A 72,089-nucleotide genomic window follows, 5' to 3' on the forward strand; every position below is an offset into this window, starting at 1 on the left:
CCATCCCCCGAAAATAAGCTGTCCCCTGAAAATAAGCCCTCTTCTGAAAATAAATCCTCCCCTGAAAATGAGCCCTCCCCTGAAAATAAGCTGTCCCCCAATAATAAGCCCTCTTCTGAAAATAAATCCGCTCCTGAAAATAAGCCTGCCCCAAAAATATTTACCTGCATGTGCAGCTGGTTCCCGCCATTTCCTCTGGTTAAGATTAGGGAGACAGAGCTGGAAATCAGGTAAGATGGCAAGAGGAGCCCTGTTTTGCTCCACGCACCCCAAAATTATAAGATCTCCCCAAAAATAAGGCTGAGAGATTATTGCAGGGTTCAAACAAATATATGACAGGGTCTTATTTTGGGGGAAACACGGTAGCTTTCCAGTTTTAAAAAAAGGTCCTCAAACTTGTTTTTGTTGCATATTTTCCTTTTTTTAAAAAATGCCGAGTAAAATGATTGTAATACTGGTGAAAATGTATATGGCTGGTTTCTGCTTGCACAGATAGCTTGATAGCGCCGTAAATCTTAAGAGTTGCCAAAATGATCACAGGCTGAATGGTGGAATTGCCTGTGATCTCCTGTTAGTTTTCTTTGAATATTTTACACTCCAGACACAAAACCAATATTGATTGCTTGGAAGGATTATGTTTTCAGATTCTAAGGTGATTTACAGCTTGCAGCAGTTCAGAGGCTGGAGAAGCCAGCATTTTCAAGCAATACATTTAAGGAAAAGTTAAACCAGTCCATTTTCTTTCTTTCTTTTTTCTTTGATTTTCTTTTCCTTTTAAAAAGATCACTCTAATCGAAATGTGTAATGTGGCAAATTCAATGCATCATAGTTAAAACTGAAAGGGTTATTTAACATATTAATTACTATCCAAAATCCTTCAGTTTATTACAGTATTACAAGTGAGGGCTTTTCTTTATTATCCTATAAATGCAGTTAAAATGCCCATAATACTTATAGATAAGCATGCTTTAGAAAGATAGTGATTTCTTGGCTACTGTCAGATAATTTAAGGTGTCTTATATCAAAAGTACATCTGTTTCCCATATCATTTAAATAAATGCTATATTTCTCTTGGATGTATATCTTCTACGTAGTTAAATTCTGTCCAATCTCACCATCTTTGTGCCAGCTTTCATATTTTTATGTAGCTACCTCATTATCTTTCCATTTTCTCGCTATCAATATCTTTGCTGCTGCACCTGTTAGAGATACCAATTAACTTTTTATGACAAATCCATACATAACATTTCACTCAAAGGAATCACAGTCTTCAGTCTTAATCCAGTTCCTGATGGCAGGAATCTTATCCTTCCCCACAAAATAGGAATCCTTCATCAAATCCACTGAAGGTTATAAAAAAAATTTCTGTGTGAGGTTACACAACTCCAGTGAAGTACAACAGGGATCTGATGGCTTTTTCTCATGTTCAAAGTGTTAAGAAGGATGTATAGTGTTGAGTTTTTTTCTTTGGTAATTGTTGGAAGAAATACCCCTCTGGTTCAGTTCCAAGCCGGGAGAAAGACACTGGAGCCAAAATGGAGACTGGAGGCTGATTGGAAAGAGGGTTTAATGATGGAAGAAAACCACCAAGCACATGGTTCTCTGGTGCAGCTGAACACATGGAGTTGAGAGGGAGGGTTATTTATACCTTCTCTTGGGCTTTGAACTTGAGCTTCCTGTTCCTGTGCAAGAACATGTATGCTATTAGCTGCTTTCAGACTCCCATGGTGCCATATATGAATCCTAGGAGTTTGTCTGAGATAGGTTTGGTTGAAGCTTGGGCTGATGCAATGTCCATAGGAGATTTTGCAATGCAGTGAGCTCTGCTGCTAGATAAGCCTGTCTGGAGGGTCATCTCTGAATCCCATCAGCCTGGTGATGAAGGTCTTTTGTCTTGTAGATAGGATGGTCCAGTTTTTCATAATGGGCACCAAATATCCGCTGGGGGCAGGGAGTTGTTTTCTGTCTTTGGAAACATGTTTCTCCTTTAGGGAAATATAATATTCTGCCTTTTTAAATATTTCTCAAAATATTTCATTCTCCTAGGAGGGGTAACTTCCCTCATACTGAATATCAAATTATTGATGGAGATGATCATAAATGCACTCAAATGACATTTCAAATGACAAAGTTTTTCATATGCTTTATCTAGCAAGGTTAACCCATATACTTAAATATAGTCCCTTCAGTCTTCTAAGTGACTCTCCTACTTAACTCAAATAATTAATAACCCCAAGTAAGATAAGGACCACTTCTACTCTGGAAAAAAAAAAAAAACTCTCCTCTAGGATGTCCTGTTATTGCAAATGTAGATTTGAACATATAGTTAAGATCTGTCTCTCTGTGTGTCTCTCTCTGTCTCTTTATAGATATCAGTCTTTCTGAAGCTAGCACCAGGATCACCTCCAAATGTTTGGCTTTCAACTCCCAACCAGTAAGGCTATTGCTGAGCAATCTGGTGTTGAATAACAAGGTTAAAGCTGTGGTAGTTAAAATGTATACCACTTAGGGGTGGGATTCAGCTGGTTCGGACCGGTTCGGATGAACCGGATGCTAATTTTACATCTGGATCACTGAACCGGTAGTTGCAAGGGCTGGCTGGCCCCACCCACCCCACCCGCCCCTCCCAGGTGTTTCCACATGGCCTGTTTTGGGTGTTAGGTAAATGCAGGGGCCATGCAGAGCCTGGGGAGAGCGAAAAACAGGTCTACCAGAAGTACCAGAAGTCTGAAAATGGGCCTGTTTCCGGCCCCCAGAGAGCCTCCATAGCCTGGGGGAGACCGTTTTCACCCTCCCAGAGTCTCAAGGAAAGCCTCCATAGCCTGGGGAGAGCAAAAAATGGGCCTTCCAGAAGTAGTGGAAGTCCAAAAATGGGCCATTTTCCAGCCTCTGGAGCCTGGGGAAGGCCATTTTCACCCTCCCAGAAGGTTGAGGAAAACCACTGGGATTTAAGGTAGGAGAAAAATGGGCCTATTGGAAGTCCAGAAATGGGCCTGTTTTTATTTATTTATTATTTATTTATTTATTTTATTAGATTTTTATACCGCCCTTCTCCCGAAGGACTCAGGGCAGTGTACAGCCAAAAATTTAAAAACCCACAATATTCACATTTAAAACAGAAACTTAAAACTGAGCATATTACAAAATGGCTGAAATTTAAAAATTTAAAACCCTAAAATAATAACCCCAATTAAAATTTAATAAAACCTTTAACCCAGTCCCGCTTGAATAAATAGGTGTGTTTTCAGCTCACGGCGAAAAGTCCGAAGATCAGGCACTTGGCGTAAACCAGGGGGAAGTTCGTTCCAGAGCGTAGGAGCTCCTACAGAGAAGGCCCTTCCCCTGGGGGCCGCCAGCCGACATTGTTTGGCGGACGGCACCCTGAGAAGACCCTCTCTGTGGGAGCGTATGGGTCGGTGGGAGGCATGAGGTAACAGCAGGCGGTCCCGTAAGTACCCGGGCCCTAAGCCATGGAGCGCTTTAAAGGTGGTAACCAAGATCTTAAAGCGCACCTGAAAGTTTTTGGTCTCCGGAGGGTCTTTGGAGCCCGGGTAGGCCATTTTCATCCTCCTGGAGGCTTGAGGAAAGCTTCTGAAGCCTGGGGAGGGTGAAAATGTCCCCTCCCTGCCATGGTGTAGGTGTCTGAGTAGACCATGCCACCATGGCCACACCCGCCCAGCAACTGGGCAGAGAACCAGTTGCTGAAATTTTTCAATCCCACCCCTGATACCACTGCTGTAACTTGGCTTATGTGACTGATACACAGAACCATAAAGTTGAAGGTGACCACTTAGATCAATGGGTCAGTTTAGGGAACAACCCAACCTTAAATGAATGATCTCCTACTTTTGTCCAATCAAGGGAAAACTCCAGATATGAGAAGGGTTCCATGGCAAGCAGCTTTTACTGTTAGAAAGAATTTTCCAACTTTATAGACAATTGATCTTTCTATATTTAACTCAATTAATTCATGCCTTGTTTTTGGAAACAGTAGTGCCTTGACCTTGCTGGTGGACCCTTTAAAGTATTTTCAAAGTGTTATTAAAATTTCTTTCACTCTTCACTTCCCAAGCTTCAGTCTGTCCCCAGTAGTTAATCTCCTAACATCTACGTTCCCCTTTTCTGAATCATTCATGGGCACAACATGCAGGATGGGGCTCTAATCAGCACAGGATAAATGGATAGACTTGTCAAGGATAGATGTGATTGTCAAGGACCTGGGAGTACTCATCTCTAATGATCTAAGTGCCAGAGCCCACTGTAACTACATTGCCAAAAAGGCATTAAGAGTTGTTAACCTAATCTTGCATAGCTTCTTCTTTGGTAATATTGTACTACTAACTAGAGCATACAAAACATTTGCTAGACCAATTCTCGAATATGGCTCATCTGTCTGGAACCCACACTGCATATCCAGTGGTGGAATTCAGCCAGTTCACACCACTTCGGGAGAACCGGTTTATTTATTTATTTATTTATTTATTTATTTATTTATTATTTATTTATTTATTTATTTATTTATTTATTTATTTATTTTGTCACAACAATATATGTAGGCATCATACAAAGATATTATATAGTATACAGACACATAAAAGAGTAAATATATATATATATATATATATATATATATATATATATAGGAAGAAGAAAAGAAAAACAATAGGAGGACTTCCAGTGGTTCTGCTCTCTCTGAAGGACGCCCTAAGGGCGCCAGCACTGGGATTCTGTAAAAAAGCTGGCGAAAACAGCGAATATTAGCTGTTCGCCAGCTGAAAGTACTTTCCCCGGTAAAGGGGAAGGGAAAGACCAGAAGAAGGATAGGTAGAACTCTCTAGAGGCCCCGCTTAGGGAACTTGAAGGGGAAAGTTCCCTGGAAATCCCTCTGCAGCAACTCCAGCCCCAGCGTGTCTCTGCTTTATCGCAGAAAGAGAAGAGAGTAACCACTTCTGCTTCAAGTGATTGTTATGGATATTTATAAGCAGACGGAATAAACACAGGAGATCAGTCATTTAAATTGCAAGTATTAAATCTGACTTCTATTTTTTTAAAAAAACTTTTTTCTTCTTCTTTCATCTACAATCAACATAATGAAATAAAGTGGCATTTACTTGCTGAGAAAGTGAAAGTAAATGGAGACTTTATCTTATTGTGCTGGACTGTGGACTGTTGGATTATTTTAGTTTGTTTAAGTATTTTATAAGGGGATTCTCAGCAAGAACTTTGCCATGAAGTTTCTTTCAGAAGAATGGATTCATGACTTTATACAGGATGATACAGAAAGAATGTATTTAATTATTCAAAAATACGAACTGATAAAAAATGGAGACATTTTGGATGAGAGTTTGGAGGAAATTAACCAGTGTAATCAGGACTTGGAAAATGGAATGGAGGAGATACAAACAAAAATGGATAAATATGAAGATATGATCGTGAATAAACAAGTTGATGTAAAGAAACTTTTTAAAAAAGTTTGGATGAAATGCCTGAATTTGAGCTACAGGAGGCTGTCTCCCGAAATGAAAAAATTCACAGGGTTAATGCTTTCCAAGAGTTCTCTTTTCGGACTGATGGAATATACGGCAGTAACTTGTGGATTCTTGGACATAAGGAACTACTAGGAAATATTGCGACTGACTTTTCAAAAGGAGTAATGAAGGAAAGACAGAGACTAATGCATCAAAAAAAATGGCAAGAGACAAAAGTATTATCCTTGAAAGAAGTTTTTTTTAAAATATTAACAGATAAAAATATTAACGTCCCTGAAAGACAAAACGTGAGGAAGATCTGGAAGAAATGGATTGATTATATGTTTCATATCTATCATAAAAGATGATATTTGGATTTATACTGGATTTTGATGAGGAAGGACTAAAGTTGAATAGATATTGTAATTTCCTGTATTGAAATTTTATAACGTGTTGTACTGAATTTTAAATAGAATATTCTCGAAAGATCTTATGTAAGAAAGACTTGGGGGGGAAATTATATGGTTATAGAAGCTATAAGGAAGATATTCTCTGAATTGGATTGGATTTTTATGCTTTAGCTGGTTTTAAATACTTTAGGATTAATTTGTTCTATTGACTTATATATTTTATTACTGTTTATTGTTAATTTTTTTGAAGGATTTTGGTTATGTAAGGAGGAAGTCAGAGCTAGAGAGGGAAAATTGGTATAATAGTTTTGGGGAAAAATTTTTTTAGCATATGTTTGTTTTATTTTTAACTATACCTTGTGTTTGTTCCGGGAAGTCAGGGGGGGAGGGGGTTTGTGAAGGGAGGGGGGTTGGGGGGAAAGGGGAAAAAATTTTTTGTAAAACTTTTTGAATAAAAAAAAAAGAAGAAAAACAATAGGACAGGAACGGTAGGCACGTTTGTGCGCTTCTGCACGCCCCTTATGGTCCTCTTAGGAATGGGGTGAGGTCAATAGTAGAAAGTTTTTGTTAACTTTCTGAGTACTTTAGCAAACTGGTTTTTGGAAGAAATCATTAGAGCAGAGAACCGGTTGTTAAATTACTTGAATCCCACCACTGTGCATATCTGACATTAATACAATTGAGAGAGTCCAGAGATATCTCACGAGAAGAGTCCTCCACTCTTCTGCTCGCAATGGAATACCTTATGTCACCAGATTTGAAAATTTTGGCTTAGAGAACTTAGAACTATGCCACCTTCAGTCTGGCCTAAATGTAGCACATAAAATTATCTGCTACAATGTCCTACCTGTCAATGACTACTTCAGCTTCAACCACAACACACGAGCACACAATAGATGCAAACTCCAAACTCGATTGCAGAACATACAACTTCAGTAACAGAGTGGTCAATGCCTGGACTGCACTACCTGACTCTGTGGTCTCTTCCCCAAACCCCCAAACCTTTAACCTTAGACTGTCTACTATTGACCTCACTCCATTCCTAAGAGGTCTGTAAGGAGTGCCCATAAACACACCAATGTGCCTATCATCCCTGTCCTAATGTCCCCTTTTATTTGTAACCGTCTCATGTATCATGTTTATACCTTTCATGTATTCACAATTATGTTTATACTTTTATATGTAATCTTATATATGCTTCACAAAATAAATAAAAGTAAATAAAAGATTATAAAACTCTGTTGTTGATACAGCCTAATATTAGTTTTCTCCCCAGCATATCAGAATGATAACACACATTCATTGGTGTTCATTTATCATTCGGGACAGTGAGTAAAATAGTGAGTTTGCTGAGTTGTGATGTTCTCCTAAAATCTATAACAATCACCCCCCACAAAATCTGTAGAACAAATGTCTCCTATTTTCCACCATGAGTGATGGATGAACTAATAGCCTCAGTTCACTTTTTTTTCTTCTCATGCTTTTCAAACATGTGAAAGAAGAAGTCTATTGTCAAGCCTGAAGCTGACTTGGCTGCGGCCATTTTCTTTTCTGTGGGGTTTATTTTTTCCTATCGGGGTTTCATTTCACATGGCTTCAGGTTGACACAGCCTGGAGCTGAAGGGGGGAAGTAGAGGTAGATAGGATTTTGCAGCCAAAACAAAATAGCTCTCTGATGAGTCAAAGATATTCCAATGGCTGGCTGGGCAGAGGAGGAGGAGAGACATAACCAGGTAACCAGCCAGTATCCAGATTGGACAATGTGATTGATTGTTTTGAGAAAGCAGGAAATGTTTTATGTTTTAATGTGGTGGAAAGCACAGGAACGTTCAGAGTTGGCTTTCCACCAGTTCGTGCCAAGATGATATCTCCAAATAAAGCTGTCCTTTGAGGAACCAACTTGGCTCGGAGTTCTGTTTGAAATGGGTGTATTACTTGGAACCCTGACAGCTGTACACTGAAGGAATGCCAAATATCTAGGTTTGGACTTTTCTTTACCATTTGCTCATGTTGACCATTCTCTAAGAACAAAGATAGAGTTCCAGCAGCATCTTTGGATAATCCCTCTATTTACACAGTAGAAAAATCAATCTGATTGAAAAGTTTTTGCTTTTGCTTGAACTATGTCCATTAAAAGATGGGTTACATTCATACATCAATGATTTGGATGAGGGGATAGATGGGGAACTCATCAAATTTGCAGACAACAGCAAGCTAGCAGGAATAGCCAACACTCCAGAAGATGGGCTTCAGATACAGAAGGATCTTGACAGATTTGAACATTAGGTGCTATCTAAGTAAATGAAATTTAATGGTGAAAAAAGTAAGGTTCTACATTTAGGCAAGAAAAACAGGTACAGGCAAGAAAAACAGGTATGCAGGTTCAGTATATGTGGTACCTCGCTCAATAGTGAAAGGGATCTTGGAGTCCTAGTGGACAATCATTTAAATATCAGCCAGCAGTGTGCTGCAGTTGCCAAAAACGCCAACACAGTTCTCGGCTACAGAAACAGAGTAATAGAATCAAGATCAAGTGAAGTGTTAATATCATTTTATAATGCCTTGGTAAGGCCACACTTGGAATACTGCATCCAGTTTTGGTCGCCACGATGTAAAAAAGATGTTGAGACCCAAGAAAGAGTGCACAGAAGAGCAACAAAGATGATTAGGGAACTAGAGACTAAAGTATATAAAGAACGATTGCTGGAATGGGGTATGTTAATAATAATAATAATAATAATAATAATAATAATAATAATAATAATAATAATAATAATAATAATAATAATAATAATAATAATAATAATAATAATAATAATAATATTTTAATTTGTATACCGCCCTTCTCCCGAAGGACTCAGGGCGGTGCACAGCCAGAATAAAAATACAAAGAGAAACATACATATAATATTAAGAACACCCCTTAAAAAACTTATTCAATTGGCCAAAAATTTAAAATACAATAACACCCTATAAAAATTTACAAAAATTTAAAACCCATAAAAGTAAATTAAAATTTTTAAAATCAAGCCAGTCCAGCTAGATAGAATAAATAGGTTTTAAGTTCGCGGCGAAAGGTCCGAAGGTTGGATAGTTGACGAAGTCCAGGGGAAAGTTCGTTCCACAGGGTAGGAGCCCCCACAGAGAAGGCCCTCCCCCTGGGGGCTGCCAGTTGACATTGTTTGGCTGACGGCACCCTAAGGAGTCCCTCTCTGTGAGAACACACTGGTCACTGGGAGATAGAAGATAGCAGTAGACAGTCCCGTAAATATCCTGGTCCTAAGCCATGGAGCGCTTTAAAGGTAGTCACCAAAACCTTGAAGCGCACCCGGAAGACAACAGGCAGCCAGTGCAGTCTGCGCAGGATGGGTGTTACATGGGAGTTTGACGAAAAGAAGGACTAGGGGTGACACGGTAGAAGTGTTCCAATATCTCAGGGGTTGCCACAAAGAAGAGGGAGTCAAGCTATTCTCCAAAGCACCTAAGGACAGGACAAGAAGCAATGGGTGGAAACTAATCAAGGAGAGAAGCAACTTAGAACTAAGGAGAAATTTCCTGACAGTTAAAACAATTAATCAGTGGAACAACTTGCCTCCAGAAGTTGTAAATGCTCCAACACTGGAAGTTTTTAAGAAGAGATTGGATAACTATTTGTATGGTTAAGGAGTTTCCTGCTTAAGGAGGGAGTTGGACTAGAAGTTCTCCAAGGTCCCTTCCAGCTCTGTTATTCTATTCTGTTCTGTTCTGTTCTGTTCTGTTCTGTTCTGTTCTATTCTATTCTATTCTAAAGCATCAATAGAATCCACTCAGTTTGAATTTCCATGGAGACTAAATAAGATAAATGATGTAATAGAACAGGCCATCATCCTTCATTAACTATCTGAGATTTGGAAGAAAATCTCAACATGACTCAGATGATAACGTATGTGTCCATTAATTGGGGGGGGGGAAGAATCTGTCAATAATATCTATTTTCAAAAGCATCAAATTGCCGAATGTCCTACTTTTTCATTTATTTATTTCTTTCTTTTCGGGAAAATATAGATTTGGCCAATTTTCAAAGATTTTTTTGAAAGAAAAGACTATTTTCTCCTTTACTTTGTTTCTGTGTTCAAGGTATGTAATTTAATGTAATGGTTGTTAACTATGTTTTACACGCTAGGGGTATGATCGACAGCATTTTTAGATGAGAATCAAAGATAACCAAGTTAACAGTAATTTGATAAATGCTGTGATAAGGACACTCAACAACTTGTGTAAAAATTAAGTGTAGTAAGTAAGTAGTCAGTAAGGTGCTACAGAACTTTGTTAAAAAAAAATGAAATTGTTGGGGTCAAAGTGGTTTCTGTTTCAATTTCCTTTTTCACTGGAGTTTGTGAACATTCCAGATTTAATGATGAGCTTTCTTTACATGACATTATTCATAGATTAGTGATGCAGTTCAGAAGGAAACCTTATCAAATACACAGGGATATGATCGTATAAATATTCATCTGAATCTTTTAAAACCAATTGCATTGGCTTATATCTCCTCTTTCCTTGTATCTTTTCATCTTGCTAAATATCTATGGAGATTCTCAATCATCCAGGTCATGATTGTTTTATTTATTTATTTTTATTTATTTATTTATTTTGTCACAACAATGTATGTAAGTATCATGCAGAAAGGTTATATAGTATATAAAGGTATAAGCATATATATATATATATATGAAGAAGAAAAGAAAAACAATAGGACAGGAACGGTAGGAACGTTTGTGCGCTTATGCACGCCCCTTATGGTCCTCTTAGGAATGGGGTGAGGTCAATAGTAGAAAGTTTTTGGTCAAAGTTTTTAGGATTATGAGAAGAGACCACAGAGTCAGGTAAAGTATTCCAAGCACTGATGATTCTGTTACAGAAGTCATATTTTCTGCAATCTAGATTAGAGCGGTTGACATTAAGTTTAAATCTATTGGTTGCTCTTGTATTATTGCAATTAAAGCTGAAGTAGTCTTTGACAGGAAGGACATTACAATAGATGATTCTATGAGCTAAACTTAGGTCTTGTCAAAGGCGATGGAGTTCCAAGTTTTCCAAGCCCAGGATTTCAAGTCTAGTGGGATAAGATATTTTGTTGTTTACAGAGGAATGGAGAACTCTTCTTGTAAAATATTTCTGGACACGTTCAATTGTATTATGTCAGAGATATGGTGAGGGTTCCAAACAGGCGAGCTGTATTCTAGAATTGGTCTAGCAAATGTTTTATATGCTCTGGTTAGTAGTGTAGTGTTTTTGGAAAAGAAGCTACACAAGATTAGGTTTACAACTCTTAGAGCCTTTTTTGCTATGTATTTGCAGTGGGCTTTGGCACTTAGATCATTTGACATGAAAACTCCAAGGTCTTTAACGGGATGGGGGTCATCTGTAAGGTAATGTCCATCAAGCGTGTACTTAGTGTTTGGGTTCTTTTTTCCTATATGTAAGACTGAGCATTTGCTGGTTGAGATTTGGAGTTGCCAAGTTTTAGACCAAGCAGTTAGATGATCAAGGTCTTTTTGAATGATAGATGTATTATCAGTGGTGTTAAATAGTTTGACATTGTCAGCAAAGAGAACACAATTACTTGAGATATGGTCACAAAGATCATTAATGTATAGTATGAAGAGTGTTGGTCCAAGGACGCTGCCTTGAGGAACGCCACTCTTGACAGGAACAGGATTTGATAGAGCATTACCAATTTTGACCACTTGTTGTCTGTTAGACAGAAAAGCAGATATCCATTTGTGAAGGGGTCCTGAAATGCCATAGGATTTTAGTTTTAGGAGAAGTTTATTGTGTACTACTGATTCAAAAGCTTTGCAGAAGTCTATGTAGATTGCATCTATTGTTTTGCCTTGATCAAGATTTGTAGTCCATATGTAATCATATGTCCATATGTAGTCCATATGTAGTCCATATGTAGTCCATATGTACAAATATATATATTTGTTTTCTGAGGTTTTCGCGGGTGTTTGTATGTAGGTCTTTGGTTATTCAGGTTTTCTCCCACGTAAAATTGGAAGTGTCTTGGCGACGTTTCGACGAAGTCTCATTCGTCATCTTCAGGCTTCAGCTTCGTGCTTCTGGGAGCAATGTGTGATTGCAGCCGTTTCTTCCTTTTTAACTGCTAGTGGGGGTTTGAACTGATTGGGTGGGAGCTTGGCTGTGCTCTGATTGGATGGGGTTTTTTTGTGCTCTGATTGGATGGGGGGGTGTCCTGTTTGGGTGGGGGCTTGGTTGAGCACAATATATATATATAGTCCATATATATGTAGTCCATATGTAGTCCATATGTAGTCCATATTTGGGACATATGGACATATGTAGTCCATATGTCCCAAAGGTGCTTTTTTTCAAGAGGCAACTGGACTTTCTGGTTGTTCTTTGAAGATGTTTCGCTTCTCATCCAGGAAGCTTCTTCAGGTCTGACTGGATGGTGGGGAATGGAAGAATGGATACTCCTTGCAGATAGCCGGACATTTGCATTCTTTTAGCAGGTCATTAAGCTCACCTGGAGGTTTATCTGTGTCATGGGGGTCACCTGAGTGGTGCAAATTGGTGTAGAGCCTTCTTGGAACTGTTGAAAGAACTGTGTTATAGATTGGAGATACATGATATAGTATCCCTCCCCCTCTGTTGAGACAGGGCTGTTCAGTTTTGACATAGATGGCCTCTTTGACCCTCTTTCAAACCAGTGATCTTCTCTGTCCAAAATATGGACTTTGTTGTCTTCAAAAGAATGGCCTGTGTCTTTTAAATGCAGATAGACTGCTGAATCTTGTCCTGATATGTTTGTTCTCCTATCTTTTGCCTTCCTAATAACCCCAAAGGGGCTTTGGCTCCAATTAACAGAATTCTTATAATGGCTGCTAAAGACACAATACTGCAGGTCAGTTCAGACCAGAAAACTAAATCGATGTATTAATTCAAATTGTTGGGTTTAGATTTAGTTTCTTTCTGACTCTAGGCAGGCATTTTAATGTCCTGAATCAAACTGAGGTATATAGAAGTTGATTTGGAGTTTTGTCCAAACCGGTTTGATTTGCCAAAAAAAAAAGTTACACAAGTTAAAATTGGATTTAATTTGCATGCGCTATAATATTTCCCACCCTCCATGTTAGGCTTTTGCTATTTCATACCTCAAAAGCTAAATAGAAATGGGGCATCATCATTTTTGTGATATGTCACAAAGACGTATTATATGATTTCAGTTAGTCAAAGGAGGGATGTATAAGAACTAATGACCTACAACAGTGTTTAAATGCTTTTCTGACATCTTCATCCAAGTTACTTCACAGATAAGAGTTTCTGCTTGGCCGACAATTTAAAGTTTAATTGCTTAACACCTGAAAATCTAAGTTGTAGAGCAGAATGTGTAGCTCTGTCTTCAGATAAACAAAGCAAAGCGGAGGAAAACATCATTAGATGAATATATCATAATAAATAGGCGCTAAGCTGTGGCTTTTGGATTCTCGTAAATCCAGAAGTAAACACTCACAACTACAAATTTAATCAAAGATCCTTTAACAACTTCTGATGTTTATAAACAGGTATCTTTCTACAGTAGTGGGATTCAGCCCATTCGGGAAAATTGGTTGTTAAATTGCTGGCTGGCCCCATCCCTCTTCTCCCTGCCTTTTCCAGAAGTCCCCACGGTCCCTGTTTGGGCTGCCAGGTAGGCCCAAAATGGGATGCGGGGGGGGGGGAGTACAGCGTGCCCCCTTCATGGCCTGTTTTCATTCCTAGGAGGTCACAGGGAGACCTACTAGGCCCAAAATGGGTATGAGGAATGCAGCGTAGGGCTCCCACGCCCTGTTTTCTTTCCCAGGAGGCTGCAAGGAGACCTACTAGGCTGTGACCCTCTACAGCCCGTTTTTTCTCCCAGGGGGGTACAGGAGGCCGAGTGCTGCCTGTCACATCCCCTGGCCACACCCACCATGGCCTGCCCGCCCAGATGATCATTAGGGCAGAGGACCAGTTATTAAATTATTTGAATCCCACCACTGCCTTTCTCCCTTTGTTATATCTTAGAAATTGTGCATTCCAATTACCTACTTTTGTGAACTGATAACGTTCGTGTATTTGAAAGTTCTATTCTTTCTCTTAATTCCTTGGGTTAAAAAGTCCTTTAAAAAAACACAGCAATGTGTTTTTCATCTCCGTTTCAAAGCCAAAGAGGCAGCGCTATCCAAAGATGTCTCTGTGGTCATATGGCCGGCATGACTAAACGCCAAAGGTACACGGAATGCTGTTACCTTCCCACTAAAGGTGGTCCCTATTTTTCTACTTGCATTTTTTACATGCTTTCGAACTGCTAGGTTGGCAGAAGCTGGGACAAGTAATGGGAGGTCACCCCATTATACAGCACTAGGGATTCGAACTGCTGAACTGCGGACCTTTCGATCGACAAGCTCAGCATCTTAGCCACTGAGCCACAGAGTCCCTTCCTTTTAAGTAGACATAGGTAAAACATCCAGTGGGAAAGGAGATACAGTAATAATAGAAAGTTGTTCAAATTGTACAGACCAGGATGTTGTTGAAGGATCCCCTACAAAAAAAATCTTTTGAAGGGAAGTGTGAAACTCTACATGATGCTACAACTGCTGCTGATGGAGAGCCATTCTCATGTCATGAGGTACTAAGTTGCATAGATCAGGCAATTTACTGAATTTGTACAGAGAACCTAATCTTGCGTAGCTTCTTTTCCAAAAACACCACACTACTAACCAGAGCATATAAAACATTTGCTAGACCAATTCTAGAATACAGCTCGCCTGTTTGGAACCCTCACCACATCTCTGACATCAGTACAATTGAATGTGTCTAGAAATATTTTACAAGAAGAGTTCTCCATTCCTCTGAAAACAACAAAATACCTTATCCCACCAGACTTGAAATCCTAGGCTTAGAAAACTTGCAACTCCGTCGCCTACGACAAGACCTAAGTTTAACTCACAGAATCATCTATTGTAATGTCCTTCCTGTTAAAGACTACTTCAGCTTCAATTGCAATAATACTAGAGCAATCAATAGATTTAAACTTAATGTCAACCGCTTTAATCTAGATTGCAGAAAATATGACTTCTGTAACAGAATCATCAGTGCTTGGAATACTTTACCTGACTCTGTGGTCTCTTCCCATAATCCTAAAATCTTCATCCAAAAACTGTCTACTATTGACTTCACCCCATTCCTAAGGGGACCATAAGGGGCATGCATAAGTGCACAAAACGTGCCTACCGTTCCTGTCCTATTGTTTTTCTTTTCTTCTTCCTATATACATATATGCTTATACCTCCTTATATTTACCCATATATGTGTTTATATATTTTATATAATCTTTTTGTATGATACCTACATATATTGTTATGACAAAATAAATAAATAAATAAAATAAATAGAATGCAAAGGTTAGACAATGAAGCATTAACCGGCATACCCTGGAAAACATTTAAAGGGCAGTTTTTAGTCTCCCCCACCCATCCCCATTTCTCAAGAAACAGATGGACATAGTAGATCGTGGCAAACTATCATAATATAGAGCACTATGTAATGAAAACGTAGGTTCTCATTAAAGCTAGATTGTAGTCCAGGTCGTCTTCTAATGATGCAGCTGCACAGAATCTGGCAACACAATATGTTGTGCAGGGTTGTTATCTTAGAATAACGGATGTATAGAATTATCAGATTGTTGTGACCCAGGTTCCTGGACCCGGACTCCTGGACTCGGATGATTCAGAAAGTGAGGGAGAAGACCTGGCCAGCCCTGCTTCTCTTGAGCCCTTTCCCTCCCTGGCACCCACTCAAAGGGATGGGGAGGGGCCGGCACAGCCTGATTCCATGGAGCCTCCTTCTGATTTGGCAACGCCCCAAGAACAGTTTTGGAGCGATGCAAGGTCACGTAGACGTAATCGCCGTGCGCAGCAGCGGAAGAGTTGGGACAAAGCCAAGTCATAATTGTCATGCAGTGACATCTGCAGAGACTATAAATAGGAGGCGGGACTTCCTGGTTTTTGTCTTGGACAAAGTAATGAGTTGGCGAGCTAATGAATTGGCGCGAGCTAACTATTTCAATGGAGGGAAGAATATATTCGTGAGTAATTCTGGCCTTATCTATAATTTCCTCGTTATCTCCAGAAACTTGGCAGGCCCGTGGGTAGACGTGGCCAGGACATGTATCTATGTAAATAAAAGGAAAAAAGGAAGGCCTCTGACGGGCTCTTTGCTGGGAGTATTGGGGGAAGGGAAACAGAACATTTTGTCCAAGACCTGACTAAAACATCTTCCACCAAAGATGGACCAGCAGCAGGTACAGCAGCAGTTAGAGCAGCTACAAGCGGCTAATCAACAGCTCCAGCAGCAAGTGGCTCACTTGGCAGGCCAACTTGCTGCCAGGAATGTGCCTGCAGCCCCCCATCCTCCCACCTCCTCCTCGCCGCAGTGCCCGATAACCGTGCGGATAAGTTTTCTGGGCAGCCTGAGATGTCCCCGCCCTCCTTGGGACAGTGCCAGCTCTACATGGCTATGAGGCCAGAGGATTTCCCAGACGACCGGGCTAAGGTGGCCTTCGTGATTAACCTTCTTTCGGGCTCGGCTGCTCGATGGGCCACGCCCTCTTGCTCCAGGACAGCCCCTGCTGGCGGACCAACAGCGTTTTGGCAGCACCTCGCACCATGTATGAGGACCCGTTCGAATGCTGGCGGCAACCAGGCGCCTTAAGGAACTCCGTCAAGGAAACGCCCCTGCAGGAGTACATCGCGAATTTCGTCTTTTGTGCCAGGACTCTGACTGGAATGATGCAGCGCTGGTGGGCGCGTTCAGGAGGGACTCTCAGAGGAATTGCAAGACGAGCTGGCCCGCGTGGGCGCGCGGACCTCGACAACTTGGTGCCCCTTTGTCTCCGCCTCGATGCCCGTCTGCAACGGCGACCGTCCCGTCGCACCCCCCGGGACCCTCCGTCGACATCTGCACCCCCACTTCCTGCACCACCAGCACCCAGGGTCGCCCCACGTTTTGTAACCGCTGCGGAAGAGCCCATGGAGTTGGGAGCGGCCAGACCTCGCCTAACAGCCCAGGAGCGGAACCGGAGGCGCCAAGGGGGATTGTGCCTGTACTGTGGGGAGCCCGGCCACTTCGCCGCTTCTTGCCCCAGAAAGCGAAGTGGGGCACGCACGCCGGTCCCCGAATCACAGCGTGACCAATCGGGAAACGGAGCAGGCCCGACCTCGGGGAAACCCTAGGTCGGGCACGTACTAAGCCCCCACTGGACGTTGCGGAAGTAGACTCTGGGCCCCCTCGGCATCTGATTCTGGACACACGGATATGGTTGGGGAACCAGTCGGACGGGCTCCAGGCGCATGCGCTGGTGGACTCAGGGGCCACAACAAACTTTATGGACCAGGCCTTTGTGACCCAGTTTGCGGTCCCCGTGGTTCCGGTGGACCCTCCGATGCGGGTAGAGACAATTGATGGACGAGAACTGGTGTCCGGCCCCATTAAATTCGCCACCCAGCCTTTGCGCCTGGCTATTGGGGACCATGAGGAGGCGATCCAGTTTTATGTCACGGCGGACCTTCATTTTCCCTTGGTCCTTGGGTTGGCCTGGCTTCGGACCCACGATCCTCAGGTGGCCTGGTCGCGGAACGCCATCTCTTTCCCGAGTCTGCAGTGCGTCGATCACATCCGCCACACCTGTGCCGGCCAGAACGTCCCCACCGCTGCCATCACCTTGCCTCCTGAGCTGGCGGACTTCGCCGACGTGTTCAGCGAGAAGGAGGCGGACCGGCTACCCGCATCGGCCCTACGATTGCCCCGTGGACCTTCTGCCCACCGCACCACTGCCTGTGGGACGCCTGTATTCCATGTCGGTTGGCCGCCCTCAGGGACTTCCTGGACAAAAACCTGGCCCGAGGGTTCATCCGGCCTTCAAAGTCCCCTCTCTCGGCCCCGGTCCTCTTTGTGAAGAAGAAGACAGGGGACTTGCGCCTATGCTGTGATTACCGCCGGCTAACGCCATTACGGTGCGGAATCGCTACCCCTGCCGCTCATCCCGGAGCTACTGGAAAGGTTGCGGAGGCCACGATCTTCACCAAGCTCGATCTCCGGGGCCTACAACCTGGTGCGGATACGAGAAGGAGGCGAATGGAAGGCGGCATTCGGCACCGATACGGACACTACGAATACACTGTCATGCCATTTGGGTTGACCAATGCTCCGCCGTTTTCAGCACTTCATGAGCAGCGTGTTCCGAGACATGTTGGATCGGTTCGTGGTTATCTACCTCGACGACATCCTGATTTACTCGGTCCAGGAAAGCCACCTTCGACACGCCAGTCTGGTTCTGCAACGCTATGGAGCAACAACTCAATGTGAAGCTGGAGAAATGCGTCTTCTTCCGGACTTCCATAGAATTCCTCGGGCATATCATCTCGCCCGAGGCATAGCCATGGACCCATGTAAAGTAGAAGCTTTGTGTAGCTGGGAAGCCCCTCGTCGGGTGAAGGATGTTCAGCGCTTGCTGGGCTTCGCCAACTACTACCGGACCTTCATCCCGGGCTTTGCCACACTGACGGCTCCACTTACCCAGCTCCTCAGGAAGAAGGTTGCATTCCGGTGGGGTCCCCCGCAGCAAGAAGCATTCACAGCCCTCAAGAAAGCCTTCGTCACAGAACCCGTCCTGAGGCATCCCGACCCGCTCCGGCCTTTTGTGGTGGAAACAGACGCGTCCAATGTGGCTCTGGGAGCGGTGCTGCTACAGGCTCCGACGAATGGTGGCACACTTTTCCTGCGCTTACTACTCCGGAAACTCAATCCTTCCGGCGCAACTACACTATCTGGGAAAAAGAGTTGCTGGCTATCAAGGCTGCATTCGAGGCTTGGCGACACCATCTGGAGGGCCCGACATCAGGTGGAGGTCGAGCGGACCATCGGAATCTCGAGCACCTCACCACAGCTCGGAAGTTGAACCAGCGGCAGATCCGGTGGTCGTTGTTTTGCCGGTTCAACTTCCGCGTGACGTACATTCCCAGCGGTCACAACCGGAGGCGGATGCCCTGTCCCGCAAGCCAGAGTACCTCTGCGCCAAGGACCCCCTTCCTCCATGGACAGTGCTGCCGGCAGAAGCCTTGGCCGCAGCACGGGAGCCAGTGGACTTGCGGGCCCAGGTGCGAGAGGCGCAGCGCCAGGACGCCTGGTCGTAGCAGAGGAGAGCGGAGGTGGGCCCCGCATCTCCTTGGACCTTGGAGGAGGACTTACTCAAGTTTCGGGGGCGATTATATGTGCCCACAGGACCACTCCGAGCCCTCGTCATGACCCAGTGCCACGACAACCCTGCAGCAGGACATTTTGGGTTCTTCAAGACCCTCCACCTGGTGACACGGACCTTTTGGTGGCCCCGAGTGCGGCATGATATACATGCCTATGTGACATCCTGCGTACCGTGCCGGCAAGCCAAGGCCGCCACGGGGGCCCCTCCCGGGCTCCTCCAGCCCTTGCCGACACCCGACAGACCCTGGGGGGCGATCTCTATGGACTTCCTGACAGACCTGCCGCCGTCCTCTGGGTTCACCACGGTGCTGGTGGTGGTGGACATGCTCACCAAGATGGCACACTTCATCCCATGCCGCGGACTGCCCACAGCCGCAAAAACGGCCCGTCTCTTTCTGCAGCACATCTTCCGCCTCCATGGTCTACCGGACAGGGTGGTTTCAGACCGCAGAGTTCAGTTCACAGCTCGCTTCTGGAAAAGCCTGATGGCTGCGTTGGAGGTGCAGGTGTGTCTGTCATCATCGCACCATCCGGAGACCGACGGGGGTACAGAGAAGGTCATCGGTATACTGGAACAGTATCTCCGTTGCTTCATCAACCAGCAACAGGACAACTGGGCCGACTACCTGTCCCTGGCGGAGTTTGCTTTTAACAACTCTCAGCACACCTCTACTCAGATGACCCGTTCTTTGCCAATGTGGGTACCATCCGGCTCTTCCTCTGGCACCACCGGACTCTCCTGTTCCCGAACGCAGACCTTCCTGACGGAATTGCATGCGGTCCAACAGTTGGTACGCCAGCAGCTGAATCGGGCAAGGAGGATTACAAACGGTCCGCCGACCGCTCCCGACGGGCAACGCCCCGCTGGCAGTTGGAGACCGGTGTGGCTCTCCACCAAACACCTCCCGTCCGACCGCCCGGTAAAGAAGTTGGACCACCGATTCATCGGCCCGTTCCCTGTCGAGGCAGTCATCAACCCGGTAGCCTACCGACTGACCCTGCCACGATCCATGCGGATCCACCCGTTTTCACGGTCCCTTCTGGTTCCTGAGGCCACACCGAGTCCCCTTCGGTGCCCAACAGCACCCGTCACTGTCGCCGAGGACGGATCGGAGGAATCTGAAGTCCACAGCGTCGAGACTCCCGCTGGCTGAAGGGTCGTTTCCAATATTTGATCGCGTGGAAGGGATACGGGACTGATTTCTCCTGGGTAGATGCCTCCGTCGTTCATGCCCCTGACCTGGTGCAGGCCTTCCATGAGCAGAACCCAGCCCGACCGCATCCCGATCGTCAGCCCCGGGGGAAGGGCCCTGCGGTGAGGGATAGTGTTGTGACCCAGGTTCCTGGACCCGGACTCCTGGACTCGGATGATTCAGAAAGTGAGGGAGAAGACCTGGCCAGCCCTGCTTCTCTTGAGCCCTTTCCCTCCCTGGCACCCACTCAAAGGGATGGGAGGGGCCGCACAGCCTGATTCCATGGAGCCTCCTTCTGATTTGGCAACGCCCCAAGAACAGTTTTGGAGCGATGCAAGGTCACGTAGACGTAATCGCCGTGCACAGCAGCGGAAGAGTTGGGACAAAGCCAAGTCATAATTGTCATGCAGTGACATCTGCAGAGACTATAAATAGGAGGCGGGACTTCCTGGTTTTTTGTCTTGGACAAAGTAATGAGTTGGCGCGAGCTAATGAATTGGCGCGAGCTAACTATTTCAATGGAGGGAAGAATATATTCGTGAGTAATTCTGGCCTTATCTATAATTTCCTCGTTATCTCCAGAAACTTGGCAGGCCCGTGGGTAGACGTGGCCAGGACATGTATCTATGTAAATAAAAGGGAAAAAAAAGGAAGGCCTCTGACGGACTCTTTGCTGGGAGTATTGGGGGAAGGGAAACAGAACACAGATGTGGCTTGGGTTTTTGTTGCTGTTAGTTGTGAAGTTGTGTCTGACCCATCGCGACCCCAAGGACAACGTTCCTCCGGGCCTTCCTGTCCTCTACCATCCTCTGGAGTCCATTTAAGCTCACGCCGACTGCTTCAGTGACTCCATCCAGCCACCTCGTTCTCTGTCATCCCCTTCTTTTGCCCTCAATCTTTCCCACTATTAGGCTCTTCTTCACTGGGACCTTCCTTCTCATTAGGTGTCTAAAGTATTTGAGTTTCATCTTCAGTATCTGGCCTTCTAAAGAGCAGTCAGGGTTGATCTCCTCTAGGATTGACCGGTTTGATCGTCTTGCAGTCCAATCGACTCGCAGGAGTCTTCTCCAGCACCAGAGTTCAAAGGCCTCAATTCTTTGGCGCTCAGCCTTTCTTATGGTCCAACTTTCACAGCCATACATTGCAACTGGAAAAATCATAGCATTAACTATATGCATTATATGTGGCCTGGGTATTCACTAGGTATGGTGAAATGAGACTAGAATGAATATCTCTGTAGTACAGGAAATGGAGATGTAGATGTTCCATTGTGTTTACAGGTCTAGAAACACATGGTGCTATGAGGCAGGAGATCTTCCTGTACTGGCCTTCAAGGACAGGTGAGGGCAGGACTGATATCTACAAAAATGTTTCACATCCATGACATTGGTCTTCATCAAAAGGTCAACCTACGGTGATGCAGTGGTTAGAGTGCAGTACTGCAGGCTATTTCTGCTGATCACTGGCTGCCAGCAGTTTGGCAGATTGAATCTCACCAGGCTCAAGGTTGACTCAGCCTTCCATCCTTCAGAGGTCAGTAAAATGAGGACCCAGATTTTTGGGGGGACAATACGCTGACACTAAATCACTTAGAGAGGGCTGTAAAGCACTGTGAAGCTTTATATAATTCTAAGTGCTATTGCTATTGCTATGTCTCAATCAATTTGCTAACTGGATTTTCCATGATTCTGCTGGTAGTATCAGTAGGAGGTTAGAGTTGTTCCTGATATTTCAAAGTACACTTGTCATAGTTCTTGACCATTGGCCAGGTGGATTGGATCAATGGCAATTTTAACTCCTATTTTAAAGAGCATTTATTTCTACCATGGTTGCATCCAGCTTATACAACATTTAAATGCCAACATACTGTATGTCCAAAGAGGAAGTTCAAAAAGTTCTTGCATTAAGATTCCATCTACAAATTCTCCTTACTCATTTTCCCAGGGAACTGTAAAGCTCCACGGACAACCTGGGGAAAAAAATCTTCATGACAATCACATCTAATAAAATATCCACATCATGATGTCTGCATAGCCAAGAGAGGCTGTCTTGGAACGCTTTAGTAGAAGAAAAGGCAGAATGGAACTTAAAAGCTCATAACATCCATGGCTGAATACTGTTCAAAACTGCTTTATGCTCCATCTCACACACTGGAATCAATACCGATTATATTTCTAATTTCAGCACTAGAGGCCCAGCAAAGAAGGCGCTCTTCGATCTGATCATGGAGATTTATAGGGATTAGGAAACTGGTCTCCCATTGCTTCAGCGAGAAAGGTGATAATAGGGTCTAATGGGTTTGCCACTGTGAATTCAGCAGGTGGCTATAATAGGGTGGTGCCCCAATTTCTCAGCTTCCAAATACAACATTATCCACATTTTGTCTGAAATAAAATGGATTTTATGGGCTTTTAACTCCGCTACCTTTAAAGGTTTTTTCCCCTCTTTTTTTTATTCTGTTTCTCAGCACTTAGAAATAGCCTCACTACCTTTGAAAGGTAATCACTTTTATTCTTGTAAGATTTGGGGGGGGGCAGGGGAGGGAGAGGGAGGTTCCTTGCAAGCCCATCTTGCTTTGTTAAATCGATGAGACTTTGTGAATCATTTACATCTTAACCTGCGGAGGAAAATAAGGTCTCCTGCGTTTATCTTCCTGATCTGTACGTCTAAATCGGAAAATGTATCTCCTGGTAACTGATGAAAGATTAAGTGGGTTGACCCAGAATGCATACATTTCACCGGTCTATCTGTTGAAAAAGTTTTATAAGCATGATGATGTCAAGGCGGAATAAGATTAAATCCCCCAGCCCACTCAGGATCAAAAGACTATTTGCTTTGGGACTGAACAAAAGAGAGAGGTAGATTTAAAGGTAGAGGTAGATTTAAAGGGGCCTCTGTGGCTCAGACTGGTAAGACAGTCTGTTATTAACACAGCTGCCTGCAATTACTGCAGGTTCTAGTCCCACCAGGCCCAAGGTTGACTCAGCCTTCCATCCTTTATAAGATAGGTAAAATGAGGACCCAGATTGTTGTGGGGGGCAATAAGTTGACTTTGTATATAAATATACAAATAAAATGAAGACTATTGCTTAACATAGTGTAAGCCGCCCTGAGTCTTCGGAGAAGGGCGGGATATAAATGCAAATAAAAAAAAAATCAAATCCGAAATGTATTAATCAAAACTCTGAAAGAGACTCAATGAAGTCCAAAAGAGAAGATTTATATGGGGGGCAGTTTACCTGCCAGACTGCTCAACCCTCCCCTCCCCCAACCACAATATTTTTAAGTTGCAGAAATCACAGCAACATTCTTGTTCTGGAGCAGGGCTCACCAACCTTTCAGACCTCAGGTACCACTAAATTCATAATTTTAAATCCCGTGGACCAGTAATATGGATTTTTTAAAAGATAAATAGTATTTAGTGCAATATAAAAAATGAAAATAATTTTTCTACGGACCACCAAAATTTTCTCACGGGCCACCAGTGGTCCACGGACCATCAGTTGCTCACCACTGCTCTGGAGTGATTTTCAAAGCAACATGGGTTCTCTCTAAAATCTTATGACATTTTGGCAATAAGAAAGGAATGCCTTCAGTCAAACAAGATTACTGACCCATGCTGTTATCAGTAGGTAATAATAATAAAAAATAATAATTCCCTAAATCCCCTTTAGAAAGAAATGATGTGCACCACCACCACCACCATCTCCTCCTCCTCCTCCTCCTCCTCCTCCTCCTCCTCCTCCTCCTCCTCCTCCTCCTCCTCCTTCTCCTTCTCCTTCTCCTTCTCCTCCTCCCCTCCCCCTCCTCCTCCTCCTCCTCCTCCCCCCCCCTCCTCCTCCTCCTCCTCCTCCTCCTCCTCCTCCTCCTCCTGTATATTGGGACAGCCATCAGTTCACACTATTTTGATGAGCTGGATTCTTCAACAATCCCTGGTTCAATTTATTGCATGAGTCTGTGGAACAAATAGTAGAACACAGAACTGGAAAATGCAGATGATGACTTTCAGTCAGCTTCTGACTCTTCTGGTATTATTGGTTTGTTCTTTCCATTCTGTGCCATCTTGAGTTATACTCTGAGTTCAACAAGCTATACGACGTGCTCTTTAAAAGCACAGATTATACCTTACTGGGAAGCATATGACATTTCTGGTTTTTTTCTTTTTAAAAAAGATGGAATATTTTTACAGTATTAAATCCTTGTTGGGACCCAGGCCAAAGAAGGTAGCAATAAACTTAGTCCATGGAAAAATAAACTTCGAACAGCTGGGAATTACTTCATTCCCAGCGTTGTTCAACTCAAAGTAAAACAAATGCCTCCCAACACAAATTCCTCAGTTATCTAACAAACCTTAGTCCAATTAGGTAAACTGCCAAAGACCCTTCCTGGCAAATGTCCAAAAGCCACAAAAACAAAGACGTACACGAAGCAGAAGACGAAGCAGAAAATGCAGCTACAATGTTGTTTTCCGGCAAAGGCCAAATGCCGGTGGTGGTCTTCTTTAAGCCTTATGGGAGGGGCCAATCATCTCTTGGCCCTACTCCCAAGTTGTCCTCTCTGCTTGAGCTGCTCTTGCCTTCTGGCAGCTCTTCTCATGCGTGCATTAGGAACAGGCTCCTCCTGTTCCTTTGCCTCACTCTATCAGTCTCTGGAGGCTCTGGAGTCCACACCTCACTTCCTGATGGCCTTGGCCTCACCTCAGCCTCATCGCTGTCTGACTCCGTTGCCAGCTCCGTAGGCTGCTGACAGACCGCAACAATTGTAGACATAATATGAATGAGCAGAGATTCAGATTTTATTTTAAAATGAAGCTTTTAGGAATAAATTACTTAGAAACACAAAATTAAACATAGTTGCACAAATTTTCTGTCCTCATAGCTTAATCAGTTCATTCTTTCTCATTAGTTATTGTCAGCCTCTTTCAGCAGAACAAATCCATACATACATCTGATTATATCTTACATGTTTCAGAGATGATTTTAGAGTGATTTTATTTTCTTCCTTCCCAGCAAGATATCGCTGCTACTTAAACATATGGTTTTCATTATTCTTATCTTGGTTTGTAGAAGGACAATTAAACTCAGAAAATTAGATTAACGCTTGCAGTAGAATTGGTTAAGGAGCTGCCTCTGTTATTTTATTTTATTTGTTTTTAAAAAAACTGGTTTATTGTTCATTGATGAGCATGCTATCCAAGACTATCAATCTAAAAATATACAAAGTGCAGTACTGCAGCTGCTTCTGCTAATCACTGGCTGCCAGGAGTTTGGCAGATCGAATCTCATGGGGCTCAAGATTGGCTCAGCCTCCCATCCTTCCAAGGTCAGTAAAATGAGGACCCAGATTGTTGAGGGCAATATGCTGACTCTGTAAACTGCTTAGAGTGGGCTGTAGAATAGAATAGAATAGAATAGAATAGAATAGAATAGAATAGAATAGAATAGAATAGAATAGAATAGAATAGAATAGAATTTTTTATTGGCCAAGTGTGATTGGACACACAAGGAATTTGTCTTGGTGCATATGCTCTCAGTGTACATAAAAGAAAAGATACGTTCATCAAGGTACAACATTTACAACACAATTGATGGTCAATATATCAATATAAATCATAAGGATTGCCAGCAACAAAGTTACAGTCATACAGTCATAAGTGGAAAGAGATTGGTGTTGGGAACGATGAGAAGATTAATAGTAGTGCAGATTTAGTAAATAGTTTGACAGTGTTGAGGGAATTATTTGTTTAGCAGAGTGATGGCCTTCGGGAAAAAACTGTTCTTGTGTCCAGTTGTTCTGGTGTGCAGTGCTCTATAGCATCGTTTTGAGGGTAGGAGTTGAAACAGTTTATGTCCAGGATGTGAGGGATCTGTAAATATTTTCACGGCCCTTTTCTTGATTCGTGCAATATACAGGTCCTCAATGGAAGGCAGGTTGGTAGCAATTATTTTTTCTGCAATTCTAATTATCCTCTGAAGTCTGTGTCTTTCTTGTTGGGTTGCAGAACCGAACCAGACAGTAATAGAGGTGCAAATGACTGTAAAGCACTGTGAAGCGGTATATAAGTCTAAGTGCTATTGCTATTGCTATGATAGCAGTATTTGAGGGGCTGCCACAATGAGGGAGTCAACTTATTTTCCAAAGTACCAGAAAGCAAGGCAAGAAACAATGGATGGAAAATAATCAAGGAGAGAAGCAACCTAGAAGAACCAAGGAGAACAATTAACCAGTGGAACAGCTTGCCTTCAGAAGTTGTGGGTACTTTATCAATGGAGGTTTTTAAAAAGACACTGGACAGCCACTTGTCTGAAATAGTATTGGGTCTCCTGCTTGAGCAGTGGGCTGGACTAGAAGACATCCAAGGTCCCTCCCAGCTCTATTCTGATTTAGATCTCTTCTGGTTAGCCTGTGGGAATCAGTCAATCCCATCCATACATCTAATAATGTATTTTGCACTTCATGAACGTATCTTTTCTTTTATGTACACTGAGAGCATATGCACCAAGACAAATTCCTTGTGTGTCCAAGGACTTGGACACTTGGCCAATAAAATTCTATTCTATTCTATTCTATTCTATTCTATTCTATTCTATTCTATTCTATTCTATTCTATTCTATTCTATTCTATTCTATTCTATTCTATGAAAGGTTTAAAAAAGAAGTTGGTTGGTAAAGATGCTACCAAACTCCTGAGTTTTGGCTAACGCGCACATGCACGCACACACACACAGAACTCTCCTCTCATAGTGTCAGACAGTGGAAAATCTTGAGAAAATATTTTAGTTTGTTTATAGCAGGGTAATTATATGCCAGGCCTTGGATCAGGTTTACTATTATTTTTAAGTTGTAACTCATATTCTGCAGGTCTTCGGTGAAGGCAGCAAATTGTTTTGTATGCTAATAAGCGCAACATGTATAAATTTATGTCACAGGGAGTGTTCAAGCATTCTTTTTATTCATGAAGGTCCAAGAAGGCATTGTCTCCAGGATACATTAAACGATGTTGTAGAGCTCAGAAGGCAATAGTTCATGAGACCTTTTTGCAAAAGCAACACGGTGACATCATTTGAAAGTCCTTTGCATTCACAAGAAAAGGAGGGACTTTACAACTCTTCCCTTATTTTCTTCTGAAGATGTTAACAGTGGCAACATCATTTAGACTTATATACCACTTTATAGCGCTTTGCAGCTTTCTCTAAGCGGTTTTTACAGAATCAGACTATTGCTTCCCCAACAATTTGGGTCCTCATTTTACCCACCTCGGGAGGATGGAAGGCTGAGTCAACCTTGAGCCTGGTGAGATTTGAACTGCCAAATTGCAGGCAGCTGGTAGTCAGCAGAAGTGGCCTGCAGTACTGCACTCTAACCACTGCGCCACCGAGGTTCATGTTGCTGGCTTTGTTGTTAAAAGACACAATTTCCTGGGTTTTTAGCAAAATAACGTGGATGAACCTAACTGCTGTACAGGTAGTCTTTGACTTAACAACCACAATGGAGACTGACCATTACAGTCGTAAAGTCATGACACTCATAAAATGGGTCAACCACATGACCAACCTGATTTTAGGATCCTTCCCTCCCTCCCTTTCTCTCTCTGTCTCTGTCTCTCTCTCTCTCTCTTTTGCAACAGTCGTTAATCAAACTCCATGGTCCAAAAGCAAATCACAAAGAGTTCAGTAAATGCTATGGTTGTTAAGGAAACCAGTTGTTTGTTATGGGCTGCTTTTAACAAAAACTGGAAGTAAATACCAGTTTTTGGCAAACAATATTGTCAAATGTGTTCGCACCAACACTGGATGTTGCAAGTGTTTGTAAACGTGGATTGCTTGCCAAATGCCTGAAATTCAGTCATGTGGTCTGGGGACTTTGGACTTTGTACCTGGGTCATAAGTACTAGGGAGGTCAATCATAAATACAAATGCCGCTTGTACTATTCATCACGAAACATTCTTCTTGTCTGAAGCAATGATTTCATGTTGTAATGGCCCATATGGGGATTTGTATCCCAGAATCCTTCTGCATCTACCATAGAAACATATTTAGAGAGGTTCTGATGTGTAAAAAAGGTAAAGGTCAAGGTTCCCCTCGCACATACGTGCTAGTCGTTGCCCACTCTAGGGGGCGGTGCTCATCTCCGTTTCAAAGCCGAAGAGCCAGCACTGTCCGAAGACATCTCCATGGTCATGTGGCCGGCCAAAGGCGCACGGAACGCTGTTACCTTCCCACCAAAGGTGGTTCCTATTTTTTCTACTTGCATTTTTACAGATATATCTTTTTTTTTCATAAAAAAGTTTTATTTTTACAATCATATCAAACAGCTCATCCAATGTACAGTTATATACAATTAGTTGGGCTTGCCCAGTCACCCCCCGCTCTTTTTAACACTCTTCCCTCTTCTACCTTCTTCTACTTTCCAGACCTTCCTCTCCTTCTCTTATCTACATCCTCTCCTCCCTCCACCCTACACCTTCCTTCTCCCTCTTCTACCCCTCTTCCTTCCTCTTCTCCTCTTTCCTACCTCCTACTCTCTCCTCTTTTCTCCCTCCCCACCGTTCTAAAATGGTAACTGGGCAGACCCGACCCTACATTAATTATATTTATACATCTTCAATAATCCCTGTACATTAACCATCACTCCATCCTCTACCCTCAACCCTCCAATTCCCCTCCCCCTTACCCCGCACCCCCCACCCCGACTTCCCAGAACAAAATGCAGGGTATCAAAACTAACAATCATAATCCAAAATAATTCCTAAATTATAATCTCTAGTCACTCCACACATAATCACACTCTCAATTCCCCTCTCCTTCAGAAATATATCTAATACCATTTTTACTGATATATCTGATGTGTATAGCATCGCAAATGGTTGCACATATAAACCATCTTAAATAAGAAAGTATAAGGGAATTGTGTGGTACGTTACAGTCCTGGACGTATCTCATCACTTTAGGATACCCTGGGTATCCTATATAGTTTTGCTAATTTCTGTGGATTCTTTAACTGCGCACATAGTAAGCATTAGTTTGAAATGTATTTAGACTATTTGGGTTTGTTAAGGATAAAAAGTAATTGAAGCAAAGGGCTTTTAAAATTATCCTTATGTGACTTGATCATTTTTTGTGAGTAAAACCTTGGTTTGCCTCAGTGGTGGAATTCAATTTTTTTTGCTACTGGTTCTGTGGGCATGGCTTGGTGGGCATGGCAGTGTTATGACCAAGGCCCAAGTAGTGATTTCCAAACACAATTTAGTCCTGAACAAACTTATTTTATTAAAACAACTGAAAATTAATTCATTCTCAGCTCAGTCCAAAACAAATTCTTCATAAACAGTCCTTCGGCCTTATCACCAACCTTTATTGTCTTTGGCAACCTGCCAAAGGCCTTTCTTGACAAAACCCCCACAAAGTTCAAGAGATGCTGGCAAGAAGCAATGAAACCAATGTTGCTTTTCCACAAAGAACCCAATGGCTTGTTGATGCTCTTTTAAGCCTTATGGGAGGGGCCAATCATCTTCTGGCCTTACTCCCAAGCCGTCCTTTTTGCTTCAGCTGCTCTTGCCTTCTGGAAGCTCTTTTAATGCGTGCACTAGGAGCTCCTCCTGTTCCTCTGCCTCTCTGCTGTCCACCTCTGGAGGCTCCAGAATCCGCATATCACTCCCAGATGGCCCTGGCCCTATCTCTGCCTCTGACACAGAGCCCTCGTCTGGGCCTTATCCTGACTCCAGGACTGGCCCATTGTCTTCCCCAGCCTCTTCACTGTCTGACTCTGCTGCCAGGTCTGCAGGCTGCTGGCGGACCACAACAGGCAGGGGAAGGATACTGCAAAATCCCCATTCCCTCATACTCCTGGGGGAAGGATATTACAAAATCCCCATTCCCTCCCCATTCCTGTTGGAAGGAAATTGCAAAATTTCCATTCCCATCCCACTCTGGGGCCAGCCAGAGGTGGTATTTGCCAGTTCTCCGAACTACTCAAAATTTCCGCTACCAGTTCTCCAGAACCTGTCAGAACCTGCTGAATAGCACCCCTGGTTTGCATATTTTGAAAGGAAATTTAAAACACCTTTCACACACACAAGTTTCACACACAAACCAGCCAACAATTAAAACGCAGTTAGGATCTCTGAGCTTCCTTGGGGTCTTGGATGTAGAGACAGAATAGATCACAACTTTTTACCTATTGTTAATGATGCCCAATTTGGTAGCACTCGTAATTCATTCAGTGTATTTTATCTCTTGTTCAAGCCTTTGTTGACAGATGTGAGCGTTCCATTTTTTTTGGAGCCCTTAAATTCATAGGTACAAAAAAACAACAACAAAAAAAAACAAAAAAAAACCCTGTTTATGAATCAAGGTACAATTTCCCCAATTTTGTACTTACGAAATGGACTCCTGGAGCAATTCTTTATTGATTTCTTCACCAGCAGTTCGGCAGCTGTGCTAACAAGCCATCAGCTCCTGCAACTTTTCAAATTACTCATCAGAGCTGAATAAGCCTATAAAAAAGGCATAAATTTCATGGCAAGTAGCACAGCTTGCGTTATTAAAAACAATAGAAAATGGACTTGTGTATCGGATAATAAGTGAGGGGGGAAAAAGATATAAAAAGCTTGTTGGGATGCACATAAGCATAAACAGAGCTTCCTGGATGCATTTCTAGATTCTCTGCTATGAATTATTAACTTCTCAATTCTCTAAAACCAATGTAAATCACAGACTTTGCTAAAATCAAGCATGATATTGTCTATAAGCAACTGTGAACATTTCTCCTTCAACACCAACCGATGTTTGTCACTATTTTTTTTTTAAAAAATTGTATGTAATAAGAGTAGCATTGGTTAGAGATAATCAAACATGTTTTAAAAGAGGATCAAGGGGTGACATCAATAAAAAAAAATAGGTTGTATTTGCTGTAGACTCCTGCTCCATCCATGTTGTGACCAAGGCCCAAATAGTGATTACTAAACACAATTCAGTCCTCAACAAACTTATTTTATTAAAACAGCTGAGAATTAATTCAGTCTCAGCTTCATCCAAAATAAAATTCTTAATAACCAGTCTGTCGGCCTTATCACCAATCTTTGATGTCTTTGGCTTTTCTTGCAAAAACCCAACAAAGTTCAAGAGATGCTGACAAGAAGCACAGAAATCAATGTTGCTTTTCTACGAAGAACCCAATAACTCGTTGCTGCTCTTTTAAGCCTTATGGGAATGGCCAATCATCTTCTGGCCTTACTCCCAAGTTTTATTTTTTTCTTCAGCTGCTCTTACCTTCTGGCAGCTCTTCGCATGCGTGCACTAGGAACAGGCTCCTCCTGTTCTTCTGCCTCTCTGCTCTCTGCCTCTGGAGACTCTGGAGTCTGCACATCAGTCCCAGATGACCTTGGCCCCATCTCTGCCTCCGATGCAGAGCCCTCGTCCGAGCCTTCCTCTGACTCCAGGACTAGCTCATTGTCCTCCCCAGCCTCCTCACTGTCCAACTCCACTGCCAGGTCTGCAGGCTGCTGGCGGACCACAACAATCCATAGTTTGGGTCCATCTAAGTCTTTCCTCAGAAACCAAAGTATTTCAGATTGTACAACCTTGTCCCAAAGGTGCTTTTTTCAAGAGGCAACTGGACTTTCTGGTTTTTCTTTGAAGACGTTTCGCTTCTCATCCAGAAAAACTTCTTTACCTTAAAAGCTGAAGAAGCTTCTTGGATGAGAAGCGAAACGTCTTCAAAAAAAAACCAGAAAGTCCAGCTGCCTCTCGAAAAAACACCTTTGGGACAACCATGACCTGGAGAATTGAGAATCTCCATAAACATTGCACAACCTCCCATTGTACAATGCTTTCCACTCAATCAAAGGACGATTATAGACATACATTCCAGTTGGACTCTGAAAGATCACAAAAAAAACCCTCAAATGACCAAATCAGATGCCTGATCTTACAGAGTTGAGGTTTTCTTCTTGGCAGTTGCGACCAAAGCATCAGAGTGATATAAATTCTGTAAAGTGTTTGGTTATTGCTCATCGGATTCTGGTGGATGGAGCATGGCTATGATATAGCATCGCCGTTCAATTGCACCTCATGTACACCTCATCATTCTTGCAGATCCCATGAAGTTAGTTGTTCTGGAAATTTCAGTGGTAAGCATCTCTTGTTGGATTGCTGGCAACTGCTTTGTCTTGATCAGCCACTCTGATTCAATAAGGGGCCATCCATATAGACTCCAAAGTCATTTTTTCTTTTTAAATTTTTTTTAATAAGTTTTTTTATTTACAACACAACACAACATAACAAACACAAAACACATAACGTGCATGCCCTTTTTACAACTGTTTCGTAGCGGTGATTGCCTAATATTTACATTTTCTCCCAATTCCCTTTATAATATTTATATCCTTCTTGTCCCATTATCCTCTGGTGGCTCAACGGACTAAGTCTGTCTGTTAATAAATAATAATAATAATAATAATAACACAGCTGCTTGCAATTACTGCAAGTTCAAGTCCCACCAGGCCCAAGGTTGACTCAGCCTTCCATCCTTTATAAGGTAGGTAAAATGAGGACCCAGATTGTTGGGGGCAATTAAGTTGACTTTGTATATAATATACAAATGGATGAAGACTATTGCTTAACACATTGTAAGCCGCCCTGAGTCTTCGGAGAAGGGCGGGATATAAATTTTAAAAAAAATCCCTTATTGCTCTATAATTCCTTTTTTTTTTTTTTTTTTGATTTTTTAGACAAACATACATAAAAAACATCTTCAATACAAATACAAACAGTGTGTTGGTTGGTTGGTTACAAATCTTTTGTGCACTTTCATCATATTCATAACGTGTGATTTATCTAATTTTACAATTTACCAATCTAATATGCAATATATCCAAGTATTTTGGTCAATTAATCATTTATTTAACTATAGGTATTTCTTCCCTCATTTCGTATAAAATGTTCTAAATTTTATGTTAATTGAATGGCATCATTCATTTCATCATCTTGAATCAATGTGTATTTTGACAATTCATACATCTATCTAGACCCATTCCAGTCCGGCTTCCGACCCAGATATAGCACGGAGACGGCTTTGGTCACATTGGTGGATGATCTCTTGAGGGCCAGGGACAGGGGTTGTTCCTCTGCCCTGGTCCTATTAGACCTCTCAGCGGCTTTTGATACCATCGACCATGGTATCTTGCTGCACCGGTTGGAGGGTTTGGGAGTGGGAGGCACCATCTATCGGTGGTTCTCCTCCTATCTCTCTGACCGGTCGCAGACGGTGTTGACAGGGGGGCAGAGATCGACCGCGAGGCGCCTCACTTGTGGGGTGCCGCAGGGGTCGATTCTCTCACCTCTCCTGTTCAACATCTACATGAAGCCGCTGGGTGAGATTATCAGTGGTTTTGGGGTGAGGTACCAACTGTACGCTGACGACACGCAGCTGTACTTTTCCACCCCAGGCCACCCCAACGAAGTTGTCAAAGTGCTGTCCCGGTGCCTGGAAGCCGTACGGGTCTGGATGGGGAGAAACAGGCTCAAGCTCAATCCCTCCAAGACGGAGTGGCTGTGGATGCCGGCACCCCAGTACAGGCAGCTGCAGTTGCAGCTGACTGTTGGGGGCGAAACATTGGCCCCAGCGGAAAGGGTGCGCAACTTGGGCGTTCTCCTGGATGAACGGCTGTCATTTGAAGATCACTTGACAGCCATCTCCAGGAGAGCTTTTCATCAGGTTCGCCTGATTCGCCAGTTGCGCCCCTTCCTTGACCGGGATGCCCTATGCACGGTCACTCACGCTCTGGTTACCTCCCGCCTGGATTATTGCAATGCTCTCTACATGGGGCTCCCCTTGAAGAGCACCCGGAGGCTGCAGTTAGTTCAGAATGTGGCTGCGCGGGTGATAGAAGGAGCCACACGTGGCTCCCATGTAACACCACTCCTGCACAGACTGCACTGGCTACCTGTGGGCTTCCGGGTGCACTTCAAGGTGTTGGTCATTACCTTTAAAGCGCTCCATGGCTTAGGGCCAGGGTACTTACAGGACTGCCTTCTGCTACCGAATACCTCCCACCGACCCATACGCTCACACAGAAAGGGGCTTCTCAGGGTGCCGTCCGCCAAGCAATGTCGGCTGGCGGCCCCCAGGGGAAGGTCCTTCTCTGCGGGGGCTCCTACCCTCTGGAATGAACTTCCCCCTGGATTACGCCAGCTGCCTGACCTTCGGACCTTCCGCCGCGAGCTGAAGACTTATTTATTCATCCGTGCGGGACTGGCTTTGTGATTTTTAAAATTTTAAAATTTTATAATTTTTAGAGAGTCTAATTTTAATAGGATGTTGTTTTATATCTCAGCCTATATATAATAAGTTTCTTAATCTTTGTTTTATTTGTATATTGTTCTATTTTTTATTATGGCTGTGAACCGCCCTGAGTCCTTCGGGAGAAGGGCGGTATAAAAATCTAATAAATAAATAAATAAATAAATAAATAAAAATAAATACATTATAAAAATCTCTATCAAATTTCATTAACATATTGTTTTTATCTAACCATTGATAAAATAAATCCCATATCTTATAATATTGTTTCTCTTCCTGCTCTCTAATTCCTATCACTTATAATATTAAATATTAAATGCACAGGTACCGTATATGTGGTACCTTGCTCAATAGTAGTACCTGTGAAAGGGATCTTGGAGTCCTAGTGGACAACCATTTAGATATGAGCCAGCAGTGTGCAGCTGCTGCTAAAAAAGCCCACACAGTTCTGGGCTGCATAAACAGAGGGATAGAATCAGAGTCACGTGAAGTGTTAGTGCCACTTTATAATGCCTTGGTAAGGCCACACTTGGAATATTGCATTCAGTTTTGGTCGCCACGATGTAAAAAAGATGCTGAGACTCTAGAAAGAGTGCAGAGAAGAGCAACAAAGATGATTAGGAGACTGGAGACTAAAACATATGAAGAACAATTGCAGGAACTGGGTATGTCTAGTTTAATGAAAAGAAGGACTAGGGGAGACATGATAGCAGTGTTCCAATATCTCAGGGGCTGCCACAGAGAAGTGGGAGTTGGGCTGTTCTCCAAAGCACCTGAGGGTAGAACAAGAAGTAATGGGTGGAAACTAATCAAGGAAAGAAGCAACTTAGAACTAAGGAGAAATTTCCTGACAGTTAGAACAATTAATAAGTGGAATGACTTGCCTGCAGAAGTTGTGAATGCTCCAACACTGGAAATTTTTAAGAAAATGTTGGATAACCATCTGACTGAGATGATGTAGGTTTTCCTGCCTGGACTAGAAGGCCTCCAAGGTCCCTTCCAACTCTGTTGTTATTATTATATAAATTTGTACATTTTGTACACTATCTTACATACAACTTGCACTTATTGTTTCTCCCCTTTCATCACTATTCGTTTTTTCTAGTCTCCAGCCGCTTGTACCATTTATCCCATATTACATAATATTCTGTATCTTCCTTTTCCTTAATTTCTTCTGTGAATTTGTCCATCTCGGCACAATCTAAGATTTTCTTTATCAGTTCTTCCTCTGTTGGTATATTTCCTTTTTTTTCCAATTTTGTGCGTGGAGCAGCTTTGTTCTTCAACATCAAGAAGCAGGGTGTTGTTTTGATAATTTTGAAGGGATATTTTAATCCAAGCAGAGCAAGTGAAGAGAGAGAGAGGGGGGAAAAAGGGAACGAGGGAGGGAGGAAGAGAGAGAGAGAGAGAGGGAGGGAGAGAGAGAGGGAGGGAGAGAGAGAGATCAGCTGAACCTATTCAATCTAGTTCCGTCTACTCCAACTTAATCACACCAAGTAAAAAAATTCTGAAAATGAACTGGGGGAGGGGAGGGGAAAGGCTGCTTCTTAAACAGCAGGCTATTTTTAAGTGCCCTTGATTCAAGGTTGGTGGCAAATCTGTTTGAATTAAATGTGAAAGATTACCACTCAAATTATTTTGAAATTGAGCCCTTGCAGAAGACATCGTACCGCAGTGTAATCACCCACTGCAAGTCACAGTTTGATCACCGCGCATTCCAGATGAGTTAATAACTGACAACGGTTCACAAGTCGTAAGTGGCTTGTATTGACAATAAAACCCAATATTAGGCTTTCGTGATACTGAAAGAGCCAGAAGCTTTAATAGCAGGGCTACGGTAATGGAAGCTTTATTTATATATCTCCATATTTAGCATGGCAAAAGCATCGTAACATCACCAGTAATACTATTCTGCTAATGAAGTTCAAGAATGAGCAGTTTTGTGATTTATGAAAGAAGGAAAAAAAAAGGCTTTCCAATGTTTTTGTTTTGTTTTTGTTTTGTTTTTGTTTACATTTATATCCCGCCCTTCTCCGAAGACTCAGGGCGGATTACAGTGTGTAAGGCAATAGTCTCATTCTATTTGTATATTTACAAAGTCAACTTATTGCCCCCCCAACAATCTGGGTCCTCATTTTACCAACCTTATAAAGGATGGAAGGCTGAGTCAACCTTGGACCTGGTGGGACTAGAACCTGCAGTAATTGCAGGCAGCTGTGTTTTAATAACAGACTTCTTATAGCCTGAGCCACACCGATGCCATATAACACTTCCAAATTTCAGAATTTTGAAGCATCCATATCATTAAAGAGGAGAAAATCAATGATAGATAGATAGATAGATAGATAGATAGATAGATAGATAGATAGATAGATAGATAGATAGATAGATAGATATTTAAATGAGGAGAATAGCAAAAGTCTCTAAGCCTCAATTCTAAGAAGCAATAAAGGATTGGATGAGCTGGATTCAGGTTGAATCCAGCTGGCCCATAGTTCTGAGTTTCTGCCCACCTGGTAAGAGAGCGATAATGGTGTACTCCAAGACCCATCATTCAAACACCATTATCTGATGGAATTCAGACACTCTAACTTCTCTGCATAGGGACACAGTGGCTCAGTGGGTAAAGACAGTGAGGTTGTCGATCGAAAGGTTGGCAGTTCAACGGTTCGAATCCCTAATGCCGCGTAACAGGGTGAGCTCCCGTTACTTGTCCCAGCTTCTGCCAACCTAGCAGTTCGAAAGCTTGTAAAAAATGCAAGTAGAAAAAATAGGGACCACCTTTGGTGGGAAAGTAACAGCATTCTGTGAGCCTTTGGCATTTAGTCATGCTGGCCACATGATCACGGAGACGTCTTCGGACAGTGCTGGGTCTTCGGCTTTGAAACGGAGATGAGCACCGCCCCCTAGAGTCGGGAACGACTAGCACATATGTACAAGGGGAACCTTTACCTTTAACTTCTCTGCCTCCAACCAGCTGTCTTTTAAATAGCCCTTGATGATCCGGGAGGGTCTGTTAGAAAGCTTGTTCTGTTGTTGGAAATCGTTATTAATATGATTGCTATTTTAATCCTCAATTATCGCTTGCTTCTTGTTTGGGTTGCTTTTAACTGCATGCCACCCAGAATTTTGAGCCTACCCTTTTGATTTATAAAATATTAAATAGTAAAAGAAGTTGGAGGACAAACTTTAGTGCCTCTTTCCTTTTAGTTATGAATAAAAAATGCCAGCCTTTTTTAAAAACCATAAATTGTTAAAAGAAGTGTGCACAGTCGTAAATAAACTTCAATTCTTAAGCATATGTAGAATAGCTACAGAATAACTTAGGCAATGTTTCTGGGCAGAGTCTAGAGTGCACTGTGTCCTTGGTTTGCTTGACTGCAGATATTGCGTTACCTGTGTTGTGACCCAGGCCCAAGTAGGTAGTAGGAAACGCAGCCGTGAAAAAACAAACAAACTTTATTCAAACAGCTGAGGATTACTTCATTCCCAGCATAGTTCAACTAAATTAAAGCAAATTCCTCCCAATACAAATTCCTCAGTCCTATCGCAAACCTCGGTCCAATTAGGCAAACTGCCAAAGGCCTTTCTTGGTAAATGTTCAGAAGTCACAGATACAAAAATAAATGTAAGACATAGACGAAGAAGAAGACAAAGTTATCAACGTTGTTTTCCAGCAAAGCCCAAATGCCGTTGCTGGTCTGCTTTAAGCCTTATGGGAGGGGCCAATCATCTCTCGGCCCTACTTCTGAGTTGTCCTTTTTGCTTGAGCTGCTCTTGCCTTCTGGCAGCTCTTCTCATGTGTGCAATAAATGTAAGACATAGATGAAGAAGAAGACAAAGCTATCAACATTGTTTTCCAGCAAAGCCCAAACTCCATTGCTGGTCTGCTTTAAGCTTTATGGGAGGGGCCAATCATCTCTCGGCCCTACTCCTGAGTTGTCCTTTTTGCTTGAGCTGCTCTTGCCTTCTGGCAGCTCTTCTCATGTGTGCAATAAATGTAAGATATAGATGAAGAAGAAGACAAAGCTATCAACGTTGTTTTCCAGTAAAACCCAAACGCCGTTGCTGGTCTGCTTTAAGCCTTATGGGAGGAGCCAATCATCTCTTGGCCCTACTCCTGAGTTGTCCTTTTTGCTTGAGCTGCTCTTGCCTTCTGGCAGCTCTTCTCATGTGTGCATTAGGAACAGGCTCCTTCTGTTCCTCTGCCTCACTACTATCAGTTCCTGGAGGCTCTGGAGTCTGCACCTCACTTCCCTGACCTCACCTCAGCCTCATCGCTGTCTGACTCCGTTGCCAGTTCCTTAGGCTGCTGGCGGATCACAACAACCTGGCTAAGTAACATCAGCAGTCTTGAACTAAAGCACTGAAGAAGTTACCTAGTCAGGTAACGAAACCAATAACCAAGTTGAGAGAGTACCAAGGACTCCACAGTTCAACCCTGAACTACATACAGTATATTGCAGTGTTGGCGAACTTTTCGTCACTGCGGGAGCACCATAAACCAGAAAAGGAGCTCCCCCATGTGCATGCATGGGAGTGCTGGAAACCGTAAGAGCAGTTCCCCGGCATGCGCTTCTGGTTTCTGGAGTGTAGATGTGTGCGCTAGGAAGCTGAACTTCTGGTTTCTGGCATGCACATGTGCGCTGGTCCCCTGGTCTTCCGGTTTCTGGTGTGCATGCACATGTGAAAACCAGCTATGCAGCGCACTTGCGCATGCTGGAAACTAGAAACTCAGCTTCCCACCAAGGAGCTGGTCTTCCAGTTTCTGGCACTCCCACACACATGAAGACCAGCTGGCCATCACGCATGGAACCTGAAACAGCAACAGGCAATGGCTGGTGTGCTCGGAGAGCTGGCTCTACATGTCACTTCCAGCATGCGTGCCATAGGTTCACCATCACACAGTGGTGGGTTTCGGGAGACAAACCAAAGCAAACCATTTCAGGAGAACCAGTAGTTAACTTTCTGAGTAGTTTGGCAAACTGGTTGTTGGAAGAAATCATTAGGGCAGAGAACCGGTTATTTAATCACTTGAATCCCACCATTGCCATCATGGGTATATTGCATATATTCTCTTCTTTTGGTAAACATTTCTACTTGTATCTTCCTAGTTTATGTCTGCAACTCAGCAGCTCACTTTGGATTTAGTGTTGAAGGCCAGTCTAAAAAAGACTGCAAAAAAGGTTTCTCAACAAATTATGAATAAATGATTTATGAGTTTAAAAAAAAGAGAGAGGGAGAGAGAGATGTAGTTGAACAATGACACTATCTGCTTGGTCAAGAAATCAAATAAGTGTATGATTGATTGAACTTCCAGACCTTGCCATGTCACTCAACTGAAAACCATCAGCTTTTAACTCACATAAGGAAAAAAAAATTAAACACTTTTTTTTCTAAGTCATTTATTCGTTAGGGCCATTGTTCTGAAATGGACCAGTGATCAAAACCAGAACAATAGTAAACTTAGCAGAGTATCATGCCATTCTCTGGTGAAAGGCAGTAAAGATGTTAATTTTTCTGACCCAGCAGATAAAGAGTTATCGCTAGACGATTTTCTTCTTGATGGATTCACATAGATTTCCTTTTGATTTTTTTTTCCCATTTAGAATATATTGAAAAATGTTCTTTTGCAAATTTGGCGGAGGTCATCAACATTTTGAGTGCGTTATATGTTCTTTAGCCAATACCATAAAGCATTGATAGAAAAACTATTAAAGTAACATTTTTAAATATCGGTTGAAAGCCACTAACGCCTTGATAATTCAGCCCAATTCTTTATAGCAAATGCCTTATCTTTGAGAATTACAGCCCAGCGACATGTTATTCCAGACAATATTAATGGTTTCCCAATGTCCAATTTACAAGGGCAAGCATTTTAGGTGCAGCAAATCAGTGTTCCCATGCTTTTCTAGACATGCTATTGCCTAACTAACAGTTATTTCAATCAAAAGTTAATTTTCTTCCTGCTGATCATTCAGGCAAGAAGCATAAGACAATTTAGCACCATTTCTTTTTTCTTTTCGAAATTGACCCAGTGGTTCAAAGGCGATAGTTAGCTCATTCTTCTGGATAATTCACCCACCTGGTGAACTAGTAGTTTGAAGGAAAATAGGTCTGTTAAGAAGGACTGGGAAATCACACATCAAAAGAATCAGGACCCAGTAGGGAGCAGTAATAGGTAGGTTTCAAGTCTGATAGGAAGAAATATGGAGCTGAGCTTAAAATTCATGACCTGAAAAAGTGGCAGCGTCATAAAAAATACATTGTATTCAGCAGTGGGTTTCCAATACTCTTACCACTGGTTCGCCACACGCACAAATCTCACTTCGCACATGCGCCATCCACGCATGTGCCCAGATTTCTGCGCATGCACCTTGCTCACTTGCATACCAGCCTGTTGTGGTCTGCCAGCAACCTGCAGAGCTGGCAACAACATTGGACAGCGATGAGGCTGAGGTGAGGCCAGGGCCATCCCAGTAGAAATCAAACCAACCTTCTTAGTTTCTAAGCTCATATAAATTTGGTTTAGAATACAATAACAGAGTTGGAAGGGACCTTTGAGGTCTTCTAGTCCAACCCCCTGCTTAGGCAGGAAACCCTACACCACTTCAAACAAATGGTTATCCAACATCTTCTTAAAAAATTCCTGTGTTGGAGCATTCACAACTTCTGGAGGCAAGTTGTTCCACTTATTAATTGTTCTCACTGTCAGGAGATTTCTCCTTAGTTCTAAGTTGCTTTTCTTCATGATTAGTTTCCACCCATTGCTTCTTGTCCTGCCCTCAGGTGTTTTGGCGAATAGCTTGACTCTTTCTTCTTTGTGGCAGCCCCTGAGATATTGGAACACTGATATCTCTTCTTCCCTAGTCTTTCTTTTCATTAAACTAGAATACCCAGCTCCTGCAGCCATTTTTATTTATTTATTTATTTATTTTATTTATTTATTTTGTCAGAACAGTATATATAAGCATAAGCATGAAAATAACTATATAATATATAAGCATATATATAAGCATAAGTATGCAATAACTATATTAATTGGATATAATGAAAGGAAACAATAGGACAGGAACGGTAGGCTCTTATGCACGCCCCTTACAGACCACTTAGGAACGTGGTGAGGTCAATAGTAGACATTTTTTGGTTAAAGCTTTGGGGATTTTGAGAAGAGACCACAGAGTCAGGTAGTGTGTTCCAAGCATTAACAACTCTGTTACAGAAATCATAATTTTTGTGAAATGGCTCACTAGGCTAATGCAGCCTGTTATTAACACACAGCTGCCTGCAATTACAATTACTGCAGGCTCGAATCCCACCAGGCCCAAGGTTGACTCAGCCTTCCATCCTTTATAAAGTAGGTAAAATGAGGACCCAGATTGTTGGGGGGGCAATAAGTTGACTTTGTATATAGATATACAAATAGAATGAGACTATTGCCTTACACAATGTAAGCCGCCCTGAGTCTTCGGAGAAGAGCGGGATATAAATTCAAATAATATATATATATATATATATTTTCTGCAATCAAGATTGAAGCGGTTAACATTAAGTTTAAATCTATTGTTTGCTCTTGTATTGTTGTGATTGAAGCTGAAGTAGTCTTCACCAGGAAGGGCATTGCAACAGATGATTCTATGAGTTAAACACAGGTCCTGTCAAAGGTGGCAGAGTTCTAAGTTTTCTAAACCCAAGATTTCAAGTCTGGTGGCATAAGGTATTTTGTTGTTTTCAGAGGAGTGGAGAACTCTTCTTATAAAATATTTCTGGACACGTTCAATTGTATTGATGTCTGAAATGTGGTATGGGTTCCAGACAGGTGAGCTGTATTCAAGAATTGGTCTAGCAAATGTTTTATTAGCTCTGGTTAGTAGTGTAGTGTTCTGGAGAATTAGGTCTACAACTCTTAAAGCCTTTTTTGCGATGTAGTTGCAGTGGGCTTTGGCACTTAGATCATTGGATATGAAAACTCCGAGGTCTTTAACAGGGTGGGGGTCATCTGTAAGGTAATGTCCATCGAGTTTGTATTTAGTGTTTAGGTTCTTTTTTCCAATGTGTAAGACTGAGCATTTGCTGGTTGAGATTTGGAGTTGCCAAGTTTTTGACCATTCTGATACAAAGTCAGGGTCTTTTTGAAGGGTAGCTGTATTGTTGGTAATGTTAAATAGTTTGACATCGTCAGCGAAGAGAACACAATTACTTTTAATATGGTCACAGAGATCATTAATGTATAATATGAAGAGTGTTGGTCCAAGAACACTGTCTTGGGGAATGCCGCTATTGTAACGTTTATTACATTATTATATTGTATTGTATTGTATTGTATTGTATTGTATTGTATTGTATTGTATTGTATTGTATTGTATTGTATTGTATTGTATTGTATTGTATTGTATTGTATTGAAACGTTCTTCATATGTTTTAGCCTCCAGTCCCCTCATCATCTTTGTCGCTCTTCTCTGCACTCTTTCTAGAGATTTGTTGTTGCTACTTTTCAGATTACCAAAAAGAAAAGAAAAGAAAAGAAAAGAAAAGAAAAGAAAAGAAAAGAAAAAGCTGAACAAAACTGAAAGCAATTCTTATTTCCATATCTGAACAGAAACGATAACTCAACTTGAAGTTGCTACGGTGTTCTGCAAGGCTAGACAATCTGATAGCACCGGTTCCATCCTCATGGCCTCTGGGGACTCTTTATCAACATGAAGAAAAATTAGGGTTGGTGGGGCAGAACCAATGTATTACATCTCCCCTTTTTTTCTTATTTATGGTTCGCAAACACCTGCCCAGAACTAGGTCTAAGGAAGATGTGAGATGAAGACGTGAGACAAGAGTTCTTATTTTTGTTCTTTTCCAATCGTTCATACATCTGCCCTCCTACGGCTTCTATAAGGAGCGTCTCTGCTTTTAAGGCACATGAACGGTGGGATCAGTTGGGTATGCTCAGTAATACGCTACATCTCATTTTTATCAGTGCAGGCGCTTATTATGCCTTTGTCAGTGAGCTTCCCAGAGCACTTGGATGATTTCTTCGCAGGCAGGCAGCTGACTTTACTTATCCTGTAGCAAGATATATTATTTTTTTTTGCAAGCCACCATGCAGAGTGCAGCAAGAAGAAGACAACCAGTCTCATTGGAAGCCCAGGTTTCTCTCCTGGTGTTTTTACCTTCCTGTCTGCTTTGTTATGTATTATGCTCCTGACTGAAATCTTTGTACTTCTAGGCTATTTTATATTGCAGCCTTTGGCCATAATAAAGAATTCAATTCCCTCTTCTTTGCATGGTCCCTGTTTTGTGAATCAGGTGGATCATTTTTCTTGGGGGGAAAAAAAAAGGCTTTGCGGATTGTGCTTTCTTTTCCTGTGCAATGTTCCTCTCTACGTTTTTTATTTATTTATTTTGTCAAACATGTACAAGATAACAGGTATAAGTATAAACATGTACGTGAACATAGGAAATGAGTACTAATAAATGAAGACAGTAGGACAGGGACAGTAGGCACACTGGTGCACTTATGCACGCCCCCTTTACGGACATCTTAGGAATGGGGTGAGGTCCACGGTAGACAGTTTAAGGTTGAAACTGTGGGGGTGGGTTTGAGGATGCAACAACAGAGTCAGGTAGAGCATTCCAGGCATTGACTGTTGCTAAAGCCATATTTTTTGCAAACAAATTTTTTTGGAGTGGTTTACCTTGAGTTTGTATGAAGCTGAAGTAGTTGTTGATAGGTAGGACATTGTAGTAGACAATTTTGTGTACTATGCTTAGGTCAGACCGTAGGTGGCATAGTTCCAGGTTGTCCAAGCCCAAAGTTTCGAACCTGGTGGCATAAGGGATTCTATTGTGAGCAGAGGAGTGGAGTACTCTTCTTGTGAAATACCTCTGAACCCGCTCAATTGTATTAATGTCCAATATACAGTGTGGATTCCAGGCAGACGAGCTGTATTCGAGAATTGGTCTGGCAAATGTTTTGTATGCCCTAGTTAGCAGTACAATGTTACCAGAGAAGAAGCTTCGCAAAATTAGGTTAAGAACTCTTAATGCATTTTTGGCAATGCTGTTACATTGTTCTGGGGCTTAGATTGTTTGAGATGAGTACTCCTTGGTCCTTGACAGAGTGAGCGTCATTCATGAGGTCATATCCGCCCAGCTTGTATTTGGTGTTCTGATTTTTGTTGCCAATGTGGAAGACAGAGCATTTGTTAGTTGAGATTTGGAGTTGCCAGTTGCATGATCATTCTGACACATAGTCAAGGTCTCTTTGTAGGGCAGCAGTATTGTCAGTGGTGTTAAGTAGTTTTATGTCAACAGCGAAGAGGACACAGCTGCTTATGTACATCCCATTTTGGATTTATTTCCTCAAGCTTTTTCTACAATTTTACGCTTCGTTGTGATTGGCTTCATTGAGATTTGCGACCTTGTTTTGACTGTATTGCTCACTTTGGATTCCTCCATTTGAAGTCTGCCATTCTTGTGGGGTTGAAATGTGTTTGAATATTAATAGCTCGGGTTGGTAGTTAGGCTGTTGGTTGGAGCTCCGAGCTTGGCAATTTGGTTACAACAGGTTTCGCCACCATTCGAAGAGACATCGTCAGTGCGCTTTGAGTTGGTTTCCCTCTGGGCTAGAGAACAGAACTGTACTCAAAATGCACTGACAATGTTTCCTCGAATGGTGATGAAATGTTTGCAACCAAATTGCCGAGCTTGGAGTTCAAACCAATAACTTTATTCTCACTGGGGGTTAAACAGACAACAGGGGATGAGATTTATGACCTCAAGTTTTGTTGGCTCCCAACTTTAAAAATAAGCATCAAAATTAGTCTAAAATGTCATATTTTGAAGGAAAAAAAATAATATATGGAAATTTATGAACGGTTTCTGTCTTCTTCAGTCTCTAGGTCCTCTACTAGAAACCTGGAAGTTTAAAGATTCTTTGCAGGATCTTAACTGTTTTTAGCACTGTACTTTTCTGGATAGATGTTGTTCCTGGAATCTGTTGGAGTCACTCTCCCAGCTTAGGAGTCAGAGCAGAGGTGGTATTCAGCCGGTTTGAACCTGTTCATGTGAACTGGTAACAGGCCCTGTGTAATGCCGTCCTATTTAGCCACATTTTTGAGGCCAGGCACATGTGTGGAAGGCGTGCGCACAAAGTGAGCATGCGCGCACAAGGCAAACTGGTGGTAAGAATTTGTGAAACCCACCGCTGAGTCAGAGCTTCAACTGTTCCAACTACTACTGGGACCACTTTGGCCTTTATTTTCCATTTCCTCTCTATTTCCTCCTTCAGGCCCTCGTACTTCTCCAGCTTCTCATATACCTTCTTCCTGATGTCTTGGTCCCATGACACAACTATGTCTATCACCATGCCTGTCTTCTAGTTCTTGTCTATGACCATGAAACCTAGTTGATTGGCCAATACTTGACTGTCTGTCTGGATTTGGAACTGCCAAAAGATTTAATCATTATTTTATTTATTTTGTATAACTAAAGTTAACTTTTTGATTATATGTATATTATGTTAGATACCATTTTTCCTGGGATTACCCTGTTTCCCTTAAAATAAGATATTCCCTGATAATAAGCCTAATCAGGCTTTTGAGCGCATGCGCTGAAATAAGCCCTCCCCCCTAAAACAAGCCCTCCCTGAAAATATTTAACTGCATGCGCAGCCAGTCCCCACCATTTCCTCTGGTTAGGGTTAGGGAGACAGAGCTGGAAAAGAGGTAAGATGGCAAGAGGAGCCCCATCTTGCTCCACACGCCCCAAAATAATAAGACATCCCTGAAAATAAGGCCAAGCACTTATTTCATGGTTCAAAAAAATATAAGACAGGGTCTTATTTTCGGGAAAACACGGTACATAATTTAGTCAATGATTTCTCTAAGGGAACATTCTGCTTTGTTTCATTATGATCTTTTCTTTTTAATACTGTAAAGTATAATGAACATATTATGATTTTTACAGATCTGCTGCTCATACAATTATACTACTAAATTAATATTAGTGACAAGTAATAAGGCATTAAAAGCAGACATGCAATATTTTATTCACTCCAGGCGATTGCTAAAAATGGAACGTTTCAGAGTTCTCGGATATTCATAGTCTTACCAGGCTATTGAAATTACATTCATTAGACCAACTCAGTGCTGCCTAGTGTCCAACAGTGCTGACATTTCAAGCAGAAATCTTGAATATCGGATGAAAGGAATGTGCAAGGGTGGCATTTTTCACTCCAGAACTTTGATTATGGCAAGACAGAAAAGGGAATGTGAGTTTCTCTCCTCTTCTGCTTTTGTAAAATTGAGAACCCGTTTATTCTCCACCTCTGTGATTTGCAAAATGTTTTCTAGAAGCAACATCCAGAGAGTAGGTCCCATAGCATTACTTGCCCTGTGTAAAAGTCAATATGGAAAGATGGTCAATATGCTTTGAATATTCTAATGGGAGTTAAGAGAGTTTTACTCCAGCAGGTTCTGACAGGTTCTGGAGAACAGGTAGCGTAAATTCTGAGCAGTTCAGAGAACCAGCAAATACCATCCCTGGCTGGCCCTAGAGTGGGGTGAGAATGGAGATTTTGCAATATCCTTCCCCCAGGAATGGGGTGGGAATGGGGATTTTGCAGTATCCTTCCCCTGGAGTGGGGTGGGAATGGAGATCTTGCAATATCCTTCTTCTGCCTCTCCCACCAAGCCATACGTTGTGCTTGTAAGTTTTCATACCCTGGCAGAATTTATGATTTCCTGGACATTTTTCAGAGAATATGAACGATAACATGAAAACCTTTCTGTTACTCATTCTTTCTGTCTGTCTCTTTCTCTTTCTCTATCACTGAGTAACAGAATAACAGAATTTGAAGGGAGCTTGGAGGTCTTCTAATTCAACCTCTTGCTCAGGCAGGAAACCCTGTTGTCAACCCTGAAGCTGGCTCATGGCTCTGTTGGAGAACTTGAAGTCGCAGGCTGGCAGGCACACCTGTACCAGAGATTATACAATATAATCTCTTCTTAAAAACCTCCAGTGTTGGAGCTCCAACTTCTGGAGGCAAGTCATTCCACTGATTAGTCTCTTTCCATCATCCCCATCTCTATCTTAGCCTAACTTCTTTACAAGATTTTTGTCGTTGGGACAAAATAAGAAGCGATTCCAAATATATTTTTCCTTGAGCTCCTAGTAACGAATAGCTCAGAAATCTAACAACCATCTAACTAACCTGAATCTGTCCCATCCTAGTTAAACAACTTAACCACATCTCAGTAGCTCTTGCCCTTTATGCAAATGTACTGAGCTGTTTGACATAGGTCAATAAATCAAAAAGCAATATCCTTTTATTTATTACAGTTAGGTTACATATTCTGTTTTTCAAGTCATGAACTGAGAGTAAAAAAAAAATGGACCTTTCCTCTGCCTTGTTGATAAAACCTCTAAGCATTTTAGGTGTCTTTCACACAGGGGATTAGTCATTTTTGAGTAGAACTGGGAACATCTCCAAGGTTAACATTGTAGGCTGCAAATCCCTACTTGGCTGTGAAACCCAATTGTTTCATTTTCTGAAATGGCTGCTTCTCTTATCTAACATCTCCTACAAAATATTCAGGGGCAATAAATCTTGAATTCTGGGAGGAAAGGTGGAATATAAATGTAATGAAAAAAATAAGGTTTGATTGATTCAAGGTAAATTATTTTTGGCCTAAATGGTCACAGAGTGGAATCTCACTGAAGTTCTTTGAATTCTTTTTAAGTTTGCATAGTCACAACCAGAGAGAGAAAGAGAGGAGAGAGGGAGAGAGAGAGAGAGAGAGAACAAGGTATGTTTTGTTAACAGATAATATAATAACACAGTTGGAAGGGACCATGTAGGTCTTCTAGTCCCTACTCAAGCAGGAAACCCTATACTGTTCCAGAGAAAGTAGTTGTCCAGGCTCTTCTTAAAATCCACAACTTCTGAAAGCCACGTTTTTTCCACTGGTTTCTTGTTCTCACTATTAGGAAATTTCTCCTTTGTTCTAGGTTTCTTCTCTCCTTGATTACTGCATTTTTCAGAGTATAAGATGCATTTTTTTCCCTCCTAAAAGGGGCTGAAAATTTGGGTGCGTCTTATACTCCGAATGTAACCCCGCATGGTGCCCAAAATGGCTACCTAGAACAGCTGCTGCTTTCTCTTACCCCTTCCGTGCTTTGCCTGCTTTAGTCACCGGAGTTCCCTCGAGAATCAGCTGTGCTTTTGAAGCTGTTTTTCAGTCCCAACGCGAGCGAAGTGATCTTCCGTGCTTTTCCCATTTTTCCAATTGCTGCTCCTACCAACAATCAGCTGTGCTTTAGAAGCACAGCCCCAACCAGCCTCAACCTCAAAACCAGCGAGCAAACTAATGTGCTGAAGCTGACTCACCAACCAGCCCCAAACTCAAAACCAGCGAGGAAACTAATGTTCTGAAGCTGACTCACCAACCAACCTCGAAGAGCAGGACTAGCCTGAATGTAGTTTTAAATTGGGATTTTTAAAAAAGGGGTTTAAATGAGGTTTTAAATTTGTATTTAAAAGTTAGAGCATCAATTGAATTTAACCATCTATTCTTTAGCTGTTTTTTATCTATTATATGTTTTCTGTTGTTTTTTGTCTGTGAACCGCCCTGAGTCCTTCAGGAGATGAGCGGTATACAAATATAAATAATAATAATAATAATAATAATAATAATAATAATAATAATAATAATAATAATAATAATAATAATAATAATAATAATAATAACCTCAAAACCAGTGAGTGAACTAATGTGCTGAAGCTGACTCACCAACCAGCCCCAAACTCAAAACCAGCGAGCGAACTAATGTGCTGAAGCTGACTCACCAACCAGCCCCAACCTCAAAACCAGCAAGCGAACTAATGTGCTGAAGCTGACTCACCAACCAGCCCCAACCTCAAAGCCAGCGAGTGAACTAATATGCTAGGACTAGCCAGATGAATACCTGGTAGGTAGGCAGAATTCCCCTCCTCCTATTTTCCTGCCCAAAAACTAAGGTGCGTCCTATACTCCAAAAAATATGGGTAGTTTCCATCCATTGTTTCTTGTCGTGCCTTCTGGTAATGTAGAAAATAGGTTGACCTTCTTTTCTTTGTGTCACCGCCTCAAATATTGGACCATTACTATCACTGTTCATTCATCCTTTTCAAAGTATATGATATTAAACAGTCATAAGGAGCATAAGCTTAAATGAAAAGAACTACTATGATATTTAAATAAAGATTGCAAGCAATAAAGATTCTCCAGCACAGAAGTATTTTCTTCAGAAAATAAAATTTGAATAACTTATTCATAAAGCTCATTTAAACCTAGGCTTTTCTCTTTTCATCTGACCTCTGTAGGCCATCAACTATCCATTTCAAATTGTGGATGTATGAGATGTTCTATAAATAGACTCATACATTTTCATGGGTTAAGGCCAATTTCTTAAGCTATACATGCTATATTCACATTAATGTGTGTGCATACTCGAGAAATCTTTCAGCATAATGTTGATATTTTTAAGTAAGTTACTCCATAGTGACTTTATTCATAACTATAAAATTCAGTGTGGTTCACATTATTGGTGAGCTACTATAACAGACTAATCAGGTGTGACTAAACACTCAAATGCTTGCTTGATTGCTAAATGAAAGATTATAGGATTCTCTAGATGGTGCTCATTAAATTTGCTTGACACCTAAACATTGCCAGATTATATTTGCTAAATGTGCCTGTATAATGTTCAGAGTCCGTTTATTCTAAGTTTTAAATTTTCTAAGTGCAATCTAATGGCCTATGTTTTTTTTTTCCTCTGAGAAAGTGTTTTGACACATTTTCCAAAAGGCAGTGCATCTTTAAAAAAATAAAAAAGATTGCTGAGGTAAACATTTTTAAAAGATTGGATCATGTTTACTCTCAAACATAGATTTGGAATATATTAGAATTATATGGTGAATTGATTAGAAGGATGCTGTAGACAGAATATGCTAATGAAATGGAGCTGGTAAGAAATTTCATATTGCCTTGTAAGTTATTGTTAGATTTGGCTTTATAATAGATGTTCAAATTGCTTGTTGGTTTAATTTTATTCGGAAGAAGGAATAGCCTTGAGGAAAAGCAAGAAGTATCACAACCAAGGCAATGGTCAGATAAAAGAAATCAAAGTCCAGTAATATGAGAAAGCATCTTTGATGGAACCCTATCTAGTTCATTCAGAATTGCACAATCCTCTTACTATAGAATAGAAAAGAATAGAATTTTTATTGGCCAAGTGTGATTGGACACACAAGGAATTTGTCTTGGTGCATATGCTCTCAGTGTATATAAAAGAAAAGATACGTTCATCAAGGTACAACATTTACAACACAATTGATGGTCAATATATCAATATAAATCATAAGGATTGCCAGCAACAAAGTTACAGTCATAAGTGGAAAGAGATTGGTGATGGGAACGATGAGAAGATTAATAGTAGTGCAGATTTAGTAAATAGTTTGGCAGTGTTGCTGGAATTATTTGTTTAGCAGAGTGATGGCCTTCGGGAAAAAACTGTTCTTGTGTCTAGTTGTTCTGGTGTGCAGTGCTCTATAGTGTCGTTTTGAGGGTAGGAGTTGAAACAATTTATGTCCTGGATGTGAGGGATATAATCTTATAATAAAATATAATCTTATAATAATAATAATTATTATAATTATTATAATATAATATATATATACTATAATTATACTATAATTATTATATTATGATATAATTATTATAATAATAATATTATAATTATTATAATAATAATAATTATTATAATAATAAGGGATATAATCTTATAATAAAAGTAGTATGAGCTGCTATGGCTTTGTTTACCAAGCCTGGCTTACCTTGGAGGGCTGACAGTAACTTTTGGACAATCTTGGCCTCTTGATCTATTCTGGAGTGGGGATTTTGCAGTATCCTTCCCCTGCCACGCCCATCAAGCCATGGCCACAGAACCGGTAGTAAAAAAATTTTGAATCCCACCACTCTTTAGAACCCTACCTGGTGGCAGCATCTTGGAGAACTAACCAATGTTAAGTTTTTGAATGGGGCAGGGGTGAGTATAGAGATTAAACACGGGAGAGGTGAGAGACTTCGGTCATGAGGAAGGGAAGGAAGAAAAGACAGCCCAGTGGAAGCTGTGAGAAGGAAACATTTTCAAAGAGACTCCATCTGTATTGACTTGTTATCAATCTTCCTGTTTTACTCCGACTACCATCTGGCTTTTTGAAACCACGATGATCCTCATCTTGGGTTTGGCAACCATATGGGATTTGCCAGGAAAAAATATCTGAAGAATATGAGTGCAGAAAATCCCATCCTCCTTAGACGGGGTCTAGATGGCCTTCCGTCCAGACAAGGCTGCGTCGCTGGAAAGGATTTTCAAATGGTTGAAATCTAGCCTGGTAATCCAGCCTTGGCAGATATCTGGATTCCAAAGCGAAAAGGGAATTCTAAGCGTGCATGTGGCATTCGCAGGAAATCTGTTGTGACTCCTTGAGGAAGAAATGACAGGCTGGATCTGTTGCAACAGATCGGGGACTGTGCCCCTGAAGTTACCTGGGACTAAGGAAAACTTGAAGACAACGTTATATTACATAGAATGAACTAAAATTAAAGACTTCTGCAACAATAGCTGAATTTAGAGAACAGCAATCTCTGTATGCTGTAATATTCTGTTGCTGCCCTGGTCCATCAGCCCAATCTTATTTTTTTTCAAAGTAAGTATTCTATTCTATTCTATTCTATTCTATTCTATTCTATTCTATTCTATTCTATTCTATTCTATTCTATTCTATTCTATTTTCTCTTCTCCTCTCTGCTCCTATCCCATCCCATCCCATCCCATCCCATCCCATCCCATCCCATCCCACCCCACCCCACCCCACCCCTTCCCTTCCCTTCCCTTCCCTTCCCTTCCCTTCCCTTCCCTTCCCTTCTATTCTATTGACTCCTGCTGACTCTACGTACATTTTTCTGGATAGTATTCTCAGAAATGGTTTGCCACTGCCTACTTCATGAAAGAAACATACTGAGCTAAAGTCACCTATTATGTCTAAGAAAGGAATGGAACTAGTTTCTAGTCTAACACATTTCATCATTTCACCAAACTGGCTCCAGAAAGCAGATATCTCTAGCAAAACTGAAATATCTCCAAACTGTTTCAGAAATACAAAATGAAGGCAAACGAAGAAAAAAACAACAACCCACATTCATAAGTGTTATGCATGATAATCACTTGTGGAGAATAAGACATAGATAACAATCCAAGATGCACCCTGTAACTGCACTACCCAAATGTGTCTTACATCTGGATAACAGTGCACAGGATTATTTATATTTAGACTTAGGCAAAATCCAATTTTGATTGTCGAATATGACATAAATTGCTGGAGGAAATAACGCAAAGCAATCAATAAGTGCAAAACAGATGGGATGGTTTAAGCAATTTTAATTTTATCCTAAAAAAAATTTTCTGGTTTTGTTTCGGAGGAAGAGCAGTGTGTAACATCAATCAATCAATCAATCAATCCATCAATCCATCAATCAAATGTGCTTCTTTCTCTTATTCCCTTGTGCAGTCCACATTCCTTGTTGAAAAACAGGAAGAACTAGTCAGTGTGTGTTTGTTTGTTTTAAAATCTTCAATGGATTTCTCTTGGATATCAGAATGATCTAATCTACAGGGAGAAAAAAAATATACAGGAGGAAGAAGCCCCACTAGAGAAGGCTACACTTACTGTAACGTTGTATTTGGAAGCTTGGAATGGTTTCAGCTGAAATGAGCTTCCAAGCACAACGTTACAGTAAGAGGGAAACTAGGCAGAGGTGAAATCTGCTGCTGTCAATATTCATTATGGGGTCGCCTCTAAACTGTGCAAACAAAAGGTGAGTTATATATTACGCTCCCCATATGTAACCAGCTCAATGCCACCGAAAGAGCTGAAATTGGGAAAAATCTCTCCATAATCCTTAATGGAAAAGAAGCCCATTGTACAATATTTCCCACATTCTATCTTCTATACAACTACAGTTATATTTCTTTCCTACATATTTAAGCAATGTGTCCAGGGGTGGGTTTCAAAACCAGTTGCTTCTGGTTCGCTCGCAGGTGCTTGCATGCTCACGCGCAATGCTTCTGCACATGGATGGGTGGGCGGAGCTTCCCACCACTGCTACTGGTTCACCCAAACTGGGGCGAACCGGGAGCAACCCACCACTGAATGTGTCTATGGAGATTCTCAGTCATCCAGGTCATGGTTTTCTCAAAGGTGCTTTTTCAAAAGCAACTGGACTATTTTTTTCCTTGAGAAAGGTGTTTCATTTCTCATCCAAGAAGCTTCTTCAGTTCTGACTGGGTGGAGGGGGGAAGGGGGATGGAAGGTTTATATTTGTCAGGTCCCCATAGATCCTTATCAGGAGACTGCCATTCTGGCACCGGAGGGCCTGGATGTCAGTTTACAACTTTTTCCTGTTTCTAGTCTTTTCTTTACTTTGATGTACCACCCTGGGAATGGGAGGGGGAGGGAATAGCCTGGGGCCATTTGTTTTGTCTCAGGTCCCAGGGACCGAAAACATGGTGCTTGAGAACAGCTTTTTATCACCTTCTCAGCTCGACCACATAACAATTTTGTACCTGTGGATTGGCTCACCTTCAGACTGGACAGAGGGGAGGGGTTTCTACAACTTTTAACCTAATGGTTTTCAGCAGGAATTTCAGATCCTGCCTCATTTTCTTGCTATCACTGTCTCCCAATAAAAATTCCTTTGGAAATCCAAAATTTCCAAACATTTTGGAAATTAGGCAGCGGAAGAGGGTAGAGGTGGGAGAAATACCTAGATTGAATAGTCAAGAAGCAGTTACAGATAGAGGTAAAGAACCTAGAGAGGAAGGTGGGAAGCAAATTAAAAAAAGCATAGCAACTAAAGTTTTGAAGCGGGCAAGAGATGATGGATAAATTATTTCTTTTCTTTGTTTTTGTTCTGATTTGCTTTTCTTTTTCTCTCTCTCTTTTCTTTTCTTTTCTTTTTTTCTTGTTTTAGATAGGTGACATGACTAGAAGCCAGTTAGGATAGAAAGAAATGTTTTTCAGGAAAAGGTGACATGATTAAAAGTTAGAATAAGTGATAGAAATAAGAGAAGGGGGAATGTTAATGTAGACAATTTTATATAATAAAATAAAGTAACAATAAGAGAAAGCATGGAACAATTGAACAATGACAGATTGCAACTTATTATAATTGTGTATCATTATTAGAAATATATAAGTTGATTGAACGTAATAACTATGATTAATTTTACTAGTTTTATTTGTACTAGAACATATGACACTCAGGTGCCACATTGTTCGCATATTGATTCGATATGTTTGAAAAAAATAAAATAAAAACTTTTAAATAAAATTCCTTTTGAAATGATGCTTGTTTCAAGAGTTCTGTTTTCTTGAGGAGGGAGGAGAGGCAAGTCCTTACAATATTCTTCTATATTTATATAGAGAGCCCTTGTGACCAGACGACTGCAAAGGAATATAAATCCTTCCATCCCCTTCCATCCCAGAGTCAGAATTGAAGAAGCTTCTTAACAAACAGGAAGCAGCAGGTGAAGCTAAGCAGAATCACATCAGATACCTGTACAATAAATACAGGGACCCCCCCCCCCCAAGGCTCTGTGCTCTTCCCACTTCTCTTCTCTCTTTATACCAATGACTGCATCTGTAACAATCCATTTGTTAAACTACTGAAGTTCGCACATGACACAACAGTGATCAGTCTCATTTGAGACAATGATGAATCTGCATACAGACAGAAGGTTGAACGACTAGCTTCGTGGTGCAACTGGAACAATCTGGAAATGAACACACTCAAAACCAGAGAAATGGTGGTAGACTTTAGGAGAAACGCTTCCATACTTCCATCTCTTACAATACTAGACAACACAGTATCAAAAGTAGAGACCTTCAAATTTCTAGGTTCTACCATATCGCAAGATCTAAAATGGACAGCTAACATCAAAAACGTCATCAACAAAGCACAACAAAGAATGCTTATTCTGCGCCAACTCAGAAAGCTAAAATTACCCAAGGAGCTGCTGATACAGTTCTACAGAAGAATTATTGAGTCTGTCATCTGCACCTCTATAATTTTCTGGTTTGGTTCTGCAACCCAACAAGACAGACACAGACTTCAGAGGATAATTAGAACTGCAGAAAAAACAATTGTTACCAACCTGCCTTCCATTGAGGACCTGTATACTGAATGAGTCAAAAAGAGGGCTGTGAAAATATTTACAGACCCCTCACATCCTGGACATAAACTCTTTCAACTCCTACTCTCAAAATGACACTGCAGAGCACTGCACACCAGAACAACTAGACACAAGAACAATTTCTTCCTGAATGCCATCACTCTGCTAAACAAATAATTCCCTCAACACTGTCAAACTATTACTAAATCTGCATTACTATTAATCTTCTCATCGTTCCCATCACCCATCTCCTTCCACTTATGACTGTATGACTGTAACTTTGTTGCTTGTATCCTTACGATTTATATTGTTATTGTTTCCTGATTGCTTATTTGAACCCTATGACTATCATTAGGTGTTCTACCTTAGAATTCTTGATGAACGTATCTTTTCTTTTATGTACACTGAGAGCATATGCACCAAAGACAAATTCCTTGTGTGTCCAATCACACTTGGCCAATAAATAAAAAATTCTATTCTATTCTATTCTATTCTATTCTATTCTATTCTATTCTATTCTATTCTATTCTTGAATGAGAAGCAAAATGTCTTCCTCAAGGAAAAAAAAAAGTCTTGGTGAAAAAGCACCATTGAGATATAAGCAACATGGTTTTCTAGTGTTTAATAACCATGCCACAAATTCACAAACTGAGGGAAAGCTCAAATCTTTCTCAGCTCGTATCTCTCAAAAGGAAGTAATCCCAGGCTCCTGAAATATCATCACTTTGCATGTTGTGAGTTACTTTCACAAAATATTTCCTGTTTTTTAAGATTTGGATTTTAAAGAATTCTGCTTGTTTGGGAAAACAAAGACAACAGCAGAGGGCAGGAGAGATAAAAAGGATGGAAGTTAGATGAATAAAATACTTCTCTGGAAGGAGGAAAGGAATTTCTCAGATCCAACTCTTGCTTCCTTTCCAGATAAAATCTCTAGCCACTGGGAATGGCAGATGGTTATGATGTTCCTCTCCACAATCAATAAAATGGCATCTATTCTGTTATAGTAGCTGTCCCAGAGAAATGACATTGATGTGTCTTCTATCATCTAACAATAAAGCAACAAACCCTTTGGCACCTTTTGATCTCAAGTCATTTCCTTGCGACAAGAGTAAAAGGAAACCTTGAAATGCTGCAATAAATCAAAATGGTCAGAATCGTTGGAATATTGGCATTTTGCATTCACTCAGATCTAAGATTTCGGTAGAATTTATCTGGAGATGAAGAAAAGATTTATTTGCAATGAGTCCTATATTATCTACTTCAGAAGCTGACATTAGATTGCACAAATATATTTGTCTGAAGATGAACTAGATATTACCTTAATCTTTTTAAAGATATTGGGTTGTAGCCTCCTTTTCAGAATTTTTTTCATGATAATATCTGATCATACCTACTGCGATGAAATTTCTACCCACAGCTTCCCAACATTCTCTGCACCTGTGAATGGCATGTTTTTATCAAGATAGGCTAATGTGAATGTAAAATTGTTTTCAAATCTGGTAGCCATGAAAATGACTTCGTTTCTTCTCAATCTGGGGAACGCTCTACGAATTGAATGAGATATCCATGATGGATAGAGGTGGACAGATTAATGATGTACATCAGGGGTCCTCAAACTTTTTAAACAGGGGGCCAGTTCATGGTCCCTCAGACCGTTGGTGAGCCGGACCAGCTGAGTGGGTGTGGCTAGGTGGTCATGTGACTGGTTGGGTGTGGCTAGGTGGTCATGTGACTGGGTCAGCATGGCCAAATTAGCAGTCCAAACAACATAACAAACTTTAATTTGTTATGCTCCTGGAGGTGGAAAGCAAGTTAGCGAAGGGATGTGGCTGCCTTGGGGTGTGTATGAGGGACTTCGGTTTCTGTGTGTATGTGTGTGTCTCTCTCCCTCCCTCTCCTCCCTCCCTCTCTCTCTCTCTCAGCTGGGGAGGCAAAAAAAGGTCCATTTTTGGCTTTCTGAGGGCTCTGCACGTCCTATTTTTTGCTTCCCCAGCCTCTAGTACCACTCTGCCACCCAAAAATAAGTCCGTTTTTGGCCTCCCAAGGCCTCCACGTATCCCATACACTCTTACTGGTGTGAAAACAAAAGCTATTCACAACTGGAATGATCCATTTCTAAAAATAGGGGTGTTCCAAACATTTTGAAAAACTGTTGTGGTCACTATGACCACAGGTCTGTGGTTATGGGTTAATAATGAAGCAGAACCACATGCGGCTCTGGGCAGCTGACCACATGGAGTTGAGAGTGTGGTTTTATACCTTCTCTTGGGCTTTGCACTTGAGCTTCTTGTTCCTGTGGAAGAACACATATTCTATTGGCTGTTGTCAGGCTCCCATGGGGTCATGTGAACTAAAATTGTTTTCATATCTGGTAGCCATGAAAATGACTTCGCTTCTTCTCAATCTGGGGAACACTCTACGATTTGAATGAGGTACCCATGAGGTGGACATATTAATGATGTACATCAGGGGTCCTCAAACTTTTTAAACAGGGGGCCAATTCACAGTCCCTCAGACTGTTGGGCAGCCAGACCAGCCTATTAGACTCTATAGGCAAAGTACAAATCCTAGATGTTTGTCTGAGCTATGTTTGGTTGAAGTTTGGACTGCTGATGCAATGAAGGGGCTTGTGTACTGAAAGGGTGTTGGCCAATTCCTATCGTGGCTTAATGGCTTTGTCCTGGTTTGAATCTCGAGTCAGGGCCAATCGTACCATTCTGCCTTTATTTCAAAATAGTGTGTCTTGAATGGATTACCAAATCTGCATTTATAAAAGCTGTCTGCAGTATCTGCTGGGGCTATTCAGAAAAGTGGGTTTCTGGTTCTAAAAAAAACAACAACAACATCTTTCTCCATTTTTCCCTTTAGGGAAATATAATATCTTGCCTTTTTAACATCTCCTAAAATATTTCATACTTCTGCGGGTGGGGGGTTGCTGACTTTCTACAATAACAAGGGCCTCTTGTGGCTCAACAGGCTAATACAGTCTGTTATTAACACAGCTGCTTGCAATTACTGCAAGTTCAAGTCCCACCAGGCCCAAGGTTGACTCAGCCTTCCATCCTTTATAAGGTAAGTAAAATGAGGACCCAGATTGTTGGGGGGGCAATACAAGTTGACTTTGTATATAATATACAAATGGATGAGACTATTGCCTTACACAATGTAAGCCGCCCTGAGTCTTTGGAGAAGGGCGGGATATAAATTCAAATAAAAAAAACAAAAAAAACCCAAACAAACAGATTCTTCTTTCTATTTGATGGCAAAGTGAGCGAGTGACCATACATACATTGTCCTCTATTGACGCATGGAATCATAGAATTGGAAGTGGTTTTGAGGTCCAAGTCCATAGCTAGGGCAGATGTTCTGAGGCCATCCCAGACAGATGTCTTTGCTTGAAAATGGACACTGATTGATATACACAATTCCAGGAAGCTCTTCTGCTTAATAGCTCGCATGGTTAGGAAATTCCTACTTTATGTACATTTAAAAATCTGGGATATTTTTTTACTTCCTTTAATATAACAGCCTCCACCAAATTATCCTAACCATTTAAAATGCTTAAGCAGTGCTTCAGAACATGTCATTATTTGTGATTGGAAATTTAAAACCCATTATTAGCATCTCAAAGGGGAGCTGGAAATAGCTCAAGAGAATCATAAGCTAATATTTGTTTCAGCAGAAACTATCCTAAAAATATTCCTCCTTGCAGCAGGAACACATACAACAGAACTATGCAAAGTTTAAAAGGCGTGGAAAAATAGTCCCGAAAATAAATCAGGGCTGTTTCGACTATTGAAATGATTCAGGAAAGCAGCCTCTCAGAGCCTTTTAACTTCCTAATGACATGATTTACCACTACAAACACAGTACTGACAGAAAACTCAATATACCGTAGAAAAGAAGGCAAAGAATAGGAGGGTTACCAAGACTCAAATAGGAAGAGAAAGTAAATTAGTGGGAATGAAAAATTAAAAGGATGTTCACAGTAGCTATTAACATTGCATGAAGCGTCAAGAAACAGGGTCGGAGTTAAAGGGGATTTGATCAATTCATTCTTTGAACTGAGCTTTCAAATCAAGACTTTGACATGATTTAAGGCATTGGATGGAATCAGATGATCTCAGAAAAGATATATATATATATATATATATATGTATATATATATTTCTGTCTGCAGAATGTCAAACACAGTTGCTATTTGAGTGAACAGTTGCTACTTGAGTGAACAAAGTTGGGGTTGAGTGAATGAATGAGCTGACTAATTTGGTGGACATTGGCATGGGTAGCCAACCAATAAAATTCATCACCCTAGCCATAATCCAACCCTACTATTAAAATTCTCAGGGAAGAACTGCCTTAGGTCTATCTCTCTCACTTCAAGTTTCTAGCTTCTATCATATCTCAAGACTTAAAATGGACACCTAACATCAAAAACGTCATCAAAAAAGCTCAACAAAGAGTGTTCTTTCTGCGCCAACTCAGAAAGCTCAAACTGCCCAAGGTGCTGCTGATTCAGTTCTAAAGAGGAATTATTGAGTCTTTTCATCTGCATCTCCATAACTATCTGGTTTGGCTCTGCAACCAAACAACACAGACACATACTTTAACGGATAGTTAGAATTGAAAAAAAAAAATTGCTACCAGCCTGCCTTCCATTGAGGACCTGTATACTGCAGGAGTCAAAAAGAAGGCTGTGAAAATATCTACAGACTCCTCACATCCTGGATATAAATTGTTTCAACTTCTACCCTCAAAACAACATTATAGGGCACTGCACACCAGAACAACTAGACACAAGGACAGTTTTTTCCCAAATGCCATCACTCTCCTTAACAACTAATTCCCACAACCCTATCAAATAATTTACTAAGACTGTATTACTATTCTTCTTCTCTTCCTTACTAGTATCTATCTCTTCCCACTTATTACTATAACCATGTAGCTTGTATCTTTCAATTTATTTATTTTTTTGTTTCCTAGTATGATTTGATAGCTTATTAGTAACCCTGACTGTCACTAAGTGTTGTATCTTTTTATTCTTGATGACTGTATTTTATTCTCCTTACGTACACTGAGAGCATATACACCAAAGATAAATTCCTTGTGTGAGCAATCACACTTGGCTAATACAGAATTCTATTCTATTCTATTCTATTCTATTCTATTGTCTTGGTCTCTCACTATTCTTCTAGAAAGTGTTTAGGCAGGTTTGGAAAGAGGGAGACACAAACACACACATTTCTTTTCTGAAGAATTGTGATTGCCCTGACTATGCTATTCCTTTGCAGAAATGTGAAGGGATACTTTCCTTCAATGAAGGTATGGTCTACATACTTTTTCTAAGCACCCCAGTGAAAAATCCCTTGAGTAGTGGACAACTTTCTTGACAAAAGCAGCTGTTGTGCTTGCACAACACTCAGTTTTCTTTCTTTTTAAAATAAAATTTATTAATTTTCTATTAATTAACATTTCTCAGGGCTTAATAAATACTGGGTAATTGTCTGGGTAATTCATTTGCTTAACAATACAGATTCCACTCTTACTCTCCACCCTTTTTTTTCCAACCACTGGTAAAATAACTCCCATGTTTGATAAATTCTATGTCTTCTTTCCACTTGATTTTCAGTGTAAGTCTATCCATTTCTGCACAGACTGGTATCTTCTTAATTATCTCTTTATCTTGCGGTGTTTCTTCATCTTTCCAATATTGTGCGAAGATAATCCTCACTGCTGTTAAAACATGTAATACTAAATACAACACTTTTCTTATGAATTTTTTTCTGATATCATCAGCACTCAGTTTTCTTGATGTGATGACTGTCAACTCTCAAAATGACTGTAGCTGAAGTCTCTCTCTCTCTTTTTTTTCTTTTTTTCTTAGTTGTCATACTTATGGAGGGAAGGTGGACTTATGGAATGGAATGGAATGGAATGGAATGGAATGGAATAGAATAGAATAGAATAGAATAGAATAGAATAGCACAGTTGGAAGGGACCTTGGAGGCCTTCTAGTCCAACCTCCTGCCCAGGCAGGAGACCCTACACCACTTCAGACAAATGGTTATCCAACATCTTCTTAAAAATTTCCAGTATTGGAGCATTCACAACTTCTGGAGGCAAGTTGTTCCAATGATTAATTGTTCTAACTGTCAGGAAATTTCTCCTTGGTTCTAAGTTGCTTCTCTCCTTGGTTAGTTTCCACCCATTGCTTCTTGTCCTGCCCTCAGGTGCTTTGGAGAATAGCTTGACTCCCACTTCTCTGTGACAGTCCCTGAGATATTGGAACACTGCTATCATGTCACCCCTGGTCCTTCTTTTCATTAAACTAGACATACCCAGTTCCTGCAACCTTTTTAGCCTCCAGTCCCCTAATCATCTTTGTTGCTCTTCTCTGCACTCTTTCTAGAGTCTCAACATCTTTTTTAGAATGTCTTCCTCCAATGTGCCAGACATAACAACGATAAGGCTCCTGAGAACCAAGGCCAAATCAGTGTGCCCTAGCAACAGCAGGAGGGAGTACAGAGAAGTTCATCAACTGCTTGGTTGGCTAATGTGACCTGTGACACAAGGGGATGGACAAGTATCTATTCTTTAATTATACCAAAAACGCAGGAATTATTCAGTGTTGGCTTCACCTTTGACCGTGCCTATAAAATATACCCAATAAAAAAGATTTTTGAGGACACTAAGGTCTCAGAGTCTTTAATTGGTAGGGAACATTCCTCAGAACCATGACAATGAGGCTGGTTGAAGCAGATTGGCTCTGCCTTGGCTACTCAGATCTGCGTTGTGATAGACTACATTGCTTTATGTCAGAAAACACCTGGCTGAGGCACAGCATGTTGCTTAGCAGATCTTTATTATGCAGATTTTTGCAACGTGGTTTATTATGCATGGAAAAGTGACACACAGAGAGCTCTCAGGCATTTTCCTCCAAGAAGAGGCCAACCTTGACATGTCAGGAAGCATGTCAGCAAGACTTCCCCTAAGGAAAGCATCAAACCCAAACAACACACAATTTATTCAAACCTGATAACGAAGCAAAGCAAGTGGTAAGAGGGCAGGGACTATTTAGGACGATATTATTTCTTAAACACATTCTGATTTTTAACGTTAGATACGGGCACAACACAATTCCTAGCTGTTTTTTTGTTTGTTTTTTGCAGAAAAAAAAAAAGAGACTGCAAAGCTCCACATGAATTTTCTACATTCAGCATAACCTCTTGAAACCCCAAGTAGATCCTTGACATTCGTAAAAGGGTTATATCTATAAATATTAATTAACCGGTGGCTTAATATTCTGGTAGTTTTCTAGCTGAAGGAGACAGAGTTAGCCTGCAAATTGTTGTGAATAAAGCTATTGAAAAACATAAAGAAAGCACAGACAGAATTCAATTAGCCATAAAATATCCTGAAAGCATTATAAGCCAATTTTTCTAAGCAAATTCTAGAAGAGTGCATTTTCCTCACAAAAAAAGTTTAGCAAGAAATCTTTGGGATGCCTTATGCACGGTCACTCACGCTCTGGTTACGTCTCGGCTGGATTATTGCAATGCTCTCTACATGGGGCTGCCCTTGAGGTGCACCCGGAGGCTGCAGTTAGTCCAGAATGCAGCTGCGCGAGTGGTAATGGGAGCCGCTCGAGGCTCCCACGTAACACCACTGCTCCGTAGTTTGCACTGGCTTCCTGTGGTCTTTCGGGTGCGCTTCAAGATCCTGGTTACCACCTTTAAAGCGCTCCATGGCTTAGGACCCGGGTACTTACGAGACCGCCTGCTGTTACCGTATGCCTCCCATCGACCAGACGCCTCACAGAGAGGGCCTTCTCAGGGTGCCGTCCGCCAAACAATGTCGGCTGGCGGCTCCCAGGGGTAGGGCCTTCTCTGTGGGAGCACCGACGCTCTGGAACGAACTCCCCCCTGGCTTACGTCAAGTTCCTGATCTTCGGACCTTCCGTCGTGAGCTAAAAACATACTTATTTACTCAAGCAGGACTGGCATAAATAGTTGATTTTAAATTGGGGTTTTAGAGATTTTAAACATTTGTAAATTTTTTAAATTATCGGCCATTTATTAATAATTTCTTTTAATTTCTTTTAATTGTATATACTCTGTATTTTATTTCGGCTGTACACCGCCCTGAGTCCTTCGGGAGAAGGGCGGTATAAAAATCTAATAAAATAAATAAATAAATAAATATTGGCCTTTTACAATATAGATTCATTACTTTTTTCAATTGCTAAAATGGGCAAATGTTAACTTCAGCTATCCTAAATGTAAGGGTTGCGGTGGCTCAGCAGCTAAGATGCCAAGCTTGCTGATCGAAAGGTCGACAGTTCAGCAGTTCGAATACCTAGTGCCACATAACGGGGTGAGCTCCCGTTATTTGTCCCAGCTTCTGCCAACCTAGCAGTTTAAAAGCACCTAAAACATTCAAATAGAAAAATAAGGACCACCTTTGATGGGAAGGTAACAGCGTTCCGTGCGCCTTTGGCATTTAGTCATGCTGGCCACATGACCACGGAGATGTCTTCGGACAGCGCTGGCTCTTCGGCTTTGAAACGGAGATGAGCACCGTCCCCTGGAGTCGGAACAACTAGCACATATGTGCGAGGCAAACCTTTACCTTTATCCTAAATGTCCATGGTACACTACAAATGTACCAAGACATTAGCTTGCTATATGAACCAATTACTATCCATCTACCATTCAAAAAGACCTTGATCATCTAACCACTTGGTCTAAAACTTGGCAAATCCAAATCTCAACCAGCAAATGCTCAGTCTTACATATTGGAAAAAAGAACCCAAACACTAAGTACATACTTGATGGACATTACTTTACAGATGACCCCCAACCTGTTAAAGACCTTGGAGTTTTCATATCAAATGATCTAAGTGCCAAAGCACACTGCAACTACATAGCAAAAAAGGCTCTAAGAGTTCTAAACCTAATCTTGCATAGCTTCTTTTCCAAAAACACTACACTACTAACCAGAGCATATAAAACATTCGCTAGACCAATTCTAGAATACAGCTCACCTGTCTGGAACCCTCACCACATTTCTGACATCAATACAATTGAACGTGTCCAGAAGTATTTTACAAGAAGAGTTCTTCACTCCTCTGAAAACAACAAAATACCTTACACCATCAGACTTGAAATCCTAGGCTTAGAAAATCTGGAACTCCGTCGCCTTCGACAAGACCTAAGTTTAACTCATAGAATCATCTATTGTAATGTCCTTCCTGTTAAAGACTACTTCAGTTTTAATTGCAATAATACAAGAGCAACCAATAGATTTAAACTTAATGTTAACCGTTTCAATCTAAATTGCAGAAAATATGACTTCTGTAACAGAATCATCAGTTTTTGGAACACTTTACCTGACTCTGTGGTCTCTTCCCATAATCCCAAAAGCTTTAACCAAAAACTTTCTACTATTGACCTCACCCCATTCCTAAGAGGACCATAAGGGGCGTGCATAAGAGCACAAACATGCCTACCGTTCCTGTCCTATTGTTTTACTTTTTATCTTCATATGTATATATATATATATATATATATATATATATATATATATATATATATATATATATATATATATATATATATATATATATATGCTTATACTTCCTAATATTCCCTCATATATATGTTTTTATACTGTATTATCTTTTTGTGTGATGCTTATATGTATTGTTGTGACTATATAAATAAATAAATAAAACTAAATTAAATAAATTAAAACTAAGAAAACACTAAAATAAAAGTTTATTTTATATATTAACTTAGACCAATATTACAGAATAAATTCTATGTAATTCTTCTAAGCATTTGCTCCTTTCTCCCCTATCATTTATTTATTGACAGGCTGCATCAATTCAGGTTAACTCAAATTAGATAAAAATGCATAATTCTGCAAAGAAAGGGATATTTACTCTATTCTCTTCTTGAATATTTGCGAAAGTTACATCCAAAACGTTTATTTTTTGCATGATTGGGAAAATTCTAGGTAGAACTTCTGAATTTTAACGAAGAATATACAGCACAGAAAGCTCTGGATATAAAGAAGGATTGTCAGTATATTTTCCACAGATTTTTAAAAAAATATTCACACCAGTTTACAAACAAATGTAGGAAAATCAAAGGAATTGGTTTAGGTTCATTCAATCCTAGATCCACCCTGAATAAGAAAATAAGAATAAGATAAGATAAGAAAAAAAAAACAATTACTACCAAACTGCCTTCCACTGAGGACTTGTATGCTGCACAAGTCAAAAAGAGGGCTATGAAAATATTTGCAGACCCCCTTGCATCCTGGACATAAATTGCTTCAACTCCTACCCTCAAAATGATGCTATAGAGCACTGCACACCAGAACAACTAGAGGCAAGAACAGTTTTTCCCCGAACACCATCACTCTGCTAAACAAATAATTCCCTCAACACTGTCAAACTATTTCCTAAATCTGCCCTACTATTAATCTTCTCATCACTCCCATCACCCATCTCATCCCACTTATGACTGTATGACTGTAACCTTGTTGCTTGTATCCTTACAATTTATGTTTATATTAATTGTTTCCTGATTGCTTATTTGTACCCTATGACTATCATTAAGTGTTGTACCTTATGATTCTTGACAAATGTATCTTTTCTTTTTATGTACACTGAGAGTATATGCACCAAAGACAAATTCCTTGTGTGTCCAATCACACTTGGCCAATAAAGAATTCTATTCTATTCTATTCTATTCTATTCTATTCTATTCTATTCTATTCTATTCTATTCTATTCTATTCTATTCTATTCTAATTTGATGAAGATTGGAAGATAATAAATAAATAAGATCACTGGCTTCATTTCTGTCCTTGACCTATGCAGAGGAAGAGACAGATGTACAATTCTTACTTTCTGCTTTTTTGTCCCCCAGGGACTCAGCCTGTGCAAAGTGCACAAAAGATTGCACTTTTTTTTTTGCTCATTACTTTTTGGATATTTATGCATTCATATGCCTGACAGCACTCTCTACATTATTCTAACTATAAAGTACATGTGGCAAGTTTTTTTCTTCTTCTCACGTTTATAGTGTCTTCTTTCCTAGAAGATCCATCAAACTTTGATTCTGAAATTTCTATTTGAGATGCAGTGTTCCAAATGATGCAAGTTTATGACATGATGTGTTTGGAGAACATCTGCTACCAAGCCTGGTTTAACTGAGCAAATAGCCATAAAAACAAGGGTGTAATCTGTCTGTGATACAGACATTGAAGTACCACTTATTTTAAACTGGAGTTGCATCCCTCTTTCAAATAAGTAGATCTTAATAATGCTTTAAGCATACTAAAAAGCAGAGACATCACCCTGCCAACAAAAGTGCGTATAGTCAAGGCTATGGTGTTCCCAGTTGCAATATATGTCTGTGAACATTGGACCATAAGAAAGGCTGAGCACCAAAGAATTGAGGCCTTTGAACTCTGGTGCTGGTGAGGACTCCTGCGAGTCCCTCAGACTGCAAGGCGATTAAACTGGTCAGTCCTAGAGGAGATCTACCCTGACTGCTCTTTAGAAGGCCAGATCCTGAAGATGAAACTGAAATACTTTGGCCACTTAATGAGAAGGAAGGTCTCACTGGAGAAGAGACAAATGCTGGGAACGATTGAGGGCAAAAGAAGAAGGGGATGACAGAGAACGAGGTGGCTGGATGGAGTCCCTGAAGCAGTAGGCGTGAGCTTAAATGGACTCCAAAGGATGGTAGAGGACAGGTAGGCCTGGAGGAATATTGTCCATTGGATTGCAATGGGTTGGACTTTTCAACTAACAACAACATAACAATAATGCTTAATAACTACAACCTAGACAATTAAACTTTCAAGATGCCCAGAAGTGCTTGGTTATTATATCCTCGATCTGAAATTAAAATTAACAATGACCTTAGGCATGTTTTGAGAGAAAGCAACCAAAGATTAAATGTGATTTTAAAAGAAAAGGGGACAAAAAAAAGCAGTAGGTTTTGGATAGAAAAGACAAAACCAGAATGACAGATCAGTTAGCTCTGAGAAAGAATGTGGAAATGAATTCTCACAACAAAAAAGACATTATAAGGTTTGACAGTGCAATTAGCACTATTAGGAGCACCACAAGAAGAAGCTCAAAAGAGCATCGTTTTTCTCTTTTCTTTGTCTGACAAACCAGACAAGATTTTTTCTTTTCTTTTATCTTGTTCTGGAGACTCTTATAGTTCATGCCTGAGAGTCAATCTCTCAGGTAATAGGCAACATATATCTTTCTCTCAATATTATAGGACACGTTGCGAAGGGCATTTCGGTTTGTTCATCAACTTGTGACTGCCACCTTCGATTTGTGTTTCATGGACAGATAACACATAATTCTGATCCCCCTTGTCTAAAATCTATTCCAGTTGCTGTCTGGAAAAAAACCTGTACAAGAAGTAAAGAGTTCTATCAACATTAATCAAGACTTCAACCAAGCTCTGGGTTTAAAATATGAATTATGGTGTTATTGCATGAGACGCTGAACAAGGAATGCGTCATGGTTTTGTTTTGTTTTTTGTTTTTGTTTTGGAACAGCTAAAATTGGTGAAGCTTAATGTTTTGTTGCTCCATCCTGTAATGTTAGCAGAGATGGTATTCAGCCAGTTCATACCGGTTCGAGCAAACTGGTAGTGGAAATCATGGGTAGGGTGGACCCGTCCACCTGCCCACAGTCCCAGCTCTATGTCATCCTATTTAGGCATATTTTCGAGGCTGGACGCATGCGTGGAAGGCACGTGAGCGAGCAAAGTGCATGCACGGAAGGCCGGGCATGCACAGAAGGCAGACATGTGTGCGAAGTGAGCGTGCACGCACTCAGCGAACTGGCGATAACAATATTGGAAACCCCACCGCTGGATGTTAGGGTTAGTGTGCATTTGATGGCAGATGTGGATTATGAAGAAAGGGTTTCACTACTGCAATTAGCTATTCGTGAAGATGTCCGGAAAGATTACACTACCAACCAGAGCATACAAAACATTTGCTAGACCAATTCTCGAGTTCAGCTCACCTGTCTGGAACCCACATTTCATTTCGGACATTAATACAATTGAGCGTGTCCAGAAATATTTCACAAGAAGAGTTCTCCACTCCTCTGATTACAACAAAATACCTTATGCCACCAGACTTGAAATCCTGGGTTTAAAAAATTTAGAACTATGCCGCCTTCGGCATGACCTGAGTATAACGCATAAAATCATCTGCCACAATGTCCTTCCTGTCGAAGACTGCTTCAGCTTCAACCACAACAATACACAAGCACACAATAGATTTAAACTTAAAGTGAACCGCTCCAATCTTGATTGTAGAAAATATGACTTCAGTAACAGAGTTGTTAATGCCTGGAATGCATTACCTGACTCTGTGGTCTCTTCCCAAAATCCCCAAAACTTTAACCAAAGACTATCTACTATTGACCGCACCCAGTGGTGAGATTCAAATAATTTAACAACCGGTTCTCTGCTCTAATGATTTCTTCCAACAATCAGTTCACCAAACTGCTCAGAAAGTTAACAACCGGTTCTCCCGAAGTGGTGCGAACTGGCTGAATCCCACCACTGACCGCACCCCATTCCTAAGAGGTCTGTAAGGGGCGTGCATAAGAGCACCAGCGTGCCTACCGTTCCTGTCCTAATGTTCCCTTCGGTTGTATTCACTTTGTATGGTTATTTCATGCTTATACTTATATATATTGTTGTGTTTGACAAAATAAATAAATAAATAAAAATAAAATAAGATAGGGATGAAAATGAGGCTGGCCTTTCTGGACATCATCAAAACAAGTCTTTCACCCACAGCTCCATATTTTAAAGGCAAACAGATAACTGTGGCTGAGTAACACCTGACAATCTTTTCAGCAGTGTTGCGTTGTGTGTGTTTTATCACAGTGCCCTTTTAGAAGAAATGAATTTGCGAGAGAGAATTCCCTTTCTGTTCTCCCTGGATATGCCTATAGTGATGAATGAGAAAGCTTTGCTATTTTACTTTACTTGAGGACAATATTTTGGCCTTTAAATCACAGCCCATAAAAATATCCTTCCCCCCACCCCCAGGTAGAACAAAGTCATATATAACTTTTTCTTTTTCTTTTTCTTTTTCTTTTGAATTTTTATTTTATTTTTTTTTAAACAAACAAACATAAAAGCATCTTCAATCCAATGACAGTGTGTTGGTGAGCTGATTATAAATCTTTTGTACAGTTTCAAGATGAACATCTCTTTAATTTATCTAATCTTGCTGTACATCCATCTGGTATCTATCCAAATAACTGAATCAGTTAATCCTTTAATTAACCAATGGCTATAACATTTCATTCTCTCATTTCCTACAGAGTCCCCCAAGTTAATGTTGTATCTAATTACATCATTCATTCCATCACCATATATCTGTTTAATTCAATATGTTCATATTGTCCTTTATAATAACCTTTCTCAAGTCTTTCCTAGCCTATTCTTCCTTCTAGCCTTTGATAAAATAAATCCCATATCTTGTAAAGCTGTTTGTCTTCTTGTTCTCTAATTTCAAATATCAATTTACTCATTTCTGCACATTCCATTATTTTCCTAATAATTTCTCATTTTTTCAATTTTTGGCAAACACAATCCTAGCTGCTGTTATAACATTCACAATCAAATATCTCAATTCTCTACTATATGTTTCAGATATAATCCCCAATTAAAAAACAACAACTTCTGGCTTAAAGTCTATATGTTTTTTAATCATTTTTCCAACCACCTGTGTATTTTAGTCCAATATCTTTTAGCTTCTACGCATGTCCACCACATATGGTAATATGATCCAGGTATCTGATGACACTGATATTTTTTTTTATTTTTTATTTTTATTATATTATATATAAAATATTATATTATATTTAATATTATAATATATTTAATATATTTAATATTATATTTATATTTATATATATTTATATAATATATAATAATTATATATATAATTAATATTATATTTAATAATATATATATAATATATTTAATATATTTATTATAATATATTATAATATATTTAATATAATAAAAATATTATATTATATTTTTTATTATATTTTTCGGATATAACTTTTTCTAAGGTATGTAGTTATTAACAGATTTCCTGAAAAATCCTTTTTTGTAATATAGAAACTGAGGAAAATTTGCCCAGAATATTATCTTTCTGTATCTCTCTTTTAAATATAAAGACTCCTGCCTTCATTTTCAGAAACGTGTTTTCCACTACTTGGATGTATCCAGAGATGATATTCAGCCAGTTCGAACCAGTTTGCCTGAATTGGTAGCGGAAATCGTGGGTGGGCCAACCCAGCCACCCAGCTGCCCTGGTTCTATGCCATCCTATTTAGGCATGTTTTTGAGGCCAGGTGCATGTGTGGAAGGTGCCCACACTAGCAAAGTGCAGACACTTGGAAGGCTGGGCACATGCTCGGAGCGTGCACACTCAGATTTGCGAACCGGTAGGGAAAATAAGTGAGTACCACCCTTGGATGTACCTTTTACGAGCAAGGATTGTGTGGATATTTGATCAAATGAATATTGACCTTGAGTCTAGTTGGGTGATACTGGAATTACAAATAAGGGAGGTATGGCTGATTAATGGGGCACACACACTTACCTTTGGGTCCTCTGCATCAATCCCAGAATTGGAACTGTTTTTAATTTATTTTAAGACGGTTCACCATTCAGAGTCACTTATTGAGAAAAGCAGCCGTAAAAATTGAACAAAAAAACTAGTAATTAAATATTTTTTTATATTTTTTTTAGAAATTAGAACTGATTTAAAAGTAATGCTATGGTCTCCATTTTCTTTCTTCTTTACCAGCTCTTCATTGCTTTGTGTCTCCTGGAACAACTCAAGTTTAAGTACATTATTTACTCCATAGATATATTTTGAGCAGCATTCAAGAGTAGCTATTGGGGCAGGGATGAGTTTGATGATTTATCTAGATGGGCTGATCCTGTTATCAAATGTATAAGAAAGAAGAAGGGCTGCTTAGAATAATTCTTATTTAAATAGTATTTTATGTAAATTTAGAGATGTTCCTAGAGCTGAGCCAGAGCTCTGACCTAACCTTTTAAAGAGCTTTATAC

Source organism: Ahaetulla prasina, chromosome 5, assembly GCF_028640845.1.
Source record: "Ahaetulla prasina isolate Xishuangbanna chromosome 5, ASM2864084v1, whole genome shotgun sequence".
Lineage (NCBI taxonomy): Eukaryota > Metazoa > Chordata > Lepidosauria > Squamata > Colubridae > Ahaetulla > Ahaetulla prasina.